The sequence below is a fragment of the Phycodurus eques genome, chromosome 23 (genome assembly GCF_024500275.1).
Source record: "Phycodurus eques isolate BA_2022a chromosome 23, UOR_Pequ_1.1, whole genome shotgun sequence".
NCBI lineage: Eukaryota > Metazoa > Chordata > Actinopteri > Syngnathiformes > Syngnathidae > Phycodurus > Phycodurus eques.
Window position 1 is genome coordinate 1571313 of NC_084547.1, and position 72089 is coordinate 1643401.

Here is a 72089-nt window from a genome sequence, read left to right on the forward strand (position 1 = left end):
AACACTTGTATTTTAATTTTTGTTGTTATTATTATTAAATATAATTGCGGTTTTGTAAATATATATATATATATATTTAATAAATTCAAATAACTTTTTTTTTTTTGTAGCAGGATAGCTGGGATAGGCTTCAGCACTCCCGTGACCCTTGTGAGGATAAACGGCTTAGAAAATGGATGGATGGATAGTCTCTGAACATGACTTTTTTCCCCCCTCAAAAATCGGAATTTATTCACTTAACAATTACTTTTTGCCTTGAAAAACATCAAATGTGTCTTATATGACTTGCTTTTACTTGAAATTATTTGAATTTATTCTTGTGACATGACTTTTTGTAAAAAAAAAATAAACTTCATTTTTTTTTTAAATCAGACATTTCTGCAAGATTTTTCCAAAAAAAATTACAGAATACAAAATTATTGTACTATAAACTTTGTTTTAAATACAAATGTATTTTGTAATACTATGACTTTATATTCATATTACAACTTTTTTCCCTCACCAAAATATGACTACTTGTATGAATACATTGTTTTTGTTGTTGTTTTTTTAATCAGTTTTTATCACATATTTTTTATTCTTGCAACAAAGTGCCTGGCTTTCAAAATGTCAACATGAACACGAGCTGAAGATTTTAAATGTGATTTATTTATTACGACCTCATAAAAATTGATCCGCGGCCCATTTAGGGTCACCGACCCCTGAGGTCGGGATACCTCTGGCGGTTCAAAGAGTGTAGCAGCACATTCAAGTCGAACATCATGAGCAAACCATACAAACAATAAAGTCCAACCTTTTTGGAATCACAGTTCGTCAGTCAGTCAGGTATTTTTGGCTACTTCTAGCAGTTAGTTCTGGAGTGTTAAATAAATAATAAATAAAATAAATTACACACGGGATGCTTGGAAACCGGGTCACTGCACACAAGCCTCACAGCAAACATTTGCCAACCGGAGGGCATTTTAGCACTTGTGGAGGAAATACCGTCTTGGGCAAAGCCGGGCTTTATTAAAGGAGCTTAGTTGTTAGTGAAGCAGCGTGTCGTTCCACAGGATTTTGGACAGTGACTGTTGAGTTCGCCTTTGAAACACCAGCTCCTATTACAACATTGGGGGGCAGGCCGATGTATTAAATAGGATTGAGAATAAACTGATTGTTAAATTGTTGCGAGTGGTCCAACTCCAATGTTGTGGGACAAATGCATTCAGAAATGTGTTTGAAAATGAACCGATGAAGAACATTAATACCACGGTAAAGAATGAGCCAATCGAAACAGTCCATTATTACCACCGTTGTCATGTTGTGGGTGGTCCGACTACAACGTTGCGGACAAATGTATTCAATGTGATTGAAAAATAAACGGAATATTAAATTTAGATCACTGACAAGCCAAACGGTGCAAAAATCCAAATAAACTTAATGTGTTGTCGTAATGTTTCAGGTGGTCCGACGACAACCTTGTGGGACGGACGCATGTGTTAAAAGTGATTCAAAATTAACGTTTTGTTTTCGTCATACCGCTGTGAAAGTGTCGATTAAAAATGCTGCGCTATTACGGTTACAACATTTAGGGTGGTCCGTCTACAACGTTGTGGGATGGCCAAACATATTATTAAAGTCATACCACGCCGACATTGTCAGAGTTGACCATTATTATCGTGGATTGGAAATTAAACAAGCTGTGGAGTGAGCGGTGGTGTATAAAAGGGATTGTCACTGTCCAATGAGTGGCGCATAAATGAGGGAATGCCAGCGGTTAGTGTGGCGTGAGTTCATTGGTTTTGCGGAGCGTTTCGCCGCGTTAGGCGTCCCGTGTTCCTTCCCGCTGCGTGTGGAGGACGTGTAGAGCTTGCGCGGCGTGGTCGGCCCAGTGGACCAGCTCCTGCAGCACGCGATGCGTCCACATTTTGAGCTGGAAAGCCCCTCCGCCGCCATCTGTTTCCTAGAGAGTCACGGTAACATATTGGATCTGGTGAGACGGTGCATTTCGCTGTGGGAGTGGGACGAACAGATGTTTTGGAATATGATAGATAATTTTTTATTTTTATTTTTTAAAAACCTTAAATTCCTACAGCTCTCTCGCTCCGACACTGTAAAAAGTCAGCATTATTATCAATGTGGGTGGTCAGACTATACCCCTGTGGGACGGACATTAACCTTCAATTTCATACCATTCTGACAGTGTCAGTCAAAAATGAGCATTATAATCACTGACGCAAAATTGTGGGTGGTCCGACTACAACGTTGGGGGACAGACGAAGCAAAGCAAGGCAAATTTATTTATATAGCGCAGTTCATACACAAGGTGACCCAATGTGCTTTACAGGATTCAAAGCATTTGAAAACAAAACACGCTTATAAACATTTAAAACAAGGAGGGAAAACATTAACTAAAATAAAAATACAATTAAAACAGCATACAGTGCAAGAAATATCATTTCAAAGTGGAAATGCTCTAAAAAGCATGGGGGGGGGGGGAGAAGAGTTTTTAACCGGACTTAAAAACACGCACACTTGGGCGTCACTTCTGTTGGCAACTTCTTCCATTTGTGTGCAGCATAATAGCTAAATGCTGCTCCACCATGTTTGGTTTGGACTCTGTGCTCCACTATTTGACCCGAGTCTGTCGATATCAGAGCCCTACTGGGTTTATATCCCATTAGCATTTCATGCACCTATTCAGGACTTAAACCGTTTAGTGATTTATAGACTAGTAGCAGAACTTTAAAATCTATTCTAAAGCTGACTGACTGAAAGACGAGTGTATAAAAGGCACCTGGAAAGCCTGTACCTCATCACACCGGGTGTCCGGGGTGACTTCCAGTGTGGCGTCGTCCGTCTCCAGCAGAGCTTTGGTGGTGTGAAGTAAATGCTCCAGTCGGATTCGGACGTTGCGGCGCAGGGTCTCGTAGTCGCCCTCCAGCTCGCCCCACTCCTCCTCGGCCCGGGCGATGGCGCAGTGCAGCAGGCCCAGGCACTGGCGCAAGGCGGCGTGCAGCAGCCGCACCCCTTCCTCCGGGTCCGGTTCCTCGGGGCTCGGGCTCAGGGACACCAGGCGGCCGCCTTGGTGGGGCCGCTCTGACAAGAAGGTCTCCTGCTCTGTCTGGAAGTGGTTCATATTGATTATTATATGGATCGTGGAAGAAAAATACACAATCCATTAGTGAGACTGGAGGGGTGGGGTGGTGGGTGGGGGCTTGCTTTTAGTCTGATTAATGTCCACATCCTGTTGCGCGCGTGCAGGAGACTCAGGGCCCACAAGAGTGTTTTTGTGGCCATGCTCGGCCCAACGCGCAATGACAACAATTCAAATGATTAACAATTTAGCGTCAACCTCCCAGTGGTAGTATACACGCGCATCCAATTCTGCAGCAATCGGATCTTTGTGTTATACTTAACATGAAACCATCATTTTAAATTTTACTTCATCAGATGATTCAAATATTTTTGTCAAGGTGGCTGCATCAGTGCAAAAAAAGTGCTTTTTTTTTTTACAGTATCTTTGAGGTGTTCACATTTAAATTCAAAAATGTAAAGGTAAAAATATTTAATTGAATATGAAAACTATATAAAATATAATAAAAAATATTTGTCAGATCCCCCTATTTAATTCTTCCCCTAAAATACACAAATGCAAAAATGTTTATCACTATGAAAAAAACAAAATGATTACCATGTAAAATATAAATTAACACACTACTATTATATTGTTCCTCGAAATAAAAAAAAAGAATGCAAACAACAAAATTATCGCGTAGAAAAATATTTAACACCCTTAAGTCTTCTCCGAAAGAAATAGACACATAAATAAAAAAATGCCAATTCAAAACCCTACCATTAAAAATAAATGTGGCTTGCATATGTGGAAAAAATATCTGTCAAAATTCATTATTATTATTTTTTTACAGTATCTTGGAGATATTTAGATAAAAAATGTAAAGCCAAAACTATTGAATTAAATATAAAAAAACTTAACTATACACATAAAATACAAAATAAAATATTTAACAGACACCCTATTCAATTATTCCCCTAAATAAATACATATAAATACAGTACCCTGTAAAAATGATGTAAATATAAGCACACCTTATTAAATGTTTTCTCTAAATAAATAAATAAATTATACATCTACAGAGAATATAAAATTAGACAATTATATATTAAATAAGAAAATTACAATGTAGGAAAATATTAAACTAACACACTGATTCAAGTCTTAAAATATAAGCACAACTAATAATAATCATACAATTAAATATGATATCAAACTAAAACAATTATAACAAATGTTTTTAAAAAGTATTTAACAGATGCCCCAAAATTTACGAAAAAAATATGAAAAAAAAATATTTATGATATAAGATCAATATTTAACAGAACACCCCTTCCATTTTAATTCTTGGTGGCCAGGGCAACAAAAAAATGAGGCCTATAAAATAAAAACATGTATCTAGGTGGGCTGAATCCATTTTAAATATAGTAGCAATTGTGAAGCATTATGCAGTTGAAATCTGCAACCCACAATCGTTAATAATCCGAAGGAACCTGCCGTTCAATGAACCAGACCCAAAGAGTGCATGACAATGATGGTACGGGACGGTTTGTGGCTGTACATTATTCATCCAACTCAGCAATAGCGAGACTCACGTATAACTGGAGCAAGCGGGTGCATTCGTAGTGCAGTAGCCGGGCGAGGGACAGCGCTCTTCCCGTCGCCGTCTCACCAGGCACAGCCGTGTCCGGCGAGGTAATCCTGTCCTGCTCGTCCTGCTGCTCGGCCATTCCGCTGCCCGCACTCGACGCTGAACAAGCCGCTACGAATCGCTCCGACGCGGCCCGCCCACACACCCACCGAGGGACGATGCCAGAAGGTGCTCGGAGAAAGCGTGTCGGTGCCGGAGGGGACGCTAATTGGTTCCGGCGAGCGCCGGCGACCAGGGGGCCGTTTTTAGGGGGACGCACAGTCTTTTTCTGCACCAAAAGGCAGCCCGCCCGGGCAACTCTGCCAAAAACGTACAACTTTTGTACAACCACTTTTACACCGTTTTAGATGAAGACCAACACGATTCAAATAACAACAATTTATTAAGATGTCATGATTTTTATTATTTTTTTCTAAATTATATTTCTATCTGGTGTTATTGGGGGGGGGGGGGGAAATGCAAACAGAACTATAACTTTAAATCATTTTTATTTATTGCCATTTATTATAATTACCAGGTGTATTCTGCTATTTACTGAGAGATAGAATTAAAGATGAAAATGATTATTATTTTTTAAAATTTATTTCATACCTTGTGTTTTATACCTTTTAATTCTTTCAGTTTTTATTAAATCATCATTCAAAACGTTCAACATATTTCTGGAGGAAAAATATTTCTTGCCTTGTATTTTGCTTGTAAAACGTATTTGTCATTTTTATTACTTTTATTATTAGTATTATTATTATTAAAATCTAAACTTGATTTGAAACTGAGTTCACATCTGCCACCAGGTAGCGCCAAAGGACAGCTTACATTTCCAAATCCAGTGTTTGGTTTCCTGCCACACCTAAAATGGTGATAAAGCAACAAAGATGCACTTGCTGATGCTTTTTTTTATTTTTTTTTAATCGAGCCACAAACACAAAATGGAAGAATGACAGTTACTCCAAAAAGAAGTACACTCTGTGGCTAACGTTAGCCTTTAAAGCTAGCTGTAGCTTAGCCTGCTAGGTGCTATACAGACTGTAGTTGACTGCAACACGTTTAGGATGACAAAAAAAAAACAATATTACAGCTTCTACAATATAAAGTGCTCCATAGAACACACTTTGCAGACGGGTTTGTCTTCATCTAATATGCACACAATGCACCAAAATACCCCAGACACCTACTTTCAGGCTATATGGGAATGCACACGGGCAGTGGTGACGGGGGTTTGCTGGGGGGTGGCATTGGGTCTTCTGTCAGTCATTGTGCATGCGAAATGGTGTCAATTCACTTGCATCTGTCCGCAGACACACACACCTGGGGCTTATTCGCTGGGTGTGGGGACACTCACTCATTGGGACAAATAACTTATTACTATGCACATTTCTTGGGTATCACTTCATTCACACTGTGGTCCTATGGACGTTTATAATTTACATAGTCACTCGCACCATACTTCAGTTGTGCCATTCCCACCACACTTCAGTTGTGCAGCCAGGTTCACGACCCTTGTCCTGCATGCTTACCCTTCTGTCCTTCTGTCCTATCTTGTCTTGTCCTTCCCTCACAGGGTGTCGAATTACTGCCCCATACAACACATTTAATGTGTCATTATTCTAGGTGTATAATAATTTACTTTCCTCAATCTTGTTGACAGCTAGTGCTTTGTCTTTTGTTGTCTTGCTTTCCAATATTATTTTGTTATCTTTTCACTCTCTCCTTTTTTATTTTGTCACTCCCCTCTAAAAACCGTGTACTGTTCGACTTTGATTCTCAATAAATATCCATCAAAATACAAAGAAACCACAACGGCAGCTTAAAATGTCCACTGTGACACAGTAAAACATTTCCGGCATAAAAGGGATACAGATCCTCCTTTCTGCTGAAACAGCCGAAGAGGCCCAAAAAAAATCAAATAAGAAATTTAGTCGACTGTAGTTGTAAAGGTAGTGGAGTCGACGACTAACGAAAGCTGTAAGAGCTAGCAGTAGGTGAAGTCACCAAGCGAAGTTGACTACTAATGCTAACAGTAACCTTGCCAGAGAGCATGAATATGGCTAGCTAGCTAACCTACTCCTCTCGTTAGCTGTAAGTTACACCCACCACATGATTCAAACTTCGAACAAGAATTCAGAACTCTTAACTCCTGAAGAAAGGAGAGCCGATGGCTAACATTAACTGCTTGAGCTACTAGTGGATTAGCTGGCCAGCCATTTTTGGCTAATCTACTACTAGGACAAGCCGTAAATTTTTGCCAGCTAACTGTTATTCCAACGGTAACACGGTCCAAACATCTAACAGGAATCTGGACCCCAAAGTCATAAAGAAAGTGGAGTCAGTAACTAACATTAGCTGCGAGAGTTGGCAGCAGTTTAGCCAGCGAGCTGCTACAGTATACCGACTGTAACACGGTCCAAATGTCAAAGCCAAACTTCAAAAGGCAGTGGAGTCAACAGCTAAGATTAGCTGCTAGTGTAACAGATGGCACGGTTCAAATGTATGTTGAGATCCTCAAATCCTCAAAACAGGGTGCTGGTCACAGAGTTATTGGCCCAGGTTATTGGGCTTTTAGCTCAGTGGTCAGCCCAATTGACCTTCAACCGGTGAAATGCTGGCTGCGCTGTCCAGCCCGGATCGCCACCGTTAAAGTGGTGCAATGACTCAGATTGGGAGTAAGGGTTTGGGGTTGACTTCCAATTGGTGATGCGTTGGCTTCACGGGTTCCAAACTCCGTTAAACTATAACTAGCTGTAGGGTACTCAGCTAGCTGTTACACGACGAGCCGTCCAACATACAGCTGGTGCGAGCTGTCGGTTAGCTGGCCAACTGCTGTGGTGACTGTAACGCAGTCCAAATTTTGAACAGGAATCCAGAACGCAAACTACCAAAGGCAGTAAAGCCTGTTAACCTTAGCTACAAGAGTTAGCTGTAGGTTAGCCGACTAACTCCTATACTGACTAGCATAATCCAAATGTCAAACGAGAATCTTAACCCAAACTATTTAAGTGGAGTAGATAGCTAACGTGAGCTGCTAGCACTAGCTGGAGGTTAGCAGCTCATGGGAAATGTCGTTCAGTGTCCAGTTTAAAAACTATGTTTTTGCAAGGTGATGTTTTGATTCCAAATCTAAATTTTTGGTCTCTTTATTCATCTTGTCTGCATGAAGTGATCATGGTTGCCCATAGCTCTGTGCTAACACAAAGATCTTATTTTTATTCAAGTCCAGCAACAAATGTCGTCACCTATCAGCACAATCACAGATTCCATCATTTCTGGGTGTAGTCTCATGTTACAGCACCGTCATTGCTCAACTGGACACATCATCATGACTATTTTTAACTTTTAGATGATTTCTTTTTTTTTTTTTGGTCAAGCAGAATGGAAGATATGTATCCCTTTTGTTGGTGTGACTTTAGCCACTGTCATCAGCCACAAGTCTGGGAAGTAGGCCACGTTGGTATAACCATGCCTGAAACTTTCCAGCGAGTCCAGATTTCTCAAGTGTTTTTCAGCCATCCCTCCAATTGCTTCTCACTGCTGTGGACATTGTCTTTGTCCTTCAGTGACTCATTATACCACTTTCTCAGACACTTGATGGGATTGGCCTTGATGGATGGTGGATGGATGGAAGCTCCTAGACTTTCTTGGCTTGATTGTCATCCTAGACCAGGATGAAACCTCATCAAGCTTGTTTCAGACCCATCATGCCTGCACATGGGCGGTGGGGGACATGTAATCTGCTCTCATGAGAAGGTTCATGCCCGTAATGAATAGCATGGGGACGACACATACGGTACCAATCCCTCTCTCAAGGTGCGCCAGACTACTCTGCCGATTTCTGGATTGACTTGCAGAAGTAGACTGTTATTGGGTTCACTACACGTTACCTTGAGGATTGTTCCATTTCGGTCTTCAAAATACTGAATGAGGTTGCTGCGTTTTCTTCCCAACGATTTTTAGCCAATCCTCATTTGTAAAATGTATTTACTTTCCAGTTGCCAAAAAATGTGCCTGAGAATGCTATGTCACATCAATGTACTTTCCAAAAGGAAAAAAAAATAGCCCATTGTAAGGAGGGCAGGCTTGAAGACGTAGTCAGCCAGTGCAAGACTGGTTGCTAGACAACAATCTGCAACACCAGTCAGATGTTAATCTGTAGACAGACACCCAAAGATGTGGCACGTCAGTATGCTAGACGTGAAAAATGCCCCTTGTGTGTAGCATGTTGAAATGAGACAAAGGCTGATAAAACTTTTCCGTCGGTCCTTCACGCTCAGCCCTGGATAAGCATCAGTTGGAGACATTCATTACCCGACTGATTTCATTTTCCATTAAGTAACACTAAAATAGACGAGGGCTACCTTTGGGGGTCCAAATGCTCAATTTCAGTAAAGTGAAAATTCTCTATTTTGCACGGGAACAACTGAGCCAATGGGAACGAGAGCGGGCTAACTAAATTTTTGCTATTTTTAAGTTAATTGCAGAAATAGAGAAACTGCATCTTTGTCAGATTAATGCTGCACGGTCTAAATTAAGGTAAATTCCAATTTTTAAGTACATGGAGCAGTCCATTTTTGAATTTAGCACTATCCCTGATTCATCAGTCAACTCCCATTCCCAAAATGTCCGTGCCCATGAGACCAGGATTCGCCTCTTGCAAAATTATCCCAGAAAATTAGCTTCAGAGATTAATTTACAACTCAGAAAGAATGTAGTGCTTCAAATTGGGTGCCAGTGGATCTGCATGTTCGTCGACGCTATGCTATTTATTGGCTTTTATTTTGAACTGAATCTGTTTATCTCGATGGGCCATTAAAAAAAAAACATCTTCGTAGAAAAAAGTCAATAAAACAATATTACCACTGCAACAAATTTCATTTCATGAAGTATTTATAGAATTGACAGATGATTGGAGTTGGACCACTACTGCACTCAACTTTTTAAAATCTTAGGTTGTTTGCTTTTCTCTTTCAGGTAACCTCAATGATACTGACTGGGATCCAATCTAAGACACTGAAGATGAAGACAGTTCTTCAGTTGTGGATAAAAGTGCAAATAATATGATCCAATATGAATATCCATTATGAGCCCATTCCAAAATCTGAGGGAAACCACAATTTCTGTACAAAGAAGAAGTAATCATTGCCATATTAATCACCAAGATAAAACTTTCAATCTTGCTTCTGCAAAACAGACAAAATGGAAATAACAGAAATAATCTAATATGAATAAGTTTTATCTTATCCACAAATGCCCAAGGATATGTTTACCTGTTCATAAAACATACATTTTAAACAACTAGTCTTGAATTTCAATTGTCAAGCAAAGTGTGAAAAGAAGTTAACCATTTTCAAGAGAGAAACGTTCTGTACCACGCTATATAATTTCTTAATTGACAAATGAATTAGTTTATAAAGATTTATGATTCAAAAAATTGGAATGAAAAAAAACTTTCACAAAATTGAGAATTCATACATTTTGTAAATTTTTTTATGTATAAAACAATTTGTTTTTAAAATATACATTTTAATTAAAATATAAAAAATGAAAATATGAACAAGTTTTGCCCCCTGCAAAAAAATTAAACATCTATAAAATTTTTTTTATATAATTATAACTTTGAATTAAACGTTAGGATAGTGGGTGTAATAAATATTTTTAGACAAAATTCAAGAACATTTAAGAAATGTAATGGAAGAAAAAAAAAAAGAGAATTTGTGCTCCAAAATCAATTCTTAATTATTTGAATATCCCCGGTAAGTAACCTTTGCCCCAAATTCTCTCTTTAAAATAATTTCAATGTAAGGGAGGGGTAATACGTGGGGTATTTCTGGCTTGCACCGCCACGCTCCAAAGTCCGACGTCATGGAGTGCATGCCTCCACGGATAACAATGATAACAATGGCACTCTTCCATCAACCCCTATGACAAATGGACAAGACAAAAATGTCTCAAAGAAAGAAAAAAAAAAAAAAGTTCCACTGATAAGACACTCCTTGACAAATGTGTTTTCCTCCAAGGGTCCCATTTCTGTCACCACCTGCAGTCTCTTTGTATTTCCCAAATGCGAATTTGACACTAAAACAATAAAAATTACATTTATGTGTTTAATCCTCTAATTTATTTTTAGTAGACATTATGTATGTGTTGTTTTGCTGAGTGGATTCCCGTTTCTTTCACCAATTGTCATGTCGTACTTTTTCCCAAATGCAAATTTTACACTAAATCAGTAAACGTTATATTGATGCATCCTGTTATTACTTTTTAGTAGTCATTATGTACAGTATGTGTTGTTTTACTGCGTGGGTTCCCATTTCTCTCGTCCAAAATGCAAAAGCATGCCATGTGAGTGTAATTTCCTAATGTCAATTCAACAGTAAAACAATAAATATTACATTTATATGTTTAATTTTGTAAAAACAATTTTTAGTAATCAATATGTACTGTAAGTGTGATGTTTGGCTTCCCATTTCTGTGGCCAACTGTTATGTCAGTATACGTGTTTCACAAATGAAAATTTCTCAATGCAAATTCAACAGTAAAACAAAAAATATTTATTTAATTTAGACATATTACTTTTTTGACCCTACAGACATTGCTTTGTTTCTTATTATCATAATTCCTGTAACAAATCGGCCTGTTTGCAAACTGGTTTATCTTTGTTTTCTTTGTATTTCTTCAAGAGGCCGGTGCTTAATTTGCACCCTAAAACTCCCCATCGTTAGCAAAACTTGAACTGTTGCAACACAAACCCCCAAAAATATTTTCCCAGGTTTTGAATAAAAATGTCGCCGAGTTGGTTTACGTCAGTGGAATTCTTCCGTTGTTGTCTTGGGAAGGGTTCTCCACAAAGAAATAACAGTGGTTTGGGCAGTTTTGTTTCTTTTGTTTTCTCTGTCAGCATCACTCCATGCCATCAAACCTTTTGCACAATTTATGAGGCACGTCACCTTCCTCCCTATATATACTTGTACACACAAACGCACGCGACCGCATTAAGGATGAGGAACCCGACGGGGCGGATAAAACCACACACATCTGTTTAATCATGCATATGTAAAAAGACAAAACAAAAACAAAAAAAGACAAACAGGTCGAGGTAAGTGCTTTTTAAGTTTCAAGCTAATATAATATATTTTCCTTTTTTTTGTAAATGTAGCAAAAATTGGTATGATTAAAAAATATTTTACATATTTGTTTTCCTTATATCATTATATGAAAACCACAATTACGTTTTGTGATTTTTTTATTTAAATCTTTTTCAGATATTTTTTTAATATCTGATTGGAGAGAGGTAAGTGCATTTTTTTTTATTTTTACATTGAAAAGTTAGTTAAAATGTTATTATTGATAAGCCACAATTAATTTTTTTTTTTTTTTTCAGTTTGATTTGTCAGATTTTTTTTAAATCGCTGACTGGGTAGAGGTAAGTGCATTTCACATACTTTACTAAGACAATTTTAATCAAATCTAATCATCTATCAAGCCGTGATTGTAAAACAGAAGAATTAGAGAAACAAAAAAATGCGATACAGTATAAATTAATAATACAACAGATATTCATAAAAGCAATGAGGGAAGCAGTGCACCATCAACACTGTGTCTAGTGGGGATGGGGTGCTGCTGACCTCGACTCGGGACATTGTAAGTCGGTGGGGAGAATACTTCGAAGACCTCCTCAATTCCACCGACACGCCTTCCCATGAGGGAGCAGAGTCTGGGTTCTCTGAGGCGGGATGTCCTATCTCTAGGGTTGAGGTCACAGAGGTGGTTAAAAAGCTTCTCGGTGGCAGGAGGGTGGATGAGATTCGCCCGGAGTTCCTCAATGCTCTGGATGTTGTAGGGCTGTCCTGGTTAACATGCCTCTGCAACATCGCAAGGACATCGGGGATATTGCATCTGGATTGGCAGACTGGGGTGGTGGTCCCCCTTTTTAAGAAGGGGGACCGGAGGGTGTGTTCCAACTACAGGGGGATCACACTCCTCGGCCTCCCTGGTAAGGTCTATTCAGGGGTGCTGGAGAGGAGGGTCTGTCGAATCTCAGATTCAGGAGGAGCAGTGTGGTTTTCGTCCTGGCCGTGGAACAGTGGACCAGCTCTACACCCTCGGCAGGGTCCTCGAGGGTGCATGGGAGTTCGCCCAACCAGTCTACATGTGTTTTGTGGACTTGGAGAAGGCGTTCGACCCTGTACGACCGGAGTCAGAGTTTGGTCCGCATATCCGGCAGTAAGTCGGACTCGTTTCCGGTGAGGGTTGGACTCCGCCAAGGCTGCCCTTCGTCACCGATTCTGTTCATAACTTTTACGGACAGAATTTATTGGCACAGCCGAGGCGTAGATGGGGTCCGGTTTGGTGGCCTCAGTGTTGCATCTCTGCTTTTTGCAGATGATGTGGTTCTGTTGGCTTCATCAAGCCGTGACCTCCAACTTTCACTGGAGCAGTTCGCAGCTGAGTGTGAAGCGGCTGGGATGAGAATCAGCACCTCCAAATCTGAGACCATGGTCCTCAGTCGGAAAAGGTGGCGTGCCCTCTCCAGGTCGGGGATGAGATCCTGCCCCAAGTGGAGGAGTTCAAGTATCTTGGGGTCTTGTTCACGAGTGAGGGAAGAATGGTACGGGAGATCGACAGGCGGATCGGTGCAGCGTCTGCAGTGATGCGGACTTTGTATCGATTCGTTGTGGTAAAGAAGGAGCTAAGCCGGAAGGCGAAGCTCTCGATTTACCGGTCGATCTACGTTCCTACCCTCACCTATGGTCACGAGCTGTGGGTCGTGACCGAAAGAACAAGATCGCGCATACAAGCGGCCGAAATGGGTTTCCTCCGCAGGGTGTCCGGGCTCTCCCTTAGAGATAGGGTGAGAAGCTCGGTCCTCCGGGAGGATCTCAGAGTAGAGTCGCTGCTCCTCCATATCGAGAGGAGCCAGATGAGGTGGCTGGGGCATCTGATTCGGATGCCTCCCGGACGCCTCCCTGGTGAGGTGTTCCGGGCACGTCCCACCGAGAGGAGACCCCGGGGACGACCCAGGACACGCTGGAGAGACAATGTCTTCTGGCTGGCCTGGGAACGCCTCGGGATCCCCCCGGAAGAGCTGGATGAAGTGGCTGGGGAGAGGGAAGTCTGGGCGTCCCTGCTAAAGCTACTGCCCCCGCGACCCGACCTCGGATAAGCGGTAGAAAATGGATGGATGGATGGATATTCATAAAATCACAATTAAAATTTGATTAAAAACATAACTGCAATGCAGTGAACCTAGAAGGAAATATTTAAGTTAAACTACAATTTGGGGTTCGGAAAATAAGATCCTTTATTGAGAAATGTGCCGGCACGGTGCACAACTGGTTAGCACTTCTGCCTCACATTTCTGGGGACCGGGGTGCAAATCCCGGCCCCGCTTGTGTGGAGTTTGCATTTTCTCCCCGTGCCTGCGTGGGTTTTCTCCGGGCACTCCGGTTTCCTCCCACGTCCCAAAAACATGCGTGGTAGGTTGATTGAAGACTCTAAATTGCCCGTAGGTGTGAATGTGATTGCGAATGGTTGTTTGTTTCTGTGTGCCCTGCGATTGGCTGGCAACCGGTTCAGGGTGTACCCCGCCACCCGCCCGAAGGTAGCTGGGATAGGCTCCAGCAGGCCACAACCCTAGCGAGGATAAGCTGTAAAGAAAATGGATGTATGGATTGAGAAATTTATAACTTGAGTCTTAATTTATCCATCCATCCATCCATCCATTTTCTGAGCCGCGTCTCCTCACCAGGGTTCCCGGCGTGCTGGAGCCTATCCCACCTGTCATCGGGCAGGAGGCAGGGGCACCCTGAACTGGTTGCCAGCCAATCGCAGGGCACATAGAAACAAACAACCATTCACACTCACATTCACACCTACAGGCAATTGAGAGTCTCCAATTAATGCATGTTTTGGGAATGTGGGAGGAAACCGGAGTGCCCGGGGAAAACCCACGCAGGCACGGGGAGAACATGCAAACTCCATACAGGCGGGGCCAGGGATTGAACCCGGGTCCTCAGAACTGTGAGGCTGACGCTCTAACCAGTCGTCCACCTTGCCACCAGTCTTAATTTACACTAATTAATTTTCTTTTTAATAAAATTGAAAATGTATTTTATTCAACTAAAAATCCCTGCAATAGAGTGGGCATTGAACAAGACTTTTCAATCAATTTGTGTAAAAACATTTTTGAAAAATTGCAATATTTTTATGTTTTTATGGTAAAAAAAAACATACAAACCCAATTCCAATGAAGTTGGGACATTGTGTTAAACATCAATAAAAACATAATACAATTATTTGCAAATCACGTTCAACCTATATTTACTGTAATTTCTTATAATGCGCATTCCCCCCCCAAAAAATTGTCAAAAGTCAATAGTGCGCATTATACATAAGTATAGGGTGGGCTTGTTGATAAATGGCTTTTGCTTTGCATCGTAGAGTTTCAAGTTGCACTTACGGATGTAGCGCCAAACTGTATGTACTGACATTGGTTTTCTGAAGTGTTCCTGAGCCTGTGTGGCGATATCCTTTACACATTGATGTCGGTTTTTGATGCAGTGCCGCCTGAGGGATCGAAGCTCACAGGCATTCAATGTTGGTTTTCGGACTTGCCGCCTACATGCAGTGATTTCTCCAGATTTTCTCAACCTTTTGATGACATTATGGACCGTAGATGATGAAATCCCTAAATTCCTTGCAATTGTACGTTGAGGAACATTCTCCTTAAGCTGTTTGAGTAGTTTCTCATGCACTTGTTCACAAAGAGGTGAACCTCGCCCCATCTTTGCTTGTGAATGACTGAGCAATTCAGGGAAGCTCCTTTTATACCCAATCATGACACCCACCTGTTCCCAATTAGCCTGTGGGATGTTCCAAACATGTTTGATGAGCATTCCTCAACTTTCTCAGTCTTTTTTGTCACTTGTCCCAGCTTTTGTGGAACATGTTACAGCCATAAAATTCTAAGTTAATGATTATTTGCTTTGTATTGTATTAAATTAAATATAGGTTGAACATGATTTGGAAATCATTGTATTCTGTTTTTATTTATGTTTAACACGTCCCAACTTCATTGGAATTGGGCTTGTATTTATTTATCATGCATCAATGGATTTTACTTTACAATATATTTTCTTTTACACACAAGTTGAATACAAACATTTATAGGATAAACAAAGACTATTGAAAAATAAATAATCAGTATAATTAAATTCAACTGTTAATATAATTGCAATATTGTGGAACATAAAAATTTAAGGAGACCAAAATTATACAATATATTAACATAAATTCAAAGTTTGGGCAAAGACAAAATTATATTCTTTACTGGGAAAACGATCACATTATGATTAATTCATACCAAAAAGCACCAGAATTTAAATCAATCAATCAATTTGTTTGATTTATTGTGCGTTCATATTTTGCAGGTTTAAGCACAGAAACAATGAGTGCTGCACCAGGGTTATCAACTTTGTTGCTGCTTTTCGGTAAATATGTCGTTTCTGTGTTATGAAGCATAAGAGTAGGAGTAGGCAACTAATCTTTCTGATCTTCACAGTTGCTCTTGTATGTAATGCACCAGAAGCGACTCTGGGAAGAACGACAGTTGTGGATGTGACAGGAAATGGGAGTGGAACAACAACCGGAGGCGCCACAATGACAGCAGGTGCCACAACAACCGGAGGTGTGACAGCAACCGGAGTAGAGACAACAACTGGAGCAGCAACAACGACCGGTGACGCAACAATGACAGGAAGTGCGAGAACAACCGAAGTTGCAACTACAACCGGAGGCCCAACAACAACCGGAGGTGCAACAACAATCAGAGGTGCCACAACAACTGCAGCAGCAACAACAACCGGAGGCACAACAATGACAGCAGGTGCCACAACAACCGGGGGTGTGTCAGGAACCACAATAGAGACAACAACTGGAGCAGCAACAACAACCGTAGGCGCAACGATGACAGCAGGTGCCACAACAACAAGAGTAGAGACAACAACTGGAGCAGCAGCAACAACCGGAGGCACAACAATGACCGCAGGTGCCACAACAACCGGAGGTGTGACAGCAACCGGAGTAGAGACAACAACTGGAGCAGCAACAACGACCGGTGACGCAACAATGACAGGAAGTGCGAGAACAACCGAAGTTGCAACTACAACCGGAGGCCCAACAACAACCGGAGGTGCAACAACAATCAGAGGTGCCACAACAACTGCAGCAGCAACAACAACCGGAGGCACAACAATGACAGCAGGTGCCACAACAACCGGGGGTGTGTCAGGAACCACAATAGAGACAACAACTGGAGCAGCAACAACAACCGTAGGCGCAACGATGACAGCAGGTGCCACAACAACAAGAGTAGAGACAACAACTGGAGCAGCAGCAACAACCGGAGGCACAACAATGACCGCAGGTGCCACAACAACCGGAGGTGTGACAGCAACCGGAGTAGAGACAACAACTGGAGCAGCAACAACGACCGGTGACGCAACAATGACAGGAAGTGCGAGAACAACCGAAGTTGCAACTACAACCGGAGGCCCAACAACAACCGGAGGTGCAACAACAATCAGAGGTGCCACAACAACTGCAGCAGCAACAACAACCGGAGGCACAACAATGACAGCAGGTGCCACAACAACCGGAGGTGTGTCAGGAACCACAATAGAGACAACAACTGGAGCAGCAACAACAACCGTAGGCGCAACGGTGACAGCAGGTGCCACAACAACCGGAGGTGTGACAGCAACCGGAGGCGTAACAACAATCACGGGTTCTATAACAACTGGAGCAGCAACAACAACCGTAGGCGCAACGATGACAGCAGGTGCCACAACAACCAGAGGTGTGACAGCAACCGGATTAGAGACAACAACTGGAGGAGCAACAACGACCGGCGACGCAACAATGACAGGAAGTGCGACAACAACTGAAGTTGCAACTACAACCAGAGGTGCAACAACAACCAGAGGTGTGACAGCAACCGGAGTAGAGACAACAACTGGAGCAGCAACAACGACCGGAGGCACAACAATGACAGCAGGTGCCACAACAACCGGAGGTGTGTCAGGAACCACAACAGAGACAACAACTGGAGCAGCAAGAACAACCGTAGGCGCAACGATGACAGCAGGTGCCACAACAACCGGAGGTGTGACAGCAACCGGAGGCGCAACAACAATCACGGGTGCTATAACAACTGGAGCAGCAACAACAACCGGAAGCACAATAATGACCGCAGGTGCCACAACAACCAGAGGTGTGACAGCAACCGGAGTAGAAACAACAACTGGAGCAGCAACAATGACCGGTGACGCAACAATGACAGGAAGTGCGAGAACAACCGAAGTTGCAACTACAACCGGAGGCCCAACAACAACCGGAGGTGCAACAACAATCAGAGGTGCCACAACAACTGCAGCAGCAACAACAACCGGAGGCACAACAATGACAGCAGGTGCCACAACAACCGGGGGTGTGTCAGGAACCACAATAGAGACAACAACTGGAGCAGCAACAACAACCGTAGGCGCAACGATGACAGCAGGTGCCACAACAACAAGAGTAGAGACAACAACTGGAGCAGCAGCAACAACCGGAGGCACAACAATGACCGCAGGTGCCACAACAACCGGAGGTGTGACAGCAACCGGAGTAGAGACAACAACTGGAGCAGCAACAACGACCGGTGACGCAACAATGACAGGAAGTGCGAGAACAACCGAAGTTGCAACTACAACCGGAGGCCCAACAACAACCGGAGGTGCAACAACAATCAGAGGTGCCACAACAACTGCAGCAGCAACAACAACCGGAGGCACAACAATGACAGCAGGTGCCACAACAACCGGGGGTGTGTCAGGAACCACAATAGAGACAACAACTGGAGCAGCAACAACAACCGTAGGCGCAACGATGACAGCAGGTGCCACAACAACAAGAGTAGAGACAACAACTGGAGCAGCAGCAACAACCGGAGGCACAACAATGACCGCAGGTGCCACAACAACCGGAGGTGTGACAGCAACCGGAGTAGAGACAACAACTGGAGCAGCAACAACGACCGGTGACGCAACAATGACAGGAAGTGCGAGAACAACCGAAGTTGCAACTACAACCGGAGGCCCAACAACAACCGGAGGTGCAACAACAATCAGAGGTGCCACAACAACTGCAGCAGCAACAACAACCGGAGGCACAACAATGACAGCAGGTGCCACAACAACCGGAGGTGTGTCAGGAACCACAATAGAGACAACAACTGGAGCAGCAACAACAACCGTAGGCGCAACGGTGACAGCAGGTGCCACAACAACCGGAGGTGTGACAGCAACCGGAGGCGTAACAACAATCACGGGTTCTATAACAACTGGAGCAGCAACAACAACCGTAGGCGCAACGATGACAGCAGGTGCCACAACAACCAGAGGTGTGACAGCAACCGGATTAGAGACAACAACTGGAGGAGCAACAACGACCGGCGACGCAACAATGACAGGAAGTGCGACAACAACTGAAGTTGCAACTACAACCAGAGGTGCAACAACAACCAGAGGTGTGACAGCAACCGGAGTAGAGACAACAACTGGAGCAGCAACAACGACCGGAGGCACAACAATGACAGCAGGTGCCACAACAACCGGAGGTGTGTCAGGAACCACAACAGAGACAACAACTGGAGCAGCAAGAACAACCGTAGGCGCAACGATGACAGCAGGTGCCACAACAACCGGAGGTGTGACAGCAACCGGAGGCGCAACAACAATCACGGGTGCTATAACAACTGGAGCAGCAACAACAACCGGAAGCACAATAATGACCGCAGGTGCCACAACAACCAGAGGTGTGACAGCAACCGGAGTAGAAACAACAACTGGAGCAGCAACAATGACCGGTGACGCAACAATGACAGGAAGTGCGAGAACAACCGAAGTTGCAACTACAACCGGAGGCCCAACAACAACCGGAGGTGCCACAACAACTGCAGCAGCAACAACAACCGGAGGCACAACAATGACAGCAGGTGCCACAACAACCGGAGGTGTGTCAGGAACCACAATAGAGACAACAACTGGAGCAGCAACAACAACCGTAGGCGCAACGATGACAGCAGGTGCCACAACAACCGGAGGTGTGACAGCAACCGGAGGCGTAACAACAATCACGGGTGCTATAACAACTGGAGGTGCCACAACAACCAGAGGTGTGACAGCAACCAGAGTAGAGACAACAACTGGAGCAGCAACAATGACCGGAGGCACAACAATGACAGCAGGTGCCACAACAACCGGAGGTGTGACAGCAACCGGAGGCGTAACAACAATCACGGGTTCTATAACAACTGGAGCAGCAACAACAACCGTAGGCGCAACGATGACAGCAGGTGCCACAACAACCGGAGGTGTGACAGCAACCGGAGGCGTAACAACAATCACGGGTGCTATAACAACTGGAGCAGCAACAACAACCGGAAGCACAACAATGACCGCAGGTGCCACAACAACCAGAGGTGTGACAGCAACCGGAGTAAAGACAACAACTGGAGCAGCAACAACGACCGTAGGCACAACGATGACAGTAGGTGCCACAACAACCGGAGGTGTGACAGCAACCGGAGGCGTAACAACAATCACGGGTTCTATAACAACTGGAGCAGCAACAACAACCGTAGGCGCAACAATGACAGCAGGTGCCACAACAACCAGAGGTGTGACAGCAACCGGAGTAGAGACAACAACTGGAGCAGCAACAACGACCGGAGGCACAACAATGACAGCAGGTGCCACAACAACCGGAGGTGTGTCAGGAACCACAATAGAGACAACAACTGGAGCAGCAACAACAACCGTAGGCGCAACGATGACAGCAGGTGCCACAACAACCGGAGGTGTGACAGCAACCGGAGGCGTAACAACAATCACGGGTTCTATAACAACTGGAGCAGCAACAACAACCGTAGGCGCAACGATGACAGCAGGTGCCACAACAACCGGAGGTGTGACAGCAACCGGAGGCGTAACAACAATCACGGGTGCTATAACAACTGGAGCAGCAACAACAACCGGACGCACAACAATGACCGCAGGTGCCACAACAACCAGAGGTGTGACGGCAACCGGAGTAGAGACAACAACTGGAGCAGCAACAACGACCGGCGACGCAACAATGACAGGAAGTGCGACAACAACTGAAGTTGCAACTACAACCAGAGGTGCAACAACAACCAGAGGTGTGACAGCAACCGGAGTAGAGACAACAACTGGAGCAGCAACAACGACCGGAGGCACAACAATGACAGCAGGTGCCACAACAACCAGAGGTGTGTCAGGAACCACAACAGAGACAACAACTGGAGCAGCAACAACAACCGTAGGCGCAACGATGACAGCAGGTGCCACAACAACCGGAGGTGTGACAGCAACCGGAGGCGCAACAACAATCACGGGTGCTATAACAACTGGAGCAGCAACAACAACCGGAAGCACAATAATGACCGCAGGTGCCACAACAACCAGAGGTGTGACAGCAACCGGAGTAGAAACAACAACTGGAGCAGCAACAACGACCGGTGACGCAACAATGACAGGAAGTGCGAGAACAACCGAAGTTGCAACAACAACCAGAGGCCCAACAACAACCGGAGGTGCAACAACAACTGCAGCAGCAACAACAACCGGAGGCACAACAATGACAGCAGGTGCCACAACAACCGGAGGTGTGTCAGGAACAACAATAGAGACAACAACTGGAGCAGCAACAACAACCGTAGGCGCAACAATGACACCAGGTGCCACAACAACTGGAGGCGCAACAACAGCCAGAGATTCAACAACAACCAGAGACATGACAACGACTGGAATAGATACAACAACTGGAGGTGCAACAACAATCAGAGGTGCCACAACAACTGGAGCAGCAACAACAACCGGAGGCACAACAATGACAGCAGGTGCCACAACAACTGGAGGCGCAACAACAGCCAGAGATTCAACAACAACCAGAGGTGCGACATCAACCGGAGTAGCAACAACAACTGCAGGTTCAAACACAACAGAAGGCTCAACGACAACCATAGTAGCAACAACAACCAGAGGTGTGACAGCAACTGGCGAAACAGTAGTAAACGTAACCACTCTAATAACGACATCCACAACAAAAGCAACAACTACCACCACTACCCTTGCACCCCCACCGGTGGTTGTTGTTGTTGTTGTAGCAGTAGTGTTGGAACCATACGTACCAGAACTGGCAAACCCCAGCAGTCCACAATTCATTGTTCTCGCTCAAAGAATCTTCGTAGTGGTGAGTACAATTTTGATTTGGTGTTTCATTGTTTAGTGTAACTGGAGCTAACAATTGTGTTCTTGCCACAGTACGACGCCATATACAGAAGGAGGTACAGAGCCTACAGCCGCTGTATCGTCAGAGGCTTCAGGTAACATCGTCTTGGAAGCGATGCGGATGTCCTCACGAAACAATCTCAGTAATATGTTGCTAACGCAGGCCTGCAGCAGACCGGACGCGAATGGAAAACATTGAGGCTGAAGTGGACATCGAGTTTGACAACACCACCACGCCAGGAGAAACAATTCCCAGTGCAGACGCCGTGGCCACTACGTTACAAGAGGAAGTGTCCAACCCCAACAGCACCATCAACCTCACCATTGACAACGATTCCATAGAAGCCAATGGTAAGCTACCATTCATCCCATCCAGACCCACTTCTGAATTCATCCACTAAATGGCCCCAATTGATATTTACAGAGAAAAACACGACAACCGTCACACCGATGACAAGCACTGCCACTGCCGAGGCACTCACAACAATAAATCTAGTAGCAACAAGCAAAGGTCCGACACCAACTGCAGGTTCAAACGCAACAGGAGGCGTAACAACAACAACCGTAGTAGCAACAACCAAAGGGGCAACAACAACTGGCGAAACAGTAGTAAACGTAACCACTCTATCAACGACATCCACAACTACAGCAACAACTACCACCACTACCCTTGCACCCCCACCGGTGGTTGTTGTTGTTGTTGTTGTAGCAGTAGTGTTGGAACCATACGTACCAGAACTGGCAAACCCCAGCAGTCCACAATTCATTGTTCTCGCTCAAAGAATCTTCGTAGTGGTGAGTACAATTTTGGTTTGGTGTTTCGTTGTTTAGTGTAACTGGAGCTAACAATTGTGTTCTCGCCACAGTACGACGCCATATACAGAAGGAGGTACAGAGCCTACAGCCGCTGTATCGTCAGAGGCTTCAGGTAACATCGTCTTGGAAGCGATGCGGATGTCCTCACGAAACAATCTCAGTAATATGTTGCTAACGCAGGCCTGCAGCAGACCGGACGCGAATGGAAAACATTGAGGCTGAAGTGGACATCGTGTTTGACAACACCACCACGCCAGGAGAAACAATTCCCAGTGCAGATGCCGTGGCCACTACGTTACAAGAGGAAGTGTCCAACCCAAACAACTTGATCCTCGCCATTGACCCACAGTCCATAAGAGCCTTTGGTAAGCTACGATACGTCCCGTCCGCATCCACTTCTGAATTCGTCTGCTAAATGTCCCCCGATTGATGTTTTCAGTGAAAAACACGACAACCACCACTGAGGCGCTTACAACGCGCCGGGTGACGTTCCGATCGGCGGGAGAGGAGTTCACCACAGACTTTTTAAATTCATTTTCCGCAGCATTTATCAGTCGAGCCTCCACGATCAAGACAACGGTAAATCTTTTTAAACCGAAAGATTAACACCCCGTAAGTGTGGTGTTAATGTAACCAATATATGTGTGTGTGTGTGTGTGTGTGTATATATATATATATATATATATATATATATATATATATATATATATATATATAAAATATTTTTTTCAAAATGCTGTAAAACGCCGACACTTCTCTCATAAAATGCCAACATTTGTCTCGTATTTCACTATTGTGGTAACACTTCGTCTTTAAATGTACCAAATTTTGAAAATTTTCTTGAAAAATGACGATTTTCTTGTAAAATCCGACATTTTTCTTGGAAAATGACACTGTCCATCTCGTAGTATTTCACCACAGTAGTGGTAACATTACAACTTTAATTGTGCAAAAGTATGACGACGCTCATTCCTGTCCCGATATTTTCCTTTAAAATGCTGACATTTGTCTTGTGAAATTACAGTTTTTCACCAGTCATACTATTATATCTTTAAATGTGCCAGATTAAAAAATATATCATAAAATACCAAAATTTGTCTCGTATTTCATCATAGTAGTAACATTACAACTTGGAAATTTGAAAAATTACACTTGTATTTTGAAATTAAAACATTTGTTACTTGCTCACATTTAAAAAAAAACAAAAAAAAAAACATTAGTTCATCAGTATTAAATGGGCAAAATGACCAAACTTATCTTGAAAAATGCTAACATTCCGTCTCGTACTTCACCAGTGTGGTGACATTACTACTTCCATCGCAACAAATTACATTTTTCTTGTGAAATGACAAACATTCGTCTCATATTTCACATGAACTGTGGTAACTCTTGTACAAAGTCATAAAAAAAATTGACATTTTTCTATTTTTTTTTTAATTGTGAAATGCCAATACTCCTTTTCTTGTAAAACGCCAACATTTGCCCCGTCGTATTTCATCAGTGTTTTAGTTGTGTTGCGACTTTATTCTTTGCTTGTATTTCCGCAGCTTGAACCTTTCTACCGAATCGCATTCACTTCATTCCGCACCTTGACCGTGGTTTCGTTCAGGTCAGTTGTCGTTTAAGTCACTGATGACAATGACGATAATAATTACATGAATACAAAGGGTAAAAAAAAATTTTCCCCCCCATTTGGCAGTAATGGCTCCATCCTTAACAACATGGACCTGGCGTTTGTGTCCAGCTCCGTTCCCAACAACAGCGCCATCGTGAGCGTTTTGGTGAACGTCGCCCCCAACATCACGGCCTTCAACGTGGACATCTCGTTCATTTTTGTGGACGGCGCGCGTAAGTTATTCAAAAAAGTGTCCCATTTCCAGTTGGGGTTAATTCAATAAATGACTTTACTTACATTTACTTTATTTTTATTTCTTTTTTCTAGAAGTTTCAAGTGGAGCGAGCCACAAAACGACACTCATCAGCGCATCCTGCCTGGTACTGTTGTCATGGTTACTGGCAAACCAGCAATAATTCTGCCTTTTTCATGTCTGCATCTGAGGATAAATAAGCCAATATATGACATGTACTGTTTTTTTAATATCATGATTAACAGAAGCGCATGTGGTAACATTACGACTTTAATTGTACAAAATTACGACATTAACCTTCTAAAATGCCAACATTAGCTTTGTAAAATGATAACAATTCATCTTGTAGTATTTCACTTTTGTGGCAGGAACAAGACTGTGCATAATTTCGATTTTCTTTTGTCAAAAAACAATTAAAAATTTAAAAACATTTGTCTCGTATTTCACCAGTCTGTTAGCTTTGCAACTTTTTAAAGTGGCAAATTATGAAATTTTCTTGTAAAATCCCAACATTTGTCTCACATTTCAATAGTTTGGTAGCATTACGACTTTAAATGTGAAAATGATGATATTTTTCTCTTACAATGACTCCTCCCCGCCCACCCCCCCCTTGTTAAATACCAACATTTAACTTGTACTGTGCTATATTATTACATTTTCCTTGTCAGCAGGCTGGTAGCATTACAACATGAAATGCGCCAAATTCAGGAAGTTTTCTTGTCTAATAACATTCTTTTCATAGGCTACGGTGGAATTGTGGTAACGTAACAATTAAAATATGATGACCTCACTGTCCTAAAATGGGCAACATTTTATCCTAAAATAGCATCACAGTTCTTATAAAATGACAACAGTGTACATAGATGGCTAAAACCTCTTTGATGCATTAACACCTTTACAAACTGTTAAATTATTACATTGTACTTGTATTGTTTTGATGACAATAAAACAACATTGCATTCAAGCACCTGTTATTTCCTTGTTACATTCCACCCACACGCAGTTGATATATACAAACAGATTGTTTTCGAAACACCTAAGCCGGCGGATTGCTAGTGAACCGGTATAACTTGTGGAAAACAAAATAAAACACGTCGGGAATTTGCGTCCGAAGGACAGAACCATCCTCCATTTTCAGTGTTATTTAAGATGGAGCATGTAGTGGTCAAGCTGAGTCAAATACACGACTCCACATTTGTCTGTGTTTCAGACAAATATAAAAAAAAAAAAAGAAAGAGGAGGTCCATCCTTTTTTTTTTTAAGACAGAAAGAATAAAGTTGTGATGAAGTTTCTCAGTTCAACATTTTTCTCACAGTATTGCGACTTTATTCTCCTAAAATGTGAATGACATTTCTATCCTAAAATTACAACTTTTTGCCTTGTAAAATTGCAAATTTACAGTATTCTTCTAAAATGATAACTGTTCAGCGCAGAAAACATATTGAACGTGTTGACTTGTACGATTATTATATTATTCTCGATCTTGTCAAATTTGTAATTTTTTTTTAATTGCAATGTTACGACTTACTAAAGTGGAACTTTTTTTCTGCTAACTCTCAATATTATGACTTAATTCTCAGCGATTTAGGAGTTCGCGCTCAAGAAGCGTTTACATTTTCTCTTAAACTTGTGACTTGAAAACTTTGTCAATTTTCTACCTAACAAAGAAAATGCATTCAAAAGAGTATTCAAACAATGATCCAGTCGGCATGATCTTACAGCTGTGCAGCAAAATGCTGAACCAAATTTCCATTTACATTTTTTTCCTACAGCACGTAGAAAACCATTTTTTTTCACAACAAAATGTTGTAAAGTCATTTTTCATTGTAATTTAATCCTGTAATATAACAACTTTTTTCTTTAATATGACAACTTGATTCTTATTGAATTACGTCTTCACTCTCAAAAGCGATTCCTTGTTTCACTTAAACTTGTGACTTTACATCTTTTCACTTGTAAAAAAACAATGCAGAAAATAGGACAAAAAAAAGATGACAATTGCAAGCACTCTGGGTGCTTGCAATTGTCATCTTTTTTTTCACCTCTGAAGCATATTGAAAAACAGTTTTTGCAGATTTTTTATTTTTTATAAATTATTTTTTTCTGATACTTTTGTCTTGAAAAATGACAACTTTCTTTAATTATGTTAAATTACAACTTCACTCTCGGGTAACAATGACTTATTTTCTCAAAATGGTAACTTGGTAACTTTTCTGATGTAAAAATGGTGAAATTTTTTGAATTGAGGAAAATACAATTGATACAAATAATAATATCGTAATCGCGTATCCACTCTGCATGGTCTTACTTCCTCCAAACCAGAGTGCTTGCACCGAGATAAGTTTTTGTTTGTTTTCGGAACCAATTTTTCTTTTCCTTTCATTTGATTTTTCTCATGTGTCATGATAAAAACACTTTCTATCATGACCTTGCATCAACAAATACCCTCATCCTCAGAGTCACATTTTGATTGACAGGTAATCTCAGGCGGGAGTAATAAATTGTATTGTCGAACAAAAAGAAGGGAGGAAACCACGGTGCATCGAGCCAAGATGCTGTCATGTTGAGGGCTGCATTTCATTAATGGATTAAGAGTGACATTTCTGAAAGATGTCTCATGGCTGCCGCATAACTTTATAAAAAAGGCTTCCATGTCCAAAAGGCGAACCACAAAAGGACGACAGGCTCGTGGCATCATCCACCTCAGCAGGATTCATCTCGAGAAAGAGTCATTTCACTTTCTTCTAGTTTGGGTAAGTTGAGGCTTTTATGCTTCAGTGTGCTGCAAAGTACTGTACATTTATGCAAATGAAACGATTTACTGAACTGTATATACCATCACAAATTATGTCGATGAATGCAGAAATATAATCCAAGGTTATGCGGGATATGTTATATAAAAAAAAGGACATCAGTCGTCTCGATTCCATACATCATGCATTTGTTTCTATGGATACGATTATTATTCAAATGATAATATAAATACATTTTGTATTTCAAATAATATGTATGTACCGTACAGGCTGAAAACTGTATCTGTATTTACACTTTGAATAAGTGGAAACATTTTTGAAGGAATATGAATTTTTGTTAAAATGACTTCATTTTGGAGGAAAATTTCATTTTTATTACATTTTCTGGGGGAGTTTTTGTACATTGAAATGTTTTTCAAGTAAATTTTAATGTTTTGAGAGCCTTGTGATATTATTGTATATTAAGATTAATTCCTGGAAAACGTTTTTTTGTCAGTACTACTTTTTGAAATAAAATTTGCCTTTGAGGTGGAATTCTTTCTTAACATTTGGAATTTGCAAGTATTTTGTTGAGAATTTATTAGAGTTGGGATTTTTTTTTTAAATTTTAAGATTTCTTTAAGGCATTTTTTGACTGAATATTTGAGCAAATCATGAACATTTTGAGAGAAATAATGTTTTTACTATTTTTTAATGTTCTCAGTGAACTTGAGAATTTAGTGAAGAAAAAGTCCAACTGAACCCACAGAAAACTCTTGACGCTCGCGACTGTTGGAATGGAATCTATTCATTCAATTATTTTGCAGGGGCAAGAGGGGACGCTATGGATGCTGGGACGATTGCAGTCCTTCTAGGTGAGTACATAAACATGACATGACATGTCTTCTGAGACGAGTGAATGACTTCAGAAGTATATCCCATTATTTTCAAACCGTAGCGACCATGGCATTTGACATGTCCTTTGGTGGATATGTACTACGAAATGAAAACCGAACAACCGTGAACGTGCCTCTTGTGATGACCTTGGAGGAAGCTTTTGTGGAAGAGTTAAACAATGGTAGCAGTGAACAACACAAAAGTCTTGAAGCACAAGTGGTATCAATGGTGCGTACAATTTAACACGGCAAGAAACTGGTTTTCTGACTTATTAGTGACTAAACCTATTCTTCTTACAGTGTGACTTCATCTATATCAAAGAATTTAGAAATAATTTCATTAAAACCACCTTCATTGGATTTAGGTAATATTTTCTAAATGATTCCGTGTGTTGAACATTTCAAATGATGGCCTTTTTTTTTTTTTCTTTCATTTCGAAGTCCAAAAATGGGAAACACGCAAGTGGAAGTGGCACTGAAGTTCAGCAATACATCGTCTGATCAACTCCCAAAAGACGATGTAGTTGTAAACATATTGCTACAAGTTGTGAATAGTACAAGCAACCCTTTCAAATTCACTGTTGTTCGAGAAACGGCAAAAGTAATTTGTGAGTAAAGATTTCAAAAATTCCATCATGTCACGTGAGGTCTCAAGAACATAACTAACAACTTAATTTGTGGTCCATTTGCGATTTCCAGCACCTGAAGAATCAACAACTAGTGGACCGATAACAACTTCGGTAATCTCAATTCCCTTACCAGTTGTGTCTCTTGGAGCCACTCTGGTGGAACCTTTTGTGGAAGAATTGAACAATCGCAGCAGTGAACAATACAAAGAACTTGAAACAAGAGTGGTTTCAATGGTGTGTACAAGCATTTGAACTCTCAGAATCTGCTGAATATTTCACAAAATATGTTTCTAAACTGATTCTTCTTGCAGTGTGACTTCATCTTCTTCCAAGCGTTTGGTTCCGTTTTCTTCCGCACTATTGTCATTGGATTCATGTAAGATTTCAAGTATATGAAATACATATCTCAATTTACATAATCCACAATTAAAATTAAGGATATTCTGGTTATTGAAGGCCTCAAACGGGAAATACGCAAGTCGAAGTGGAACTGGAGTTCAACAATTCAGTACCAGTTGACGAGATCCCACAAACCGATGTGGCCATAGACGTATTGGTTCAAGCTGTGGCTAGTGGCAACAACACTTTCAACCTCACTGTCGATCCAGACTCAATTGTAGCCATTTGTAAGTAACAACATTTTGTCCAGCAGACATCAACTGATCATCATATTATTTCATACACATTCAAATCCATTTCAAGTGATTTCTGGCGTTCCTCAGGATTCAGTCCATGGGCCTCTTTTGTTCATAACCGACTTCTCGGTCTGATAGACTTAAAACGTTCTGATCATTTATTGTTAATTTTTCATATATTAATTTTTAGATAGCAGACAATCCACCTGTAATGTGATTTTCTGAATTAATATTGATCCATTCCTTTCCATTTTATTCCTCTGAAACACCAAAAGCATTCACAACCACCCAAGGACCAACATCATCCCTTGGCTTAACAACAACCGCAAGTGGCTTAACATCAGCAACAACTCAACTGACAACAACTGCAATCATCTCAGTTCCCTCAACAGTTGTGTCTCTTGGAGCCACTCTGGTGGAACCTTTTGTGGAAGAATTGAACAATCGCAGCAGTGAACAATACAAAGAACTTGAAACAAGAGTGGTTTCAATGGTGTGTACAAGCATTTGAACTCTCAGAATCTGCTGAATATTTCACAAAATATGTTTCTAAACTGATTCTTCTTGCAGTGTGACTTCATCTTCTTCCAAGCGTTTGGTTCCGTTTTCTTCCGCACTATTGTCATTGGATTCAGGTAAGATTTCAAGTATATGAAATACATATCTCAATTTACATAATCCACAATTAAAATTAAGGATATTCTGGTTATTGAAGGCCTCAAACGGGAAATACGCAAGTCGAAGTGGAACTGGAGTTCAACAATTCAGTACCAGTTGACGAGATCCCACAAACCGATGTGGCCATAGACGTATTGGTTCAAGCTGTGGCTAGTGGCAACAACACTTTCAACCTCACTGTCGATCCAGACTCAATTGTCGCCATTTGTAAGTAACAACATTTTGTCCAGCAGACGTCAACTGATCTTCATATTATTTCATACACATTCAAATCCATTTCAAATGATTTCTGGAATTCCTCAGGATTCGATCCATGGTACTCTTTTGTTCATAACCTACGTCTCGCTCTGATAGACTATGAAACTTCTGATCATTTATTGTTAATTTTTCATATATTAATTTTTAGATAGACAATCCAACTGTAATGTGCTTTTCTGAATTAATACTGATCAATTCCTTTCCATTTTATTCCTCTGAAACACCAAAAGCATCCACAACCACCCAAGGACCAACATCATCCCTTGGCTTAACAACAACCGCAAGTGGCTTAACATCAGCAACAATTCAACAAACAACAACTGCAATCATCTCAGTTCCCTCAACAGTTGTGTCTCTTGGAGCCACTCTGGTGGAACCTTTTGTGGAAGAATTGAACAATCGCAGCAGTGAACAATACAAAGAACTTGAAACAAGAGTGGTTTCAATGGTGTGTACAAGCATTTGAACTCTCAGAATCTGCTGAATATTTCACAAAATATGTTTCTAAATTTTGATTCTTCTTGCAGTGTGACTTCATCTTCTTCCAAGCGTTTGGTTCCGTTTTCTTCCGCACTATTGTCATTGGATTCAGGTAAGATTTCAAGTATATGAAATACATATCTCAATTTACATAATCCACAATTCAAATTAAGGATATTCTGGTTATCGAAGGCCTCAAACGGGAAATACGCAAGTCGAAGTGGAACTGGAGTTCAACAATTCAGTACCAGTTGACGAGATCCCACAAACCGATGTGGCCATAGACGTATTGGTTCAAGCTGTGGCTAGTGGCAACAACACTTTCAACCTCACTGTCGATCCAGACTCAATTGTCGCCATTTGTAAGTAACAACATTTTGTCCAGCAGACGTCAACTGATCTTCATATTATTTCATACACATTCAAATCCATTTCAAGTGATTTCTGGCGTTCCTCAGGATTCAGTCCATGGGCCTCTTTTGTTCATAACCTACTTCTCGCTCTGATAGACTTAAAACGTTCTGATCATTTATTGTTAATTTTTCATATATTAATTTTTAGATAGACAATCCAACTGTAATGTGCTTTTCTGAATTAATATTGATCCATTCCTTTCCATTTTATTCCTCTGAAACACCAAAAGCATCCACAACCACCCAAGGACCAACATCATCCCTTGGCTTAACAACAACCGCAAGTGGCTTAACATCAGCAACAACCCAACTGACAACAACTGCAATCATCTCAGTTCCCTCAACAGTTGTGTCTCTTGGAGCCACTCTGGTAGAACCTTTTGTGGAAGAATTGAACAATCGCAGCAGTGAACAATACAAAGAACTTGAAACAAGAGTGGTTTCAATGGTGTGTACAAGCATTTGAACTCTCAGAATCTGCTGAATATTTCACAAAATATGTTTCTAAATTTTGATTCTTCTTGCAGTGTGACTTCATCTTCTTCCAAGCGTTTGGTTCCGTTTTCTTCCGCACTATTGTCATTGGATTCAGGTAAGATTTCAAGTATATGAAATACATATCTCAATTTACATAATCCACAATTAAAATTAAGGATATTCTGGTTATTGAAGGCCTCAAACGGGAAATACGCAAGTCGAAGTGGAACTGGAGTTCAACAATTCAGTACCAGTTGACGAGATCCCACAAACCGATGTGGCCATAGACGTATTGGTTCAAGCTGTGGCTAGTGGCAACAACACTTTCAACCTCACTGTCGATCCAGACTCAATTGTAGCCATTTGTAAGTAACAACATTTTGTCCAGCAGACATCAACTGATCATCATATTATTTCATACACATTGAAATCCATTTCAAGTGATTTCTGGCGTTCCTCAGGATTCAGTCCATGGGCCTCTTTTGTTCATAACCTACTTCTCGCTCTGATAGATTTAAAACGTTCTGATCATTTATTGTTAATTTTTCATATATTAATTTTTAGATAGCAGACAATCCACCTGTAATGTGATTTTCTGAATTAATATTGATCCATTCATTTCCATTTTATTCCTCTGAAACACCAAAAGCATCCACAACCACCCAAGGACCAACATCATCCCTTGGCTTAACAACAACCGCAAGTGGCTTAACATCAGCAACAACTCAACTGACAACAACTGCAATCATCTCAGTTCCCTCAACAGTTGTGTCTCTTGGAGCCACTCTGGTGGAACCTTTTGTGGAAGAATTGAACAATCGCAGCAGTGAACAATACAAAGAACTTGAAACAAGAGTGGTTTCAATGGTGTGTACAAGCATTTGAACTCTCAGAATCTGCTGAATATTTCACAAAATATGTTTCTAAACTGATTCTTCTTGCAGTGTGACTTCATCTTCTTCCAAGCGTTTGGTTCCGTTTTCTTCCGCACTATTGTCATTGGATTCAGGTAAGATTTCAAGTATATGAAATACATATCTCAATTTACATAATCCACAATTAAAATTAAGGATATTCTGGTTATTGAAGGCCTCAAACGGGAAATACGCAAGTCGAAGTGGAACTGGAGTTCAACAATTCAGTACCAGTTGACGAGATCCCACAAACCGATGTGGCCATAGACGTATTGGTTCAAGCTGTGGCTAGTGGCAACAACACTTTCAACCTCACTGTCGATCCAGACTCAATTGTCGCCATTTGTAAGTAACAACATTTTGTCCAGCAGACGTCAACTGATCTTCATATTATTTCATACACATTCAAATCCATTTCAAATGATTTCTGGAATTCCTCAGGATTCGATCCATGGTACTCTTTTGTTCATAACCTACGTCTCGCTCTGATAGACTATGAAACTTCTGATCATTTATTGTTAATTTTTCATATATTAATTTTTAGATAGACAATCCAACTGTAATGTGCTTTTCTGAATTAATACTGATCAATTCCTTTCCATTTTATTCCTCTGAAACACCAAAAGCATCCACAACCACCCAAGGACCAACATCATCCCTTGGCTTAACAACAACCGCAAGTGGCTTAACATCAGCAACAATTCAACAAACAACAACTGCAATCATCTCAGTTCCCTCAACAGTTGTGTCTCTTGGAGCCACTCTGGTGGAACCTTTTGTGGAAGAATTGAACAATCGCAGCAGTGAACAATACAAAGAACTTGAAACAAGAGTGGTTTCAATGGTGTGTACAAGCATTTGAACTCTCAGAATCTGCTGAATATTTCACAAAATATGTTTCTAAATTTTGATTCTTCTTGCAGTGTGACTTCATCTTCTTCCAAGCGTTTGGTTCCGTTTTCTTCCGCACTATTGTCATTGGATTCAGGTAAGATTTCAAGTATATGAAATACATATCTCAATTTACATAATCCACAATTCAAATTAAGGATATTCTGGTTATCGAAGGCCTCAAACGGGAAATACGCAAGTCGAAGTGGAACTGGAGTTCAACAATTCAGTACCAGTTGACGAGATCCCACAAACCGATGTGGCCATAGACGTATTGGTTCAAGCTGTGGCTAGTGGCAACAACACTTTCAACCTCACTGTCGATCCAGACTCAATTGTCGCCATTTGTAAGTAACAACATTTTGTCCAGCAGACGTCAACTGATCTTCATATTATTTCATACACATTCAAATCCATTTCAAGTGATTTCTGGCGTTCCTCAGGATTCAGTCCATGGGCCTCTTTTGTTCATAACCTACTTCTCGCTCTGATAGACTTAAAACGTTCTGATCATTTATTGTTAATTTTTCATATATTAATTTTTAGATAGACAATCCAACTGTAATGTGCTTTTCTGAATTAATATTGATCCATTCCTTTCCATTTTATTCCTCTGAAACACCAAAAGCATCCACAACCACCCAAGGACCAACATCATCCCTTGGCTTAACAACAACCGCAAGTGGCTTAACATCAGCAACAACCCAACTGACAACAACTGCAATCATCTCAGTTCCCTCAACAGTTGTGTCTCTTGGAGCCACTCTGGTAGAACCTTTTGTGGAAGAATTGAACAATCGCAGCAGTGAACAATACAAAGAACTTGAAACAAGAGTGGTTTCAATGGTGTGTACAAGCATTTGAACTCTCAGAATCTGCTGAATATTTCACAAAATATGTTTCTAAATTTTGATTCTTCTTGCAGTGTGACTTCATCTTCTTCCAAGCGTTTGGTTCCGTTTTCTTCCGCACTATTGTCATTGGATTCAGGTAAGATTTCAAGTATATGAAATACATATCTCAATTTACATAATCCACAATTAAAATTAAGGATATTCTGGTTATTGAAGGCCTCAAACGGGAAATATGCAAGTCGAAGTGGAACTGGAGTTCAACAATTCAGTACCAGTTGACGAGATCCCACAAACCGATGTGGCCATAGACGTATTGGTTCAAGCTGTGGCTAGTGGCAACAACACTTTCAACCTCACTGTCGATCCAGACTCAATTGTCGCCATTTGTAAGTAACAACATTTTGTCCAGCAGACATCAACTGATCATCATATTATTTCATACACATTGAAATCCATTTCAAGTGATTTCTGGCGTTCCTCAGGATTCAGTCCATGGGCCTCTTTTGTTCATAACCTACTTCTCGCTCTGATAGATTTAAAACGTTCTGATCATTTATTGTTAATTTTTCATATATTAATTTTTAGATAGCAGACAATCCACCTGTAATGTGATTTTCTGAATTAATATTGATCCATTCATTTCCATTTTATTCCTCTGAAACACCAAAAGCATCCACAACCACCCAAGGACCAACATCATCCCTTGGCTTAACAACAACCGCAAGTGGCTTAACATCAGCAACAACTCAACTGACAACAACTGCAATCATCTCAGTTCCCTCAACAGTTGTGTCTCTTGGAGCCACTCTGGTGGAACCTTTTGTGGAAGAATTGAACAATCGCAGCAGTGAACAATACAAAGAACTTGAAACAAGAGTGGTTTCAATGGTGTGTACAAGCATTTGACCTCTCAGAATCTGCTGAATATTTCACAAAATATGTTTCTAAACTGATTCTTCTTGCAGTGTGACTTCATCTTCTTCCAAGCGTTTGGTTCCGTTTTCTTCCGCACTATTGTCATTGGATTCAGGTAAGATTTCAAGTATATGAAATACATATCTCAATTTACATAATCCACAATTAAAATTAAGGATATTCTGGTTATTGAAGGCCTCAAACGGGAAATACGCAAGTCGAAGTGGAACTGGAGTTCAACAATTCAGTACCAGTTGACGAGATCCCACAAACCGATGTGGCCATAGACGTATTGGTTCAAGCTGTGGCTAGTGGCAACAACACTTTCAACCTCACTGTCGATCCAGACTCAATTGTAGCCATTTGTAAGTAACAACATTTTGTCCAGCAGACATCAACTGATCATCATATTATTTCATACACATTCAAATCCATTTCAAGTGATTTCTGGCGTTCCTCAGGATTCAGTCCATGGGCCTCTTTTGTTCATAACCTACTTCTCGCTCTGATAGACTTAAAACGTTCTGATCATTTATTATTAATTTTTCATATATAAATTTTTAGATAGCAGACAATCCACCTGTAATGTGATTTTCTGAATTAATATTGATCCATTCCTTTCCATTTTATTCCTCTGAAACACCAAAAGCATTCACAACCACCCAAGGACCAACATCATCCCTTGGCTTAACAACAACCGCAAGTGGCTTAACATCAGCAACAACTCAACTGACAACAACTGCAATCATCTCAGTTCCCTCAACAGTTGTGTCTCTTGGAGCCACTCTGGTGGAACCTTTTGTGGAAGAATTGAACAATCGCAGCAGTGAACAATACAAAGAAATTGAAACAAGAGTGGTTTCAATGGTGTGTACAAGCATTTGAACTCTCAGAATCTGCTGAATATTTCACAAAATATGTTTCTAAACTGATTCTTCTTGCAGTGTGACTTCATCTTCTTCCAAGCGTTTGGTTCCGTTTTCTTCCGCACTATTGTCATTGGATTCAGGTAAGATTTCAAGTATATGAAATACATATCTCAATTTACATAATCCACAATTAAAATTAAGGATATTCTGGTTATTGAAGGCCTCAAACGGGAAATACGCAAGTCGAAGTGGAACTGGAGTTCAACAATTCAGTACCAGTTGACGAGATCCCACAAACCGATGTGGCCATAGACGTATTGGTTCAAGCTGTGGCTAGTGGCAACAACACTTTCAACCTCACTGTCGATCCAGACTCAATTGTCGCCATTTGTAAGTAACATTTTGTCCAGCAGACGTCAACTGATCTTCATATTATTTCATACACATTCAAATCCATTTCAAGTGATTTCTGGCGTTCCTCAGGATTCAGTCCATGGGCCTCTTTTGTTCATAACCTACTTCTCGCTCTGATAGACTTAAAACGTTCTGATCATTTATTGTTAATTTTTCATATATTAATTTTTAGATAGCAGACAATCCACCTGTAATGTGATTTTCTGAATTAATATTGATCCATTCATTTCCATTTTATTCCTCTGAAACACCAAAAGCATCCACAACCACCCAAGGACCAACATCATCCCTTGGCTTAACAACAACCGCAAGTGGCTTAACATCAGCAACAATTCAACAAACAACAACTGCAATCATCTCAGTTCCCTCAACAGTTGTGTCTCTTGGAGCCACTCTGGTAGAACCTTTTGTGGAAGAATTGAACAATCGCAGCAGTGAACAATACAAAGAACTTGAAACAAGAGTGGTTTCAATGGTGTGTACAAGCATTTGAACTCTCAGAATCTGCTGAATATTTCACAAAATATGTTTCTAAATTTTGATTCTTCTTGCAGTGTGACTTCATCTTCTTCCAAGCGTTTGGTTCCGTTTTCTTCCGCACTATTGTCATTGGATTCAGGTAAGATTTCAAGTATATGAAATACATATCTCAATTTACATAATCCACAATTAAAATTAAGGATATTCTGGTTCTTGAAGGCCTCAAACGGGAAATACGCAAGTCGAAGTGGAACTGGAGTTCAACAATTCAGTACCAGTTGACGAGATCCCACAAACCGATGTGGCCATAGACGTATTGGTTCAAGCTGTGGCTAGTGGCAACAACACTTTCAACCTCACTGTCGATCCAGACTCAATTGTCGCCATTTGTAAGTAACATTTTGTCCAGCAGACGTCAACTGATCTTCATATTATTTCATACACCTTCAAATCCATTTCAAATGATTTCTGGAATTCCTCAGGATTCGATCCATGGTACTCTTTTGTTCATAACCTACTTCTCGCTCTGATAGACTATTAAACTTCTGATCATTTATTGTTAATTTTTCATATATTAATTTTTAGATAGACAATCCAACTGTAATGTGCTTTTCTGAATTAATACTGATCCATTCCTTTCCATTTTATTCCTCTGAAACACCAAAAGCATCCACAACCACCCAAGGACCAACATCATCCCTTGGCTTAACAACAACCGCAAGTGGCTTAACATCAGCAACAATTCAACAAACAACAACTGCAATCATCTCAGTTCCCTCAACAGTTGTGTCTCTTGGAGCCACTCTGGTGGAACCTTTTGTGGAAGAATTGAACAATCGCAGCAGTGAACAATACAAAGAACTTGAAACAAGAGTGGTTTCAATGGTGTGTACAAGCATTTGAACTCTCAGAATCTGCTGAATATTTCACAAAATATGTTTCTAAATTTTGATTCTTCTTGCAGTGTGACTTCATCTTCTTCCAAGCGTTTGGTTCCGTTTTCTTCCGCACTATTGTCATTGGATTCAGGTAAGATTTCAAGTATATGAAATACATATCTCAATTTACATAATCCACAATTAAAATTAAGGATATTCTGGTTATTGAAGGCCTCAAACGGGAAATACGCAAGTCGAAGTGGAACTGGAGTTCAACAATTCAGTACCAGTTGACGAGATCCCACAAACCGATGTGGCCATAGACGTATTGGTTCAAGCTGTGGCTAGTGGCAACAACACTTTCAACCTCACTGTCGATCCAGACTCAATTGTAGCCATTTGTAAGTAACAACATTTTGTCCAGCAGACATCAACTGATCATCATATTATTTCATACACATTCAAATCCATTTCAAGTGATTTCTGGCGTTCCTCAGGATTCAGTCCATGGGCCTCTTTTGTTCATAACCTACTTCTCGCTCTGATAGACTTAAAACGTTCTGATCATTTATTGTTAATTTTTCATATATTAATTTTTAGATAGCAGACAATCCACCTGTAATGTGATTTTCTGAATTAATATTGATCCATTCATTTCCATTTTATTCCTCTGAAACACCAAAAGCATCCACAACCACCCAAGGACCAACATCATCCCTTGGCTTAACAACAACCGCAAGTGGCTTAACATCAGCAACAACTCAACTGACAACAACTGCAATCATCTCAGTTCCCTCAACAGTTGTGTCTCTTGGAGCCACTCTGGTGGAACCTTTTGTGGAAGAATTGAACAATCGCAGCAGTGAACAATACAAAGAACTTGAAACAAGAGTGGTTTCAATGGTGTGTACAAGCATTTGAACTCTCAGAATCTGCTGAATATTTCACAAAATATGTTTCTAAACTGATTCTTCTTGCAGTGTGACTTCATCTTCTTCCAAGCGTTTGGTTCCGTTTTCTTCCGCACTATTGTCATTGGATTCAGGTAAGATTTCAAGTATATGAAATACATATCTCAATTTACATAATCCACAATTAAAATTAAGGATATTCTGGTTATTGAAGGCCTCAAACGGGAAATACGCAAGTCGAAGTGGAACTGGAGTTCAACAATTCAGTACCAGTTGACGAGATCCCACAAACCGATGTGGCCATAGACGTATTGGTTCAAGCTGTGGCTAGTGGCAACAACACTTTCAACCTCACTGTCGATCCAGACTCAATTGTCGCCATTTGTAAGTAACAACATTTTGTCCAGCAGACGTCAACTGATCTTCATATTATTTCATACACATTCAAATCCATTTCAAATGATTTCTGGAATTCCTCAGGATTCGATCCATGGTACTCTTTTGTTCATAACCTACTTCTCGCTCTGATAGACTATGAAACTTCTGATCATTTATTGTTAATTTTTCATATATTAATTTTTAGATAGACAATCCAACTGTAATGTGCTTTTCTGAATTAATACTGATCAATTCCTTTCCATTTTATTCCTCTGAAACACCAAAAGCATCCACAACCACCCAAGGACCAACATCATCCCTTGGCTTAACAACAACCGCAAGTGGCTTAACATCAGCAACAATTCAACAAACAACAACTGCAATCATCTCAGTTCCCTCAACAGTTGTGTCTCTTGGAGCCACTCTGGTGGAACCTTTTGTGGAAGAATTGAACAATCGCAGCAGTGAACAATACAAAGAACTTGAAACAAGAGTGGTTTCAATGGTGTGTACAAGCATTTGAACTCTCAGAATCTGCTGAATATTTCACAAAATATGTTTCTAAATTTTGATTCTTCTTGCAGTGTGACTTCATCTTCTTCCAAGCGTTTGGTTCCGTTTTCTTCCGCACTATTGTCATTGGATTCAGGTAAGATTTCAAGTATATGAAATACATATCTCAATTTACATAATCCACAATTCAAATTAAGGATATTCTGGTTATCGAAGGCCTCAAACGGGAAATACGCAAGTCGAAGTGGAACTGGAGTTCAACAATTCAGTACCAGTTGACGAGATCCCACAAACCGATGTGGCCATAGACGTATTGGTTCAAGCTGTGGCTAGTGGCAACAACACTTTCAACCTCACTGTCGATCCAGACTCAATTGTCGCCATTTGTAAGTAACAACATTTTGTCCAGCAGACGTCAACTGATCTTCATATTATTTCATACACATTCAAATCCATTTCAAGTGATTTCTGGCGTTCCTCAGGATTCAGTCCATGGGCCTCTTTTGTTCATAACCTACTTCTCGCTCTGATAGACTTAAAACGTTCTGATCATTTATTGTTAATTTTTCATATATTAATTTTTAGATAGACAATCCAACTGTAATGTGCTTTTCTGAATTAATATTGATCCATTCCTTTCCATTTTATTCCTCTGAAACACCAAAAGCATCCACAACCACCCAAGGACCAACATCATCCCTTGGCTTAACAACAACCGCAAGTGGCTTAACATCAGCAACAACCCAACTGACAACAACTGCAATCATCTCAGTTCCCTCAACAGTTGTGTCTCTTGGAGCCACTCTGGTAGAACCTTTTGTGGAAGAATTGAACAATCGCAGCAGTGAACAATACAAAGAACTTGAAACAAGAGTGGTTTCAATGGTGTGTACAAGCATTTGAACTCTCAGAATCTGCTGAATATTTCACAAAATATATTTCTAAATTTTGATTCTTCTTGCAGTGTGACTTCATCTTCTTCCAAGCGTTTGGTTCCGTTTTCTTCCGCACTATTGTCATTGGATTCAGGTAAGATTTCAAGTATATGAAATACATATCTCAATTTACATAATCCACAATTAAAATTAAGGATATTCTGGTTATTGAAGGCCTCAAACGGGAAATACGCAAGTCGAAGTGGAACTGGAGTTCAACAATTCAGTACCAGTTGACGAGATCCCACAAACTGATGTGGCCATAGACGTATTGGTTCAAGCTGTGGCTAGTGGCAACAACACTTTCAACCTCACTGTCGATCCAGACTCAATTGTCGCCATTTGTAAGTAACAACATTTTGTCCAGCAGACATCAACTGATCATCATATTATTTCATACACATTGAAATCCATTTCAAGTGATTTCTGGCGTTCCTCAGGATTCAGTCCATGGGCCTCTTTTGTTCATAACCTACTTCTCGCTCTGATAGATTTAAAACGTTCTGATCATTTATTGTTAATTTTTCATATATTAATTTTTAGATAGCAGACAATCCACCTGTAATGTGATTTTCTGAATTAATATTGATCCATTCATTTCCATTTTATTCCTCTGAAACACCAAAAGCATCCACAACCACCCAAGGACCAACATCATCCCTTGGCTTAACAACAACCGCAAGTGGCTTAACATCAGCAACAACTCAACTGACAACAACTGCAATCATCTCAGTTCCCTCAACAGTTGTGTCTCTTGGAGCCACTCTGGTGGAACCTTTTGTGGAAGAATTGAACAATCGCAGCAGTGAACAATACAAAGAACTTGAAACAAGAGTGGTTTCAATGGTGTGTACAAGCATTTGACCTCTCAGAATCTGCTGAATATTTCACAAAATATGTTTCTAAACTGATTCTTCTTGCAGTGTGACTTCATCTTCTTCCAAGCGTTTGGTTCCGTTTTCTTCCGCACTATTGTCATTGGATTCAGGTAAGATTTCAAGTATATGAAATACATATCTCAATTTACATAATCCACAATTAAAATTAAGGATATTCTGGTTATTGAAGGCCTCAAACGGGAAATACGCAAGTCGAAGTGGAACTGGAGTTCAACAATTCAGTACCAGTTGACGAGATCCCACAAACCGATGTGGCCATAGACGTATTGGTTCAAGCTGTGGCTAGTGGCAACAACACTTTCAACCTCACTGTCGATCCAGACTCAATTGTCGCCATTTGTAAGTAACATTTTGTCCAGCAGACGTCAACTGATCTTCATATTATTTCATACACATTCAAATCCATTTCAAGTGATTTCTGGCGTTCCTCAGGATTCAGTCCATGGGCCTCTTTTGTTCATAACCTACTTCTCGCTCTGATAGACTTAAAACGTTCTGATCATTTATTGTTAATTTTTCATATATTAATTTTTAGATAGCAGACAATCCACCTGTAATGTGATTTTCTGAATTAATATTGATCCATTCATTTCCATTTTATTCCTCTGAAACACCAAAAGCATCCACAACCACCCAAGGACCAACATCATCCCTTGGCTTAACAACAACCGCAAGTGGCTTAACATCAGCAACAATTCAACAAACAACAACTGCAATCATCTCAGTTCCCTCAACAGTTGTGTCTCTTGGAGCCACTCTGGTAGAACCTTTTGTGGAAGAATTGAACAATCGCAGCAGTGAACAATACAAAGAACTTGAAACAAGAGTGGTTTCAATGGTGTGTACAAGCATTTGAACTCTCAGAATCTGCTGAATATTTCACAAAATATGTTTCTAAATTTTGATTCTTCTTGCAGTGTGACTTCATCTTCTTCCAAGCGTTTGGTTCCGTTTTCTTCCGCACTATTGTCATTGGATTCAGGTAAGATTTCAAGTATATGAAATACATATCTCAATTTACATAATCCACAATTAAAATTAAGGATATTCTGGTTCTTGAAGGCCTCAAACGGGAAATACGCAAGTCGAAGTGGAACTGGAGTTCAACAATTCAGTACCAGTTGACGAGATCCCACAAACCGATGTGGCCATAGACGTATTGGTTCAAGCTGTGGCTAGTGGCAACAACACTTTCAACCTCACTGTCGATCCAGACTCAATTGTCGCCATTTGTAAGTAACATTTTGTCCAGCAGACGTCAACTGATCTTCATATTATTTCATACACCTTCAAATCCATTTCAAATGATTTCTGGAATTCCTCAGGATTCGATCCATGGTACTCTTTTGTTCATAACCTACTTCTCGCTCTGATAGACTATTAAACTTCTGATCATTTATTGTTAATTTTTCATATATTAATTTTTAGATAGACAATCCAACTGTAATGTGCTTTTCTGAATTAATACTGATCCATTCCTTTCCATTTTATTCCTCTGAAACACCAAAAGCATCCACAACCACCCAAGGACCAACATCATCCCTTGGCTTAACAACAACCGCAAGTGGCTTAACATCAGCAACAATTCAACAAACAACAACTGCAATCATCTCAGTTCCCTCAACAGTTGTGTCTCTTGGAGCCACTCTGGTAGAACCTTTTGTGGAAGAATTGAACAATCGCAGCAGTGAACAATACAAAGAACTTGAAACAAGAGTGGTTTCAATGGTGTGTACAAGCATTTGAACTCTCAGAATCTGCTGAATATTTCACAAAATATGTTTCTAAATTTTGATTCTTCTTGCAGTGTGACTTCATCTTCTTCCAAGCGTTTGGTTCCGTTTTCTTCCGCACTATTGTCATTGGATTCAGGTAAGATTTCAAGTATATGAAATACATATCTCAATTTACATAATCCACAATTAAAATTAAGGATATTCTGGTTATTGAAGGCCTCAAACGGGAAATACGCAAGTCGAAGTGGAACTGGAGTTCAACAATTCAGTACCAGTTGACGAGATCCCACAAACCGATGTGGCCATAGACGTATTGGTTCAAGCTGTGGCTAGTGGCAACAACACTTTCAACCTCACTGTCGATCCAGACTCAATTGTAGCCATTTGTAAGTAACAACATTTTGTCCAGCAGACATCAACTGATCATCATATTATTTCATACACATTCAAATCCATTTCAAGTGATTTCTGGCGTTCCTCAGGATTCAGTCCATGGGCCTCTTTTGTTCATAACCTACTTCTCGCTCTGATAGACTTAAAACGTTCTGATCATTTATTGTTAATTTTTCATATATTAATTTTTAGATAGCAGACAATCCACCTGTAATGTGATTTTCTGAATTAATATTGATCCATTCATTTCCATTTTATTCCTCTGAAACACCAAAAGCATCCACAACCACCCAAGGACCAACATCATCCCTTGGCTTAACAACAACCGCAAGTGGCTTAACATCAGCAACAACTCAACTGACAACAACTGCAATCATCTCAGTTCCCTCAACAGTTGTGTCTCTTGGAGCCACTCTGGTGGAACCTTTTGTGGAAGAATTGAACAATCGCAGCAGTGAACAATACAAAGAACTTGAAACAAGAGTGGTTTCAATGGTGTGTACAAGCATTTGAACTCTCAGAATCTGCTGAATATTTCACAAAATATGTTTCTAAACTGATTCTTCTTGCAGTGTGACTTCATCTTCTTCCAAGCGTTTGGTTCCGTTTTCTTCCGCACTATTGTCATTGGATTCAGGTAAGATTTCAAGTATATGAAATACATATCTCAATTTACATAATCCACAATTAAAATTAAGGATATTCTGGTTATTGAAGGCCTCAAACGGGAAATACGCAAGTCGAAGTGGAACTGGAGTTCAACAATTCAGTACCAGTTGACGAGATCCCACAAACCGATGTGGCCATAGACGTATTGGTTCAAGCTGTGGCTAGTGGCAACAACACTTTCAACCTCACTGTCGATCCAGACTCAATTGTCGCCATTTGTAAGTAACAACATTTTGTCCAGCAGACGTCAACTGATCTTCATATTATTTCATACACATTCAAATCCATTTCAAATGATTTCTGGAATTCCTCAGGATTCGATCCATGGTACTCTTTTGTTCATAACCTACTTCTCGCTCTGATAGACAATTAAACTTCTGATCATTTATTGTTAATTTTTCATATATTAATTTTTAGATAGACAATCCAACTGTAATGTGCTTTTCTGAATTAATACTGATCCATTCCTTTCCATTTTATTCCTCTGAAACACCAAAAGCATCCACAACCACCCAAGGACCAACATCATCCCTTGGCTTAACAACAACCGCAAGTGGCTTAACATCAGCAACAACCCAACTGACAACAACTGCAATCATCTCAGTTCCCTCAACAGTTGTGTCTCTTGGAGCCACTCTGGTGGAACCTTTTGTGGAAGAATTGAACAATCGTAGCAGTGAACAATACAAAGAACTTGAAACAAGAGTGGTTTCAATGGTGTGTACAAGCATTTGAACTCTCAGAATCTGCTGAAAATTTCACAAAATATGTTTCTAAACTTTGATTCTTCTTGCAGTGTGACTTCATCTTCTTCCAAGCGTTTGGTTCCATTTTCTTCCGCACCATTGTCATTGGATTCAGGTAAGATTTCAAGTATATGAAATACATATCTCAATTTACATAATCCACAATTCAAATTAAGGATATTCTGGTTATTGAAGGCCTCAAACGGGAAATACGCAAGTCGAAGTGGAACTGGAGTTCAACAATTCAGTACCAGTTGACGAGATCCCACAAACCGATGTGGCCATAGACGTATTGGTTCAAGCTGTGGCTAGTGGCAACAACACTTTCAACCTCACTGTCGAGCCAGACTCAATTGTCGCCATTTGTAAGTAACAACATTTTGTCCAGCAGACGTCAACTGATCTTCATATTATTTCATACACATTCAAATCCATTTCAAGTGATTTCTGGAATTCCTCAGGATTCGATCCATGGGCCTCTTTTGTTCAAAACCTATTTCTCGCTCTGATAGACTTAAAACGTTCTGATCATTTATTGTTAATTTTTCATATATTAATTTTTAGATAGCAGACAATCCACCTGTAATGTGATTTTCTGAATTAATATTGATCCATTCATTTCCATTTTATTCCTCTGAAACACCAAAAGCATCCACAACCACCCAAGGACCAACATCATCCCTTGGCTTAACAACAACCGCAAGTGGCTTAACATCAGCAACAACTCAACTGACAACAACTGCAATCATCTCAGTTCCCTCAACAGTTGTGTCTCTTGGAGCCACTCTGGTGGAACCTTTTGTGGAAGAATTGAACAATCGCAGCAGTGAACAATACAAAGAACTTGAAACAAGAGTGGTTTCAATGGTGTGTACAAGCATTTGAACTCTCAGAATCTGCTGAATATTTCACAAAATATGTTTCTAAACTGATTCTTCTTGCAGTGTGACTTCATCTTCTTCCAAGCGTTTGGTTCCGTTTTCTTCCGCACTATTGTCATTGGATTCAGGTAAGATTTCAAGTATATGAAATACATATCTCAATTTACATAATCCACAATTAAAATTAAGGATATTCTGGTTATTGAAGGCCTCAAACGGGAAATACGCAAGTCGAAGTGGAACTGGAGTTCAACAATTCAGTACCAGTTGACGAGATCCCACAAACCGATGTGGCCATAGACGTATTGGTTCAAGCTGTGGCTAGTGGCAACAACACTTTCAACCTCACTGTCGATCCAGACTCAATTGTCGCCATTTGTAAGTAACAACATTTTGTCCAGCAGACGTCAACTGATCTTCATATTATTTCATACACATTCAAATCCATTTCAAATGATTTCTGGAATTCCTCAGGATTCGATCCATGGTACTCTTTTGTTCATAACCTACGTCTCGCTCTGATAGACTATGAAACTTCTGATCATTTATTGTTAATTTTTCATATATTAATTTTTAGATAGACAATCCAACTGTAATGTGCTTTTCTGAATTAATACTGATCCATTCCTTTCCATTTTATTCCTCTGAAACACCAAAAGCATCCACAACCACCCAAGGACCAACATCATCCCTTGGCTTAACAACAACCGCAAGTGGCTTAACATCAGCAACAATTCAACAAACAACAACTGCAATCATCTCAGTTCCCTCAACAGTTGTGTCTCTTGGAGCCACTCTGGTGGAACCTTTTGTGGAAGAATTGAACAATCGCAGCAGTGAACAATACAAAGAACTTGAAACAAGAGTGGTTTCAATGGTGTGTACAAGCATTTGAACTCTCAGAATCTGCTGAAAATTTCACAAAATATGTTTCTAAACTTTGATTCTTCTTGCAGTGTGACTTCATCTTCTTCCAAGCGTTTGGTTCCATTTTCTTCCGCACCATTGTCATTGGATTCAGGTAAGATTTCAAGTATATGAAATACATATCTCAATTTACATAATCCACAATTAAAATTAAGGATATTCTGGTTATTGAAGGCCTCAAACGGGAAATACGCAAGTCGAAGTGGAACTGGAGTTCAACAATTCAGTACCAGTTGACGAGATCCCACAAACCGATGTGGCCATAGACGTATTGGTTCAAGCTGTGGCTAGTGGCAACAACACTTTCAACCTCACTGTCGATCCAGACTCAATTGTAGCCATTTGTAAGTAACAACATTTTGTCCAGCAGACATCAACTGATCATCATATTATTTCATACACATTCAAATCCATTTCAAGTGATTTCTGGCGTTCCTCAGGATTCAGTGCATGGGCCTCTTTTGTTCATAACCTACTTCTCGCTCTGATAGACTTAAAACGTTCTGATTATTTATTGTTAATTTTTCATATATTAATTTTTAGATAGACAATCTAACTGTAATGTGCTTTTCTGAATTAATATTGATCCATTCCTTTCCATTTTACTCCTCTGAAACACCAAAAGCATCCACAACCACCCAAGGACCAACATCATCCCTTGGCTTAACAACAACCGCAAGTGGCTTAACATCAGCAACAATTCAACAGACAACAACTGCAATCATCTCAGTTCCCTCAACAGTTGTGTCTCTTGGAGCCACTCTGGTGGAACCTTTTGTGGAAGAATTGAACAATGGCAGCAGTGAACAATACAAAGAACTTGAAACAAGAGTGGTTTCAATGGTGTGTACAAGCATTTGAACTCTCAGAATCTGCTGAATATTTCACAAAATATGTTTCTAAACTGATTCTTCTTGCAGTGTGACTTCATCTTCTTCCAAGCGTTTGGTTCCGTTTTCTTCCGCACTATTGTCATTGGATTCAGGTAAGATTTCAAGTATATGAAATACATATCTCAATTTACATAATCCACAATTCAAATTAAGGATATTCTGGTTATCGAAGGCCTCAAACGGGAAATACGCAAGTCGAAGTGGAACTGGAGTTCAACAATTCAGTACCAGTTGACGAGATCCCACAAACCGATGTGGCCATAGACGTATTGGTTCAAGCTGTGGCTAGTGGCAACAACACTTTCAACCTCACTGTCGATCCAGACTCAATTGTCGCCATTTGTAAGTAACAACATTTTGTCCAGCAGACGTCAACTGATCTTCATATTATTTCATACACATTCAAATCCATTTGAAGTGATTTCTGGAATTCCTCAGGATTCGATCCATGGTACTCTTTTGTTCATAACCTACTTCTCGCTCTGATAGACTATTAAACGTTCTGATCATTTATTGTTAATTTTTCATATATTAATTTTTAGATAGACAATCCAACTGTAATGTGCTTTTCTGAATTAATATTGATCCATTCCTTTCCATTTTATTCCTCTGAAACACCAAAAGCATCCACAACCACCCAAGGACCAACATCATCCCTTGGCTTAACAACAACCGCAAGTGGCTTAACATCAGCAACAACCCAACTGACAACAACTGCAATCATCTCAGTTCCCTCAACAGTTGTGTCTCTTGGAGCCACTCTGGTGGAACCTTTTGTGGAAGAATTGAACAATCGTAGCAGTGAACAATACAAAGAACTTGAAACAAGAGTGGTTTCAATGGTGTGTACAAGCATTTGAACTCTCAGAATCTGCTGAATATTTCACAAAATATGTTTCTAAACTGATTCTTCTTGCAGTGTGACTTCATCTTCTTCCAAGCGTTTGGTTCCATTTTCTTCCGCACCATTGTCATTGGATTCAGGTAAGATTTCAAGTATATGAAATACATATCTCAATTTACATAATCCACAATTCAAATTAAGGATATTCTGGTTATTGAAGGCCTCAAACGGGAAATACGCAAGTCGAAGTGGAACTGGAGTTCAACAATTCAGTACCAGTTGACGAGATCCCACAAACCGATGTGGCCATAGACGTATTGGTTCAAGCTGTGGCTAGTGGCAACAACACTTTCAACCTCACTGTCGATCCAGACTCAATTGTAGCCATTTGTAAGTAACATTTTGTCCAGCAGACATCAACTGATCATCATATTATTTCATACACATTCAAATCCATTTCAAGTGATTTCTGGCGTTCCTCAGGATTCAGTCCATGGGCCTCTTTTGTTCATAACCTACTTCTCGCTCTGATAGACTTAAAACGTTCTGATCATTTATTGTTAATTTTTCATATATTAATTTTTAGATAGCAGACAATCCAACTGTAATGTGCTTTTCTGAATTAATATTGATCCATTCCTTTCCATTTTATTCCTCTGAAACACCAAAAGCATCCACAACCACCCAAGGACCAACATCATCCCTTGGCTTAACAACAACCGCAAGTGGCTTAACATCAGCAACAACCCAACTGACAACAACTGCAATCATCTCAGTTCCCTCAACAGTTGTGTCTCTTGGAGCCACTCTGGTGGAACCTTTTGTGGAAGAATTGAACAATCGTAGCAGTGAACAATACAAAGAACTTGAAACAAGAGTGGTTTCAATGGTGTGTACAAGCATTTGAACTCTCAGAATCTGCTGAAAATTTCACAAAATATGTTTCTAAACTTTGATTCTTCTTGCAGTGTGACTTCATCTTCTTCCAAGCGTTTGGTTCCAGTTTTCTTCCGCACCATTGTCATTGGATTCAGGTAAGATTTCAAGTATATGAAATACATATCTCAATTTACATAATCCACAATTAAAATTAAGGATATTCTGGTTATTGAAGGCCTCAAACGGGAAATACGCAAGTCGAAGTGGAACTGGAGTTCAACAATTCAGTACCAGTTGACGAGATCCCACAAACCGATGTGGCCATAGACGTATTGGTTCAAGCTGTGGCTAGTGGCAACAACACTTTCAACCTCACTGTCGATCCAGACTCAATTGTCGCCATTTGTAAGTAACAACATTTTGTCCAGCAGACGTCAACTGATCTTCATATTATTTCATACACATTCAAATCCATTTCAAGTGATTTCTGGCGTTCCTCAGGATTCAGTCCATGGGCCTCTTTTGTTCATAACCTACTTCTCGCTCTGATAGACTTAAAACGTTCTGATCATTTATTGTTAATTTTTCATATATTAATTTTTAGATAGACAATCCAACTGTAATGTGCTTTTCTGAATTAATATTGATCCATTCCTTTCCATTTTATTCCTCTGAAACACCAAAAGCATCCACAACCACCCAAGGACCAACATCATCCCTTGGCTTAACAACAACCGCAAGTGGCTTAACATCAGCAACAACCCAACTGACAACAACTGCAATCATCTCAGTTCCCTCAACAGTTGTGTCTCTTGGAGCCACTCTGGTGGAACCTTTTGTGGAAGAATTGAACAATCGTAGCAGTGAACAATACAAAGAACTTGAAACAAGAGTGGTTTCAATGGTGTGTACAAGCATTTGAACTCTCAGAATCTGCTGAAAATTTCACAAAATATGTTTCTAAACTTTGATTCTTCTTGCAGTGTGACTTCATCTTCTTCCAAGCGTTTGGTTCCGTTTTCTTCCGCACTATTGTCATTGGATTCAGGTAAGATTTCAAGTATATGAAATACATATCTCAATTTACATAATCCACAATTCAAATTAAGGATATTCTGGTTATCGAAGGCCTCAAACGGGAAATACGCAAGTCGAAGTGGAACTGGAGTTCAACAATTCAGTACCAGTTGACGAGATCCCACAAACCGATGTGGCCATAGACGTATTGGTTCAAGCTGTGGCTAGTGGCAACAACACTTTCAACCTCACTGTCGATCCAGACTCAATTGTCGCCATTTGTAAGTAACAACATTTTGTCCAGCAGACGTCAACTGATCTTCATATTATTTCATACACATTCAAATCCATTTGAAGTGATTTCTGGAATTCCTCAGGATTCGATCCATGGTACTCTTTTGTTCATAACCTACTTCTCGCTCTGATAGACTATTAAACGTTCTGATCATTTATTGTTAATTTTTCATATATTAATTTTTAGATAGACAATCCAACTGTAATGTGCTTTTCTGAATTAATATTGATCCATTCCTTTCCATTTTATTCCTCTGAAACACCAAAAGCATTCACAACCACCCAAGGACCAACATCATCCCTTGGCTTAACAACAACCGCAAGTGGCTTAACATCAGCAACAACTCAACTGACAACAACTGCAATCATCTCAGTTCCCTCAACAGTTGTGTCTCTTGGAGCCACTCTGGTGGAACCTTTTGTGGAAGAATTGAACAATCGCAGCAGTGAACAATACAAAGAACTTGAAACAAGAGTGGTTTCAATGGTGTGTACAAGCATTTGAACTCTCAGAATCTGCTGAATATTTCACAAAATATGTTTCTAAACTGATTCTTCTTGCAGTGTGACTTCATCTTCTTCCAAGCGTTTGGTTCCGTTTTCTTCCGCACTATTGTCATTGGATTCAGGTAAGATTTCAAGTATATGAAATACATATCTCAATTTACATAATCCACAATTAAAATTAAGGATATTCTGGTTATTGAAGGCCTCAAACGGGAAATACGCAAGTCGAAGTGGAACTGGAGTTCAACAATTCAGTACCAGTTGACGAGATCCCACAAACCGATGTGGCCATAGACGTATTGGTTCAAGCTGTGGCTAGTGGCAACAACACTTTCAACCTCACTGTCGATCCAGACTCAATTGTCGCCATTTGTAAGTAACATTTTGTCCAGCAGACGTCAACTGATCTTCATATTATTTCATACACATTCAAATCCATTTCAAGTGATTTCTGGCGTTCCTCAGGATTCAGTCCATGGGCCTCTTTTGTTCATAACCTACTTCTCGCTCTGATAGACTTAAAACGTTCTGATCATTTATTGTTAATTTTTCATATATTAATTTTTAGATAGCAGACAATCCACCTGTAATGTGATTTTCTGAATTAATATTGATCCATTCATTTCCATTTTATTCCTCTGAAACACCAAAAGCATCCACAACCACCCAAGGACCAACATCATCCCTTGGCTTAACAACAACCGCAAGTGGCTTAACATCAGCAACAATTCAACAAACAACAACTGCAATCATCTCAGTTCCCTCAACAGTTGTGTCTCTTGGAGCCACTCTGGTAGAACCTTTTGTGGAAGAATTGAACAATCGCAGCAGTGAACAATACAAAGAACTTGAAACAAGAGTGGTTTCAATGGTGTGTACAAGCATTTGAACTCTCAGAATCTGCTGAATATTTCACAAAATATGTTTCTAAATTTTGATTCTTCTTGCAGTGTGACTTCATCTTCTTCCAAGCGTTTGGTTCCGTTTTCTTCCGCACTATTGTCATTGGATTCAGGTAAGATTTCAAGTATATGAAATACATATCTCAATTTACATAATCCACAATTAAAATTAAGGATATTCTGGTTCTTGAAGGCCTCAAACGGGAAATACGCAAGTCGAAGTGGAACTGGAGTTCAACAATTCAGTACCAGTTGACGAGATCCCACAAACCGATGTGGCCATAGACGTATTGGTTCAAGCTGTGGCTAGTGGCAACAACACTTTCAACCTCACTGTCGATCCAGACTCAATTGTCGCCATTTGTAAGTAACATTTTGTCCAGCAGACGTCAACTGATCTTCATATTATTTCATACACCTTCAAATCCATTTCAAATGATTTCTGGAATTCCTCAGGATTCGATCCATGGTACTCTTTTGTTCATAACCTACTTCTCGCTCTGATAGACTATTAAACTTCTGATCATTTATTGTTAATTTTTCATATATTAATTTTTAGATAGACAATCCAACTGTAATGTGCTTTTCTGAATTAATACTGATCCATTCCTTTCCATTTTATTCCTCTGAAACACCAAAAGCATCCACAACCACCCAAGGACCAACATCATCCCTTGGCTTAACAACAACCGCAAGTGGCTTAACATCAGCAACAATTCAACAAACAACAACTGCAATCATCTCAGTTCCCTCAACAGTTGTGTCTCTTGGAGCCACTCTGGTAGAACCTTTTGTGGAAGAATTGAACAATCGCAGCAGTGAACAATACAAAGAACTTGAAACAAGAGTGGTTTCAATGGTGTGTACAAGCATTTGAACTCTCAGAATCTGCTGAATATTTCACAAAATATGTTTCTAAATTTTGATTCTTCTTGCAGTGTGACTTCATCTTCTTCCAAGCGTTTGGTTCCGTTTTCTTCCGCACTATTGTCATTGGATTCAGGTAAGATTTCAAGTATATGAAATACATATCTCAATTTACATAATCCACAATTAAAATTAAGGATATTCTGGTTATTGAAGGCCTCAAACGGGAAATACGCAAGTCGAAGTGGAACTGGAGTTCAACAATTCAGTACCAGTTGACGAGATCCCACAAACCGATGTGGCCATAGACGTATTGGTTCAAGCTGTGGCTAGTGGCAACAACACTTTCAACCTCACTGTCGATCCAGACTCAATTGTAGCCATTTGTAAGTAACAACATTTTGTCCAGCAGACATCAACTGATCATCATATTATTTCATACACATTCAAATCCATTTCAAGTGATTTCTGGCGTTCCTCAGGATTCAGTCCATGGGCCTCTTTTGTTCATAACCTACTTCTCGCTCTGATAGACTTAAAACGTTCTGATCATTTATTGTTAATTTTTCATATATTAATTTTTAGATAGCAGACAATCCACCTGTAATGTGATTTTCTGAATTAATATTGATCCATTCATTTCCATTTTATTCCTCTGAAACACCAAAAGCATCCACAACCACCCAAGGACCAACATCATCCCTTGGCTTAACAACAACCGCAAGTGGCTTAACATCAGCAACAACTCAACTGACAACAACTGCAATCATCTCAGTTCCCTCAACAGTTGTGTCTCTTGGAGCCACTCTGGTGGAACCTTTTGTGGAAGAATTGAACAATCGCAGCAGTGAACAATACAAAGAACTTGAAACAAGAGTGGTTTCAATGGTGTGTACAAGCATTTGAACTCTCAGAATCTGCTGAATATTTCACAAAATATGTTTCTAAACTGATTCTTCTTGCAGTGTGACTTCATCTTCTTCCAAGCGTTTGGTTCCGTTTTCTTCCGCACTATTGTCATTGGATTCAGGTAAGATTTCAAGTATATGAAATACATATCTCAATTTACATAATCCACAATTAAAATTAAGGATATTCTGGTTATTGAAGGCCTCAAACGGGAAATACGCAAGTCGAAGTGGAACTGGAGTTCAACAATTCAGTACCAGTTGACGAGATCCCACAAACCGATGTGGCCATAGACGTATTGGTTCAAGCTGTGGCTAGTGGCAACAACACTTTCAACCTCACTGTCGATCCAGACTCAATTGTCGCCATTTGTAAGTAACAACATTTTGTCCAGCAGACGTCAACTGATCTTCATATTATTTCATACACATTCAAATCCATTTCAAATGATTTCTGGAATTCCTCAGGATTCGATCCATGGTACTCTTTTGTTCATAACCTACTTCTCGCTCTGATAGACAATTAAACTTCTGATCATTTATTGTTAATTTTTCATATATTAATTTTTAGATAGACAATCCAACTGTAATGTGCTTTTCTGAATTAATACTGATCCATTCCTTTCCATTTTATTCCTCTGAAACACCAAAAGCATCCACAACCACCCAAGGACCAACATCATCCCTTGGCTTAACAACAACCGCAAGTGGCTTAACATCAGCAACAACCCAACTGACAACAACTGCAATCATCTCAGTTCCCTCAACAGTTGTGTCTCTTGGAGCCACTCTGGTGGAACCTTTTGTGGAAGAATTGAACAATCGTAGCAGTGAACAATACAAAGAACTTGAAACAAGAGTGGTTTCAATGGTGTGTACAAGCATTTGAACTCTCAGAATCTGCTGAAAATTTCACAAAATATGTTTCTAAACTTTGATTCTTCTTGCAGTGTGACTTCATCTTCTTCCAAGCGTTTGGTTCCATTTTCTTCCGCACCATTGTCATTGGATTCAGGTAAGATTTCAAGTATATGAAATACATATCTCAATTTACATAATCCACAATTCAAATTAAGGATATTCTGGTTATTGAAGGCCTCAAACGGGAAATACGCAAGTCGAAGTGGAACTGGAGTTCAACAATTCAGTACCAGTTGACGAGATCCCACAAACCGATGTGGCCATAGACGTATTGGTTCAAGCTGTGGCTAGTGGCAACAACACTTTCAACCTCACTGTCGAGCCAGACTCAATTGTCGCCATTTGTAAGTAACAACATTTTGTCCAGCAGACGTCAACTGATCTTCATATTATTTCATACACATTCAAATCCATTTCAAGTGATTTCTGGAATTCCTCAGGATTCGATCCATGGGCCTCTTTTGTTCAAAACCTATTTCTCGCTCTGATAGACTTAAAACGTTCTGATCATTTATTGTTAATTTTTCATATATTAATTTTTAGATAGCAGACAATCCACCTGTAATGTGATTTTCTGAATTAATATTGATCCATTCATTTCCATTTTATTCCTCTGAAACACCAAAAGCATCCACAACCACCCAAGGACCAACATCATCCCTTGGCTTAACAACAACCGCAAGTGGCTTAACATCAGCAACAACTCAACTGACAACAACTGCAATCATCTCAGTTCCCTCAACAGTTGTGTCTCTTGGAGCCACTCTGGTGGAACCTTTTGTGGAAGAATTGAACAATCGCAGCAGTGAACAATACAAAGAACTTGAAACAAGAGTGGTTTCAATGGTGTGTACAAGCATTTGAACTCTCAGAATCTGCTGAATATTTCACAAAATATGTTTCTAAACTGATTCTTCTTGCAGTGTGACTTCATCTTCTTCCAAGCGTTTGGTTCCGTTTTCTTCCGCACTATTGTCATTGGATTCAGGTAAGATTTCAAGTATATGAAATACATATCTCAATTTACATAATCCACAATTAAAATTAAGGATATTCTGGTTATTGAAGGCCTCAAACGGGAAATACGCAAGTCGAAGTGGAACTGGAGTTCAACAATTCAGTACCAGTTGACGAGATCCCACAAACCGATGTGGCCATAGACGTATTGGTTCAAGCTGTGGCTAGTGGCAACAACACTTTCAACCTCACTGTCGATCCAGACTCAATTGTCGCCATTTGTAAGTAACAACATTTTGTCCAGCAGACGTCAACTGATCTTCATATTATTTCATACACATTCAAATCCATTTCAAATGATTTCTGGAATTCCTCAGGATTCGATCCATGGTACTCTTTTGTTCATAACCTACGTCTCGCTCTGATAGACTATGAAACTTCTGATCATTTATTGTTAATTTTTCATATATTAATTTTTAGATAGACAATCCAACTGTAATGTGCTTTTCTGAATTAATACTGATCCATTCCTTTCCATTTTATTCCTCTGAAACACCAAAAGCATCCACAACCACCCAAGGACCAACATCATCCCTTGGCTTAACAACAACCGCAAGTGGCTTAACATCAGCAACAATTCAACAAACAACAACTGCAATCATCTCAGTTCCCTCAACAGTTGTGTCTCTTGGAGCCACTCTGGTGGAACCTTTTGTGGAAGAATTGAACAATCGCAGCAGTGAACAATACAAAGAACTTGAAACAAGAGTGGTTTCAATGGTGTGTACAAGCATTTGAACTCTCAGAATCTGCTGAATATTTCACAAAATATGTTTCTAAACTTTGATTCTTCTTGCAGTGTGACTTCATCTTCTTCCAAGCGTTTGGTTCCGTTTTCTTCCGCACTATTGTCATTGGATTCAGGTAAGATTTCAAGTATATGAAATACATATCTCAATTTACATAATCCACAATTAAAATTAAGGATATTCTGGTTATTGAAGGCCTCAAACGGGAAATACGCAAGTCGAAGTGGAACTGGAGTTCAACAATTCAGTACCAGTTGACGAGATCCCACAAACCGATGTGGCCATAGACGTATTGGTTCAAGCTGTGGCTAGTGGCAACAACACTTTCAACCTCACTGTCGATCCAGACTCAATTGTAGCCATTTGTAAGTAACAACATTTTGTCCAGCAGACATCAACTGATCATCATATTATTTCATACACATTCAAATCCATTTCAAGTGATTTCTGGCGTTCCTCAGGATTCAGTGCATGGGCCTCTTTTGTTCATAACCTACTTCTCGCTCTGATAGACTTAAAACGTTCTGATTATTTATTGTTAATTTTTCATATATTAATTTTTAGATAGACAATCTAACTGTAATGTGCTTTTCTGAATTAATATTGATCCATTCCTTTCCATTTTACTCCTCTGAAACACCAAAAGCATCCACAACCACCCAAGGACCAACATCATCCCTTGGCTTAACAACAACCGCAAGTGGCTTAACATCAGCAACAATTCAACAGACAACAACTGCAATCATCTCAGTTCCCTCAACAGTTGTGTCTCTTGGAGCCACTCTGGTGGAACCTTTTGTGGAAGAATTGAACAATGGCAGCAGTGAACAATACAAAGAACTTGAAACAAGAGTGGTTTCAATGGTGTGTACAAGCATTTGAACTCTCAGAATCTGCTGAATATTTCACAAAATATGTTTCTAAACTGATTCTTCTTGCAGTGTGACTTCATCTTCTTCCAAGCGTTTGGTTCCGTTTTCTTCCGCACTATTGTCATTGGATTCAGGTAAGATTTCAAGTATATGAAATACATATCTCAATTTACATAATCCACAATTCAAATTAAGGATATTCTGGTTATCGAAGGCCTCAAACGGGAAATACGCAAGTCGAAGTGGAACTGGAGTTCAACAATTCAGTACCAGTTGACGAGATCCCACAAACCGATGTGGCCATAGACGTATTGGTTCAAGCTGTGGCTAGTGGCAACAACACTTTCAACCTCACTGTCGATCCAGACTCAATTGTCGCCATTTGTAAGTAACAACATTTTGTCCAGCAGACGTCAACTGATCTTCATATTATTTCATACACATTCAAATCCATTTGAAGTGATTTCTGGAATTCCTCAGGATTCGATCCATGGTACTCTTTTGTTCATAACCTACTTCTCGCTCTGATAGACTATTAAACGTTCTGATCATTTATTGTTAATTTTTCATATATTAATTTTTAGATAGACAATCCAACTGTAATGTGCTTTTCTGAATTAATATTGATCCATTCCTTTCCATTTTATTCCTCTGAAACACCAAAAGCATCCACAACCACCCAAGGACCAACATCATCCCTTGGCTTAACAACAACCGCAAGTGGCTTAACATCAGCAACAACCCAACTGACAACAACTGCAATCATCTCAGTTCCCTCAACAGTTGTGTCTCTTGGAGCCACTCTGGTGGAACCTTTTGTGGAAGAATTGAACAATCGTAGCAGTGAACAATACAAAGAACTTGAAACAAGAGTGGTTTCAATGGTGTGTACAAGCATTTGAACTCTCAGAATCTGCTGAATATTTCACAAAATATGTTTCTAAACTGATTCTTCTTGCAGTGTGACTTCATCTTCTTCCAAGCGTTTGGTTCCATTTTCTTCCGCACCATTGTCATTGGATTCAGGTAAGATTTCAAGTATATGAAATACATATCTCAATTTACATAATCCACAATTCAAATTAAGGATATTCTGGTTATTGAAGGCCTCAAACGGGAAATACGCAAGTCGAAGTGGAACTGGAGTTCAACAATTCAGTACCAGTTGACGAGATCCCACAAACCGATGTGGCCATAGACGTATTGGTTCAAGCTGTGGCTAGTGGCAACAACACTTTCAACCTCACTGTCGATCCAGACTCAATTGTAGCCATTTGTAAGTAACATTTTGTCCAGCAGACATCAACTGATCATCATATTATTTCATACACATTCAAATCCATTTCAAGTGATTTCTGGCGTTCCTCAGGATTCAGTCCATGGGCCTCTTTTGTTCATAACCTACTTCTCGCTCTGATAGACTTAAAACGTTCTGATCATTTATTGTTAATTTTTCATATATTAATTTTTAGATAGCAGACAATCCAACTGTAATGTGCTTTTCTGAATTAATATTGATCCATTCCTTTCCATTTTATTCCTCTGAAACACCAAAAGCATCCACAACCACCCAAGGACCAACATCATCCCTTGGCTTAACAACAACCGCAAGTGGCTTAACATCAGCAACAACCCAACTGACAACAACTGCAATCATCTCAGTTCCCTCAACAGTTGTGTCTCTTGGAGCCACTCTGGTGGAACCTTTTGTGGAAGAATTGAACAATCGTAGCAGTGAACAATACAAAGAACTTGAAACAAGAGTGGTTTCAATGGTGTGTACAAGCATTTGAACTCTCAGAATCTGCTGAAAATTTCACAAAATATGTTTCTAAACTTTGATTCTTCTTGCAGTGTGACTTCATCTTCTTCCAAGCGTTTGGTTCCATTTTCTTCCGCACCATTGTCATTGGATTCAGGTAAGATTTCAAGTATATGAAATACATATCTCAATTTACATAATCCACAATTAAAATTAAGGATATTCTGGTTATTGAAGGCCTCAAACGGGAAATACGCAAGTCGAAGTGGAACTGGAGTTCAACAATTCAGTACCAGTTGACGAGATCCCACAAACCGATGTGGCCATAGACGTATTGGTTCAAGCTGTGGCTAGTGGCAACAACACTTTCAACCTCACTGTCGATCCAGACTCAATTGTCGCCATTTGTAAGTAACAACATTTTGTCCAGCAGACGTCAACTGATCTTCATATTATTTCATACACATTCAAATCCATTTCAAGTGATTTCTGGCGTTCCTCAGGATTCAGTCCATGGGCCTCTTTTGTTCATAACCTACTTCTCGCTCTGATAGACTTAAAACGTTCTGATCATTTATTGTTAATTTTTCATATATTAATTTTTAGATAGACAATCCAACTGTAATGTGCTTTTCTGAATTAATATTGATCCATTCCTTTCCATTTTATTCCTCTGAAACACCAAAAGCATCCACAACCACCCAAGGACCAACATCATCCCTTGGCTTAACAACAACCGCAAGTGGCTTAACATCAGCAACAACCCAACTGACAACAACTGCAATCATCTCAGTTCCCTCAACAGTTGTGTCTCTTGGAGCCACTCTGGTGGAACCTTTTGTGGAAGAATTGAACAATCGTAGCAGTGAACAATACAAAGAACTTGAAACAAGAGTGGTTTCAATGGTGTGTACAAGCATTTGAACTCTCAGAATCTGCTGAAAATTTCACAAAATATGTTTCTAAACTTTGATTCTTCTTGCAGTGTGACTTCATCTTCTTCCAAGCGTTTGGTTCCGTTTTCTTCCGCACTATTGTCATTGGATTCAGGTAAGATTTCAAGTATATGAAATACATATCTCAATTTACATAATCCACAATTCAAATTAAGGATATTCTGGTTATCGAAGGCCTCAAACGGGAAATACGCAAGTCGAAGTGGAACTGGAGTTCAACAATTCAGTACCAGTTGACGAGATCCCACAAACCGATGTGGCCATAGACGTATTGGTTCAAGCTGTGGCTAGTGGCAACAACACTTTCAACCTCACTGTCGATCCAGACTCAATTGTCGCCATTTGTAAGTAACAACATTTTGTCCAGCAGACGTCAACTGATCTTCATATTATTTCATACACATTCAAATCCATTTGAAGTGATTTCTGGAATTCCTCAGGATTCGATCCATGGTACTCTTTTGTTCATAACCTACTTCTCGCTCTGATAGACTATTAAACGTTCTGATCATTTATTGTTAATTTTTCATATATTAATTTTTAGATAGACAATCCAACTGTAATGTGCTTTTCTGAATTAATATTGATCCATTCCTTTCCATTTTATTCCTCTGAAACACCAAAAGCATCCACAACCACCCAAGGACCAACATCATCCCTTGGCTTAACAACAACCGCAAGTGGCTTAACATCAGCAACAACCCAACTGACAACAACTGCAATCATCTCAGTTCCCTCAACAGTTGTGTCTCTTGGAGCCACTCTGGTGGAGCCTTTTGTGGAAGAATTGAACAATCGTAGCAGTGAACAATACAAAGAACTTGAAACAAGAGTGGTTTCAATGGTGTGTACAAGCATTTGAACTCTCAGAATCTGCTGAATATTTCACAAAATATGTTTCTAAACTGATTCTTCTTGCAGTGTGACTTCATCTTCTTCCAAGCGTTTGGTTCCATTTTCTTCCGCACCATTGTCATTGGATTCAGGTAAGATTTCAAGTATATGAAATACATATCTCAATTTACATAATCCACAATTAAAATTAAGGATATTCTGGTTATTGAAGGCCTCAAACGGGAAATACGCAAGTCGAAGTGGAACTGGAGTTCAACAATTCAGTACCAGTTGACGAGATCCCACAAACCGATGTGGCCATAGACGTATTGGTTCAAGCTGTGGCTAGTGGCAACAACACTTTCAACCTCACTGTCGATCCAGACTCAATTGTAGCCATTTGTAAGTAACATTTTGTCCAGCAGACATCAACTGATCATCATATTATTTCATACACATTCAAATCCATTTCAAGTGATTTCTGGCGTTCCTCAGGATTCAGTCCATGGGCCTCTTTTGTTCATAACCTACTTCTCGCTCTGATAGACTTAAAACGTTCTGATCATTTATTGTTAATTTTTCATATATTAATTTTTAGATAGCAGACAATCCAACTGTAATGTGCTTTTCTGAATTAATATTGATCCATTCCTTTCCATTTTATTCCTCTGAAACACCAAAAGCATCCACAACCACCCAAGGACCAACATCATCCCTTGGCTTAACAACAACCGCAAGTGGCTTAACATCAGCAACAACCCAACTGACAACAACTGCAATCATCTCAGTTCCCTCAACAGTTGTGTCTCTTGGAGCCACTCTGGTGGAACCTTTTGCGGAAGAATTGAACAATCGCAGCAGTGAACAATACAAAGAACTTGAAACAAGAGTGGTTTCAATGGTGTGTACAAGCATTTGAACTCTCAGAATCTGCTGAATATTTCACAAAATATGTTTCTAAACTGATTCTTCTTGCAGTGTGACTTCATCTTCTTCCAAGCGTTTGGTTCCGTTTTCTTCCGCACTATTGTCATTGGATTCAGGTAAGATTTCAAGTATATGAAATACATATCTCAATTTACATAATCCACAATTAAAATTAAGGATATTCTGGTTATTGAAGGCCTCAAACGGGAAATACGCAAGTCGAAGTGGAACTGGAGTTCAACAATTCAGTACCAGTTGACGAGATCCCACAAACCGATGTGGCCATAGACGTATTGGTTCAAGCTGTGGCTAGTGGCAACAACACTTTCAACCTCACTGTCGATCCAGACTCAATTGTAGCCATTTGTAAGTAACAACATTTTGTCCAGCAGACATCAACTGATCATCATATTATTTCATACACATTCAAATCCATTTCAAGTGATTTCTGGCGTTCCTCAGGATTCAGTCCATGGGCCTCTTTTGTTCATAACCTACTTCTCGCTCTGATAGACTTAAAACGTTCTGATTCATTTATTGTTAATTTTTCATATATTAATTTTTAGATAGACAATCCAACTGTAATGTGCTTTTCTGAATTAATATTGATCCATTCCTTTCCATTTTATTCCTCTGAAACACCAAAAGCATCCACAACCACCCAAGGACCAACATCATCCCTTGGCTTAACAACAACCGCAAGTGGCTTAACATCAGCAACAAACCAACTGACAACAACTGCAATCATCTCAGTTCCCTCAACAGTTGTGTCTCTTGGAGCCACTCTGGTGGAACCTTTTGTGGAAGAATTGAACAATCGTAGCAGTGAACAATACAAAGAACTTGAAACAAGAGTGGTTTCAATGGTGTGTACAAGCATTTGAACTCTCAGAATCTGCTGAAAATTTCACAAAATATGTTTCTAAACTTTGATTCTTCTTGCAGTGTGACTTCATCTTCTTCCAAGCGTTTGGTTCCATTTTCTTCCGCACCATTGTCATTGGATTCAGGTAAGATTTCAAGTATATGAAATACATATCTCAATTTACATAATCCACAATTAAAATTAAGGATATTCTGGTTATTGAAGGCCTCAAACGGGAAATACGCAAGTCGAAGTGGAACTGGAGTTCAACAATTCAGTACCAGTTGACGAGATCCCACAAACCGATGTGGCCATAGACGTATTGGTTCAAGCTGTGGCTAGTGGCAACAACACTTTCAACCTCACTGTCGATCCAGACTCAATTGTCGCCATTTGTAAGTAACAACATTTTGTCCAGCAGACGTCAACTGATCTTCATATTATTTCATACACATTCAAATCCATTTCAAGTGATTTCTGGCGTTCCTCAGGATTCAGTCCATGGGCCTCTTTTGTTCATAACCTACTTCTCGCTCTGATAGACTTAAAACGTTCTGATCATTTATTGTTAATTTTTCATATATTAATTTTTAGATAGACAATCCAACTGTAATGTGCTTTTCTGAATTAATATTGATCCATTCCTTTCCATTTTATTCCTCTGAAACACCAAAAGCATCCACAACCACCCAAGGACCAACATCATCCCTTGGCTTAACAACAACCGCAAGTGGCTTAACATCAGCAACAACCCAACTGACAACAACTGCAATCATCTCAGTTCCCTCAACAGTTGTGTCTCTTGGAGCCACTCTGGTGGAACCTTTTGTGGAAGAATTGAACAATCGTAGCAGTGAACAATACAAAGAACTTGAAACAAGAGTGGTTTCAATGGTGTGTACAAGCATTTGAACTCTCAGAATCTGCTGAAAATTTCACAAAATATGTTTCTAAACTTTGATTCTTCTTGCAGTGTGACTTCATCTTCTTCCAAGCGTTTGGTTCCATTTTCTTCCGCACCATTGTCATTGGATTCAGGTAAGATTTCAAGTATATGAAATACATATCTCAATTTACATAATCCACAATTCAAATTAAGGATATTCTGGTTATTGAAGGCCTCAAACGGGAAATACGCAAGTCGAAGTGGAACTGGAGTTCAACAATTCAGTACCAGTTGACGAGATCCCACAAACCGATGTGGCCATAGACGTATTGGTTCAAGCTGTGGCTAGTGGCAACAACACTTTCAACCTCACTGTCGAGCCAGACTCAATTGTCGCCATTTGTAAGTAACAACATTTTGTCCAGCAGACGTCAACTGATCTTCATATTATTTCATACACATTCAAATCCATTTCAAGTGATTTCTGGAATTCCTCAGGATTCGATCCATGGGCCTCTTTTGTTCAAAACCTACTTCTCGCTCTGATAGACTTATAACGTTCTGATCATTTATTGTTAATTTTTCAAATATTAAATTTAAGATAGCAGACAATCCAACTGTAATGTGATTTTCTGAATTAATATTGATCCATTCCTTTCCATTTTATTCCTCTGAAACACCAAAAGCATTCACAACCACCCAAGGACCAACATCATCCCTTGGTTTAACAACAACCGCAAGTGGCTTAACATCAGCAACAACTCAACTGACAACAACTGCAATCATCTCAGTTCCCTCAACAGTTGTGTCTCTTGGAGCCACTCTGGTGGAACCTTTTGTGGAAGAATTGAACAATCGCAGCAGTGAACAATACAAAGAACTTGAAACAAGAGTGGTTTCAATGGTGTGTACAAGCATTTGAACTCTCAGAATCTGCTGAATATTTCACAAAATATGTTTCTAAACTTTGATTCTTCTTGCAGTGTGACTTCATCTTCTTCCAAGCGTTTGGTTCCGTTTTCTTCCGCACTATTGTCATTGGATTCAGGTAAGATTTCAAGTATATGAAATACATATCTCAATTTACATAATCCACAATTAAAATTAAGGATATTCTGGTTATTGAAGGCCTCAAACGGGAAATACGCAAGTCGAAGTGGAACTGGAGTTCAACAATTCAGTACCAGTTGACGAGATCCCACAAACCGATGTGGCCATAGACGTATTGGTTCAAGCTGTGGCTAGTGGCAACAACACTTTCAACCTCACTGTCGATCCAGACTCAATTGTAGCCATTTGTAAGTAACAACATTTTGTCCAGCAGACATCAACTGATCATCATATTATTTCATACACATTCAAATCCATTTCAAGTGATTTCTGGCGTTCCTCAGGATTCAGTCCATGGGCCTCTTTTGTTCATAACCTACTTCTCGCTCTGATAGACTTAAAACGTTCTGTTCATTTATTGTTAATTTTTCATATATTAATTTTTAGATAGACAATCCAACTGTAATGTGCTTTTCTGAATTAATATTGATCCATTCCTTTCCATTTTATTCCTCTGAAACACCAAAAGCATCCACAACCACCCAAGGACCAACATCATCCCTTGGCTTAACAACAACCGCAAGTGGCTTAACATCAGCAACAACCCAACTGACAACAACTGCAATCATCTCAGTTCCCTCAACAGTTGTGTCTCTTGGAGCCACTCTGGTGGAACCTTTTGTGGAAGAATTGAACAATCGTAGCAGTGAACAATACAAAGAACTTGAAACAAGAGTGGTTTCAATGGTGTGTACAAGCATTTGAACTCTCAGAATCTGCTGAAAATTTCACAAAATATGTTTCTAAACTTTGATTCTTCTTGCAGTGTGACTTCATCTTCTTCCAAGCGTTTGGTTCCATTTTCTTCCGCACCATTGTCATTGGATTCAGGTAAGATTTCAAGTATATGAAATACATATCTCAATTTACATAATCCACAATTCAAATTAAGGATATTCTGGTTATTGAAGGCCTCAAACGGGAAATACGCAAGTCGAAGTGGAACTGGAGTTCAACAATTCAGTACCAGTTGACGAGATCCCACAAACCGATGTGGCCATAGACGTATTGGTTCAAGCTGTGGCTAGTGGCAACAACACTTTCAACCTCACTGTCGAGCCAGACTCAATTGTCGCCATTTGTAAGTAACAACATTTTGTCCAGCAGACGTCAACTGATCTTCATATTATTTCATACACATTCAAATCCATTTCAAGTGATTTCTGGAATTCCTCAGGATTCGATCCATGGGCCTCTTTTGTTCAAAACCTACTTCTCGCTCTGATAGACTTATAACGTTCTGATCATTTATTGTTAATTTTTCAAATATTAAATTTAAGATAGCAGACAATCCAACTGTAATGTGATTTTCTGAATTAATATTGATCCATTCCTTTCCATTTTATTCCTCTGAAACACCAAAAGCATTCACAACCACCCAAGGACCAACATCATCCCTTGGTTTAACAACAACCGCAAGTGGCTTAACATCAGCAACAACTCAACTGACAACAACTGCAATCATCTCAGTTCCCTCAACAGTTGTGTCTCTTGGAGCCACTCTGGTGGAACCTTTTGTGGAAGAATTGAACAATCGCAGCAGTGAACAATACAAAGAACTTGAAACAAGAGTGGTTTCAATGGTGTGTACAAGCATTTGAACTCTCAGAATCTGCTGAATATTTCACAAAATATGTTTCTAAACTTTGATTCTTCTTGCAGTGTGACTTCATCTTCTTCCAAGCGTTTGGTTCCGTTTTCTTCCGCACTATTGTCATTGGATTCAGGTAAGATTTCAAGTATATGAAATACATATCTCAATTTACATAATCCACAATTAAAATTAAGGATATTCTGGTTATTGAAGGCCTCAAACGGGAAATACGCAAGTCGAAGTGGAACTGGAGTTCAACAATTCAGTACCAGTTGACGAGATCCCACAAACCGATGTGGCCATAGACGTATTGGTTCAAGCTGTGGCTAGTGGCAACAACACTTTCAACCTCACTGTCGATCCAGACTCAATTGTAGCCATTTGTAAGTAACAACATTTTGTCCAGCAGACATCAACTGATCATCATATTATTTCATACACATTCAAATCCATTTCAAGTGATTTCTGGCGTTCCTCAGGATTCAGTGCATGGGCCTCTTTTGTTCATAACCTACTTCTCGCTCTGATAGACTTAAAACGTTCTGATTATTTATTGTTAATTTTTCATATATTAATTTTTAGATAGACAATCTAACTGTAATGTGCTTTTCTGAATTAATATTGATCCATTCCTTTCCATTTTATTCCTCTGAAACACCAAAAGCATCCACAACCACCCAAGGACCAACATCATCCCTTGGCTTAACAACAACCGCAAGTGGCTTAACATCAGCAACAATTCAACAGACAACAACTGCAATCATCTCAGTTCCCTCAACAGTTGTGTCTCTTGGAGCCACTCTGGTGGAACCTTTTGTGGAAGAATTGAACAATCGCAGCAGTGAACAATACAAAGAACTTGAAACAAGAGTGGTTTCAATGGTGTGTACAAGCATTTGAACTCTCAGAATCTGCTGAATATTTCACAAAATATGTTTCTAAACTGATTCTTCTTGCAGTGTGACTTCATCTTCTTCCAAGCGTTTGGTTCCGTTTTCTTCCGCACTATTGTCATTGGATTCAGGTAAGATTTCAAGTATATGAAATACATATCTCAATTTACATAATCCACAATTCAAATTAAGGATATTCTGGTTATCGAAGGCCTCAAACGGGAAATACGCAAGTCGAAGTGGAACTGGAGTTCAACAATTCAGTACCAGTTGACGAGATCCCACAAACCGATGTGGCCATAGACGTATTGGTTCAAGCTGTGGCTAGTGGCAACAACACTTTCAACCTCACTGTCGATCCAGACTCAATTGTCGCCATTTGTAAGTAACAACATTTTGTCCAGCAGACGTCAACTGATCTTCATATTATTTCATACACATTCAAATCCATTTCAAGTGATTTCTGGAATTCCTCAGGATTCGATCCATGGTAGTCTTTTGTTCATAACCTACTTCTCGCTCTGATAGACTATTAAACGTTCTGATCATTTATTGTTAATTTTTCATATATTAATTTTTAGATAGACAATCCAACTGTAATGTGCTTTTCTGAATTAATATTGATCCATTCCTTTCCATTTTATTCCTCTGAAACACCAAAAGCATCCACAACCACCCAAGGACCAACATCATCCCTTGGCTTAACAACAACCGCAAGTGGCTTAACATCAGCAACAACCCAACTGACAACAACTGCAATCATCTCAGTTCCCTCAACAGTTGTGTCTCTTGGAGCCACTCTGGTGGAACCTTTTGCGGAAGAATTGAACAATCGCAGCAGTGAACAATACAAAGAACTTGAAACAAGAGTGGTTTCAATGGTGTGTACAAGCATTTGAACTCTCAGAATCTGCTGAATATTTCACAAAATATGTTTCTAAACTGATTCTTCTTGCAGTGTGACTTCATCTTCTTCCAAGCGTTTGGTTCAGTTTTCTTCCGCACTATTGTCATTGGATTCAGGTAAGATTTCAAGTATATGAAATACATATCTCAATTTACATAATCCACAATTCAAATTAAGGATATTCTGGTTATTGAAGGCCTCAAACGGGAAATACGCAAGTCGAAGTGGAACTGGAGTTCAACAATTCAGTACCAGTTGACGAGATCCCACAAACCGATGTGGCCATAGACGTATTGGTTCAAGCTGTGGCTAGTGGCAACAACACTTTCAACCTCACTGTCGATCCAGACTCAATTGTCGCCATTTGTAAGTAACAACATTTTGTCCAGCAGACGTCAACTGATCTTCATATTATTTCATACACATTCATATCCATTTCAAATGATTTCTGGAATTCCTCAGGATTCGATCCATGGTACTCTTTTGTTCATAACCTACTTCGCGCTCTGATAGACTATTAAACTTCTGATCATTTATTGTTAATTTTTCATATATTAATTTTTAGATAGACAATCCAACTGTAATGTGCTTTTCTGAATTAATACTGATCCATTCCTTTCCATTTTATTCCTCTGAAACACCAAAAGCATCCACAACCACCCAAGGACCAACATCATCCCTTGGCTTAACAAAAACCGCAAGTGGTTTAACATCAGCAACAACTCAACTGACTATTGACGAATCAACAACTGCTGTTGACGACTCAATCGCTAATGAAGGATCAACAACTGTTGACGAATTGACAACTGTTGATGAATCAACAACTGTTGAGAAATTGACAAGTGACACATCAACAGCAAGCACTGACGAATCAACAACTACTCTTGACACAACTACCGAAGAATCAACAACTATCGATGAATCAATAACCATTGACGAATCGACAACAAATATTGATGAATCAACAACTCGTGATGGATCCACAGAAACTATTGATGAATCAACAATTGCTGTTGAGGAATCAATAACTCTTCAGGGATTGACCACAGCTCTGACAACAACTGTTGATAAATCAATAACAGCTGTTGATGAATCTACAACAGCTATTGACAACTCAACAACTTCTATTGACAAATCAACAACAACAATTAACAAGCTAACAACTATTGAGGGATCAACAACTACTGACGAATCAATAACAACTGATGAATCAACAAATAAAGAGACAACAACTGCAGTCATCTCAGTTCCTTCACGAATAGTGTCTGTTGAAGCCACTCTGGAGGAACCTTTTATGGCAGAGTTGAGCAATCACAGCAGTGAACAATTCAAAGAACTTGAAACACAAGTGGTATCAATGGTGCGTAAAGATTTGAGTTATTACAACTTCAGACAGGAACTTTTTTTTGCTGGTCATGGACATCGGATTCTGCCGAGGCTGGCTTCTGGCACCGGTTCTGTATCTTTATACCAAGAATGTCCGGGTGCGGTCTTTGTGTAAAGAGTACCCAGATTGGCCACTCTATTTCTTAGAGCAGGCTGAGGTGGCTCAGCCAACATGTAAGGATTCCCACAGTACCCTTCCCTAGTGATGTGCTCCAGGCATGTCCAACTGGTATAAGGCCTCGGGGCTGGGGTCCTCTCAGTTGTGCCAGAGACATGGAAGTCTCCATCTTTAGACTGCAGCCCATGTCACCCGCACCCTGATGTATATATGAAACTGGATGGATAGGCAATTTCATGTGATATTGAGCTAATGCAATCATTTTTCTCACCACTTACTTTTAAATTAACTCAACTTTGAATCTTCTTACAGTGTGACTCGATCCTCTTGCAAGAATTTGGAAGCATTTTCATCCGCACCATTGTTCTTGGATTTAGGTAAGATGTTAAATACAGGTAGTGTCTAACAATTTCTATTGGCTCTCCAATCTGAATGTCATCTATTTAATTTTTAGTCCACAAAAAGGATACACAAAAGTGGAAATGGACCTGGAGTTCAACAATTCGGTACAGATTGAGCAAATTCCAGGAGCTGATGTGGTCGTGGAGACATTGGTACAAGCTGTGAATAGTCCCAACAACAATTTTCCCCTCACTGTTGATCCAGACACAGTTGCACTCATTTGTAAGTAAAGACTCCTATCATCACTCCCAAATCATCTTTACTTAACATCAATGCATTTTTTTTTTTGACTGTGAACAATTTTAATTTAAACAGCCGAATCATCAGAAACTACAACACCTAATGGACCATCACCTACACATGAGCCAACTGCCAATCATGTCCCTACAACTCAAGGGCCAACCATTCCTCATGGGACAGCTACCACCCATGCCCCTACAACTCATGATTCAACCAAGACCCACATTCCTACAACTCATGGACCAACCACCACCCATGTCCCTACAACTCAAGAGCCAACTACTGCCCATAGGGCAACCACCACACATGTTCCTGCAACTCAAGGACCAAATACCACCCATGTCCCTGCAACTCAAGGGCCAACCACCACCCATGTTCCAACAACTCAAGGGCCAACCACTGCTCATGGGGCAACCCCCACACATGCTCCTGCAGCTCAAGGACCAACCACCACCCATGTGCAGACGACTCATGGGCCAACCCCTACTCGAGGGCCAACCACCACCCATGTCCCTACAACTCAAGGGCCAAACCTTATTCACGGGCCAACCACCACACATATCTTTGAAACTGAAAGACCAACTACCACCCATGTCCCTGCAACTCAAGGGCCAACCAACACCCATGTGGCCACGACTCATGGGCCAACCACCACACATGTTCCTGCAACTCAAGAGCCAACTTCCACCCATGTCCCTGCAACTCAAGTGCCAACTACCACCCATGTGCCCACGACTCATGGGCCAACCCCTACTCATGGGCCAACCACCACCCATGTCCTTGCAACTCAAGGGGCAACTCCCACCCATGTCCCTGCAACTCAAGGGCCAACCACCACCCATGTGCCCACGACTCATGGGCCAACCCCTACTCATGGGCCAACCACCACCCATGTCCTTGCAACTCAAGGGGCAACTCCCACCCATGTCCCTGCAACTCAAGGACCAATAACCACACATGTCCCTACAACTCAAGGGCCAACCACTGCTCATGGGGCAACCACCACACATGTTCCTGCAACTCAAGGACCAACCACCACACATGTGCAGATGACTCATGGGCCAACCCCTATTCAAGGGCCAACCACCACCCATGTCCCTGCAACTCAAGGGCCAACAACCACCCATGTGACCACGACTCATGGGCCAACCCCTACTCATGGGCCAACCACCACCCATGTCCCTGCAACTCAAGGGCAAACTCCCACCCATGTTCCTGCAACTCAAGGGCCAACCACCACCCATGTGACCACGACTCATGGGCCAACCCCTACTCATGGGCCAACCACCACCCATGTCCCTGCAACTCAAGGGCCAACCCCCACCCATGTGCCCACGACTCATGGCCCAACCACCACCCATGTCCCTGCAACTCAAGGGCAAACCACCATCCATGTGACCACGAC

General features: G+C 40.1%; 2 protein-coding genes and 1 long non-coding RNA gene across 6 annotated transcripts in view; all 3 read left to right on the forward strand.

The window, feature by feature from the left end:
* Window positions 1-11688: 11688 nt before the first annotated feature.
* Window positions 11689-25696, forward strand: LOC133397738 (mucin-22-like). 4 transcript variants are annotated; one of them, XM_061668993.1, is made up of 15 exons: window positions 11689-11793; window positions 11960-11988; window positions 12079-12120; window positions 16127-16186; window positions 16258-20487; window positions 20578-22010; window positions 22082-22143; window positions 22212-22399; window positions 22473-22843; window positions 22915-22976; window positions 23045-23229; window positions 23304-23443; window positions 24412-24473; window positions 24564-24712; window positions 24807-25696. In XM_061668993.1, exons 4-15 carry the CDS (start codon window positions 16144-16146, stop codon window positions 24893-24895), a joined length of 7014 nt encoding a protein of 2337 aa, XP_061524977.1. In that variant the 5' UTR covers window positions 11689-11793; window positions 11960-11988; window positions 12079-12120; window positions 16127-16143; the 3' UTR covers window positions 24896-25696. The 4 variants fall into 4 exon arrangements, with proteins under 4 accessions (XP_061524977.1, XP_061524979.1, XP_061524978.1 ...); XM_061668995.1 differs by having other exon boundaries at window positions 16258-18633; window positions 19012-22010; XM_061668994.1 differs by having other exon boundaries at window positions 16258-17049; window positions 17428-22010.
* A 1711-nt stretch (window positions 25697-27407) lies between these two features.
* LOC133397552 (uncharacterized) lies at window positions 27408-29120 on the forward strand. Its single transcript, XR_009767652.1, has 6 exons — window positions 27408-27486; window positions 28293-28340; window positions 28424-28590; window positions 28662-28726; window positions 28803-28969; window positions 29061-29120. It is a non-coding gene; the product is annotated as an uncharacterized LOC133397552 (long non-coding RNA).
* Window positions 29121-70524: 41404 nt separating this feature from the next.
* LOC133398078 (prestalk protein-like) overlaps window positions 70525-72089 on the forward strand; it is a 4923-nt gene continuing 3358 nt past the window's right edge. The window contains exons 1-2 of the mRNA XM_061669689.1: window positions 70525-70596; window positions 71262-72089. The exon at window positions 71262-72089 is cut by the window's right edge and continues 3211 nt beyond it. Of these exons, the coding sequence (XP_061525673.1) occupies window positions 70525-70596; window positions 71262-72089 (900 nt within the window). The remainder of the gene's footprint in view (window positions 70597-71261) is intronic.

Excerpts from the sequence above, each read along its gene's own strand:
- LOC133397738 (XM_061668992.1), top strand. The coding sequence starts at position 16,144 with ATGAGTGCTGCACCAGGGTTATCAACTTTGTTGCTGCTTTTCG. Across the intron at positions 16,187-16,257 it reads AACTTTGTTGCTGCTTTTCG|TTGCTCTTGTATGTAATGCA; the intron begins GTAAATATGTCG and ends TGATCTTCACAG. Across the intron at positions 22,011-22,081 it reads CTCAAAGAATCTTCGTAGTG|TACGACGCCATATACAGAAG; the intron begins GTGAGTACAATT and ends TTCTTGCCACAG.